The following is a 72,089-nucleotide window of genomic DNA, read 5'->3' on the forward strand; positions in this document are numbered from 1 at the left end:
GTATGGATGGTAACATATTACTGTGGAGCTAATTGGTCAGCTCCACAGTAAGCGTCTCAGGTAGATACGCCCATTCAGTACCCAAAAGCCCTCAAAGCCTTGTATTCATATAACTTTTGGATTCATTTTTATTATAAGGGAAATTCAAATTTATGGCTCCAATCAGTACAGTATCTTGGCCCCTGGCACAGAGATCAGTCTTTGGTAAAGAAATAAAATGTGATCATGCAAATTAAAAACTGAATAATAACGCATGTACCCAGTGGAGCAGGATTAAAGTTACATGGGCAGCTTTGATACTGGCATTTCCTAGACTCTGGGCATGTCTACATGAGACACTACATTGCCAAAGTGACTAGCTACAGTGACATAGCTTGTTGCTATGGTGATGTAGCATCAGTGAGTACTAACCATGATGTCATTGCTACTATGCAGCAGGGTCAGAAACAACCCATGCACTGCTGGGACTGCACAGTACCGGTGGGTATTGCACAGTTATTTAGTACTTGCAAAATGCTAAAGTAAGTACTAAATGATTGTGCAGTGGGGTGCACATGTAGACATGCCCTTTGAGTATCTGACAATGCAACTTTCATAAAGTCTTCAGTATAATTATTGTACAGAACAGAAAGCATACAATGCCCTTTGAGTACTGACAATGCAACTTTCATAAAGTCTTCAGTATAATTATTGTACAGAACAGAATGCATACATTATGTTTTTGTTATCTTGAATTTCCTTTTGTTTTGGTTTGTTTTGTGTTCCTGGAATTGCTTCTCAAATCAAAATAAAAATTAAAAATGTGAACGCTATAGAATTATCCATGATTTTCACAGGGGAAACTGACATTTAAATTAAATTACTTATTTATTTTGAGGATCAGTCCTGAAAGTATGATAGCCTGCAGAGCAGTGAAATTCAGATTCAGGACTTTTACATATAAGCCCTCCAGAGTTACCATTCTTGCCTCTTAGTTAGACCTGGATGGAACTTTTCTAGTTTTTATTTCCCATATAATTTTCCAAAGCTGAATGAACAGAGACACATTTGCTTCATACTACTAGGAGGTGAGTTTACTGCTTAAAACCAAAGAGTGGAGGTAGAGTCTCATATTTGACACCCATCCACATATTAACTGTTTTCTTAAATTGCATTTATCTTGCTCTCGCTAGTCTTCCTACCACTGGACATGTTGTTTTATTATTCCAAAGTCATTCCTGTAAGAACTTTTTTCCAGCTACTTTGTTGGTCCAATAAAAGATCTCACATCTACTCAAAGAAACTTGCCTACTTCTTAGAGTTTTCATTTATCATTCATTCATAGGTGAGTTATTCCCAACTTTTGTAGACTCTGGGCACTTTGTGAATAGAACAGCACTCCATTTCAGAAACTAATATGTTTATGATGGTCTTGGTTATGACTAGGTCTGCATCTGACTGGAGAGCTTGGCAGCAATATGGTGGGGCTACTCATGGCAGGGTGGCTCCTATAAAATACCATAGTGTTGCAACCTCTAAAGAAAGACAAGCCTAGGGTGCCTCAAAACCTTAACCCCCCACTGCCTATGGCTACTCCTTTGTTGAAGAAAGTCTAATGGGCATCACCCTGACAGAAATATGCCCTCACTGAGGCATTACACAGTCAGCAGCAGCTCTAGTCTTTCGGTCTCTGGCAGTAGCTACAATCATCAAGGCACTGAACAGCTGGACTCAGTCTGGCCTTTGGTCTAAAAGGGGGAGGGTGATATGTCTAGGGCATCTTCCACTCCTCCATATTCTTGCCTAGGCCTACACTCTGAATGTCTTGGTGCAATGGTCACATAAACCTCTTTTGTATACACCAAGATCAACGGTTGCCAAAAACATCTGCCTGATGACAGATCAGGAAAGAGGAGGAGCAGCTGGTGAGGAGGAACCTGCACTGCAGTGAGTGTGGGGAATAGCTAGAAGGGAAGAGCCTGTATTTCTCTCTTTTCTCCCAGGGGGATACCCTTTGAAGATTGTCACAGCACCATGGTTGAGAATCACTGCCTTAGAGAAATGTTTATCCATTGTATAAGTTGCATCTTAATATGTTAACTTGTACAGTAGGCCTGATGTAGGTAGTATCACTTTTTAATTGATACTATTTTAATCAAAAACAATTAATGTCATTTTGAATATTAGTTTCTGTGGATTTTTAAAAAAATCTTTAAGGTGGCTCAGCTACAGCTCAGGTGCCTATGTGATAAGGGAACCAGAATTCAGTTATTATAAATACACAATAACCAAAAAATAAAAGACTTCAAAGCAAATTCAACTTTATGGAAAGAGAGGAATTCTTCCTAGACTCCCATAGTTGGATGTTTTTCTTATAGCTAGAATTTAGCTCTGTCATCTTGAACAATAAAACAAAAATTAAAATTGAACCCTCACAGCATCCTTCCAGCTAGATTATCCACATTTTACTGAGGAGAAACTTTAATGCAGAGTTGTTAACTGAGTTTTCCAAGGCCACACAGGGAGGGTCTTTTGATCCAATGTCCGTTGAAGTCAGTGGAAATACTCATATTGACTTCAGGCGGCATTTGATCAGGGCCTGAGTCAGCAGTAAAGGATATTAACTTCAGGGGTCCTGGATCTCAGTCCCCAGTCTAGATCACACTCTCTCCTGCACAGCAGTTGCATCATTATAGTTCTCTCTGTGACTTTTTTCTTCTTTTTTCTGGAGCTAAAATTTTACTTTATGTTTACAAGTATAAGGGGAAAACAAATTAACAGGGTGAAAGGAAGGACAAGAAAAACAGAAGAGGAAATAAATTGACACAAAAGACAAGATTATGTAATAATTGGAACACTTAGTTATCTAGTTATTTAAAATTAATCTGATCTTGAGAATGAGAATATTGACCTGATCCTGCAGCTCTTACCCCTATGAAGTCTTTAAAGTAGCAGCAGCAGTGGTGGTATTGGACCCATGTCAATATTAGTTACACGCACTTCATCTGTTACTGCATATTGGAGAACTGGAAATCACTCAGAATGATGATGGGAACTTTGCATGAAAGTCCATGGTCAGTTCCTGAGGTATATCAGAAGCCTTAACCAACATTTTGGTTTTCTATACCCATCCCATCCTGCTTGCACAGTATAGCTGAAAAAAGAATTTAGCCCCTTTAGATTCACCTCCTGTCTCATGGCACACTATAATGAGGTGTGCGATGTTCATCCTGAATAATCCTCTTGTGCAGTGGTTTTGAAATATGGGTTTTAAATATAGTGAATGACAAAGCCAGGCTACAAATAAAAATGAACTCAGTGGTTTTTTTACCCATGCATTTTGGAGTGTGATTCATGATTTCTGTATGTTTGAATTTGGCAATATCATAATCCTAACTCAAACTTCTAGATGCAAATATATACAGCAACTAATCAGGCAGCCAAGACTTTCCCATCTTGTACAACAGTTGTGAAAATGCTGTACACCAGTGTGGAAACCACCTTTTATAAAACATAAGCTTCTCTCCTGAGGGACCACCAACATTCAACAGGAAGTTAGATTTGTAGTTCAAAAGGGGAATCAGAGTATAAGAAGATATAATGGTGGATAAGAGGAGACACAAGTGTCCCTTGGGCCCCCAGATTTTCTTAGCAATGTTGCTAACCAAAACCATTGCCTAAGAGTCGCATACATTTCAAGAGTTTCTGGACACCTCATTTTCCTTAAAAAATACCATCCAGATCATACAAACTTTCTGTTAACAAATTCCCTTACATGGATATTATTTAAGTGCTTTCTATATGTCCCTGACAAACTATATGCTTTCAAGCTTAAATCAAGTACTTAGTACTAGTAAAACAAGTAGTAAAAAAAGGGCCTCTGTATGCATCTTAAATACTACCACATTTAATATGATTTTAAAGTCTTATTCTGAAATTACATAAGCCCCTTGAGGCATATTTTTATGTCTGTTATACATAAAAATTACAGTGTGCCTTTCTCATATAATTTACACTAAATTGGTTTGTTCAATATGGCTTGCTCAGTGAAAAATGGGATTCCCTGCTGATGTGTGCTAGAGAGGAGCACCAGTCCTGAGCTCCTAAAGAGGGTCAGGTTAAGAGGTAGCAGCCTTGGTGCAAAGAGCGAGCACAAAGGCACAGATGAAAACCTTATTCTTCGTCTTGCTAGGTTTGGTTTAACATATATCAGCAGAAACCAATATGGGAAGCCTGTCTTTCAGGAAGAGGAACAGAAACAGGTCATTGTGGTATTTTACCTTATAGTGGTACTAGGCCCTGATCCACAGAAGAATTGGAGCAAAATCAAGAGAACAAACTTTTTTCACACTGCAGAAACAAAGCAAGAGGATGAAGGTTCCAGAATTCTCCTTCCACTGCCCGGCTTCACATTGATGATAACCTGATCTTGCAGAAGAGTTCAAGGGCAAGTGTTTAATTTCTGAAATGACATTGCAGTTCTTCATGGGTTTTTTAAGTCAAATATCTCATGCTCCCATTTCCCTCCTGTGAACTAGGATTTCTCGCCCGGTTACATCTTCCATGATGCATTGGGGTCTCCTGTTCTGGTGAGTTGCTGAAGTGCATCACAGGAAGTTGTGGCTTATGGAAGGGGAAAGTTAAGCTGGGGAAGAGGGATGCATGTGGATGAACAGGGCATGAGGACACCCAAGCTGCATTTTCTGTCAAAAAATAATAATTTTGAAGTAGCCAAGGATCTTCACCATGCTTTTGCTGAGGGAAACCCAAGTGCCCAGATTTAAGAGAATAGATTCAATTCAAAGGTGTAGGAAGCTCATTTGTCACTCTCGGGAAAATTGTGGGGAGAGGGAGTGCTCAAGGGCTTACCAGAGATTCTAGGTTGTGTCCAGGACCCAGGGGGGTGAAGGCAGGGAGCTGTAGGGTTGTGGCAGCTCAACAAAGTGGGGAATAAGACCAGGGTGGGGCCAGGGCAGCTCTAGGGTCCTCAGCTATAGAAGGTATCTCCCAGCTAAGGACATAAAACATCTGCCCCTCCAAAGGTTCTGCCAAATATATCACTGAATGAAAAAATAAAGCCTGTAATTCAGCAGCAGTGGGGGTGTGGCACCTTCCCACCTACCTGCACTCCCAACTTTTTTCCCCCCACAGCACTTATCTGTCAACCTCTTTGACATCACTGACAAATTCCTAGTCTCTCTCCACAGGGCCCAAGCCTGTAGCTGACAGACTAGAAGCATGACTGCTTTGATTAAAGCACCCCCCACCCAGCCCCAGTGCTGGTGCATGCCTTAATCAGTGCCCAGGGCTTGTGTCCCACCCATGCACCCCTAGTGACACTACTGTTTCAACTGAACAACAATGAAATAAAGTTAGCCTTCACAAGTAGTCACTAAACTATTTTCTCCTCTATTCACAAGTCTCTAGTATCCTTCCTTATATCACAACACCTATGACAATGGATTATATTCTGGCACGTGCCTACAGTGCAAGCAGTCAGGTTATCCTTTCCATGTACAGTATTTCAGCAAGAAAGAAACTGTGTTTTACAGCTTGGAAAAACCTACTACCCTGGTAACAAACAAAGCCGAAGCAATGGTCTAAGGGTGACACTAAGCAGATCAGCATCTTCAATGAAGGATGCTGTAGTTTAGTAGAGCACAATTTCTCCATTCTCTTCCAGGTAGGGAAGCTATTACAACAGTACCTGTGTGCATAATGATCTGCACAATCTGTTGGTTTTTTTCCAAATAAAAGTTTGCAGGAAAAGTACTATGAAAAAGCCAGAAACCCAAGTGATGAAAGCAGACATAGGGGAAAAGCTATAATTGGTATAAAAACAGCAATAGAATACAAAGTTCATATGTATCCATGTTTCTTTACATCCTTCATACGGTGTTCTGAAACACCAGGATTTCATGAAAATATTCCTTGTTTGTGTTCTCAGATGCTCCCCACTAGCAAAAAAATATTAGCATATTGTCATCTTCTGCACTAGAAATGGCATATCTTTGACAGGATGATACAAGTAAGTTTCCCATCCACAAATGAAGAACAATGACTGTGTCCCAAGTATTTTTTCAATGTGCATCTTGAAAGATCCACATAAAGTAGGAGCCATATATGGTAATCAGATAATGGCCACATACCAACATTCAGTTTCTCCTAGACAGATTCCTCTTCTCCCAGGAGAAATCACCAGTGTCAGGATTTTTCTCCCAGAGCAACAATGGACACTCAAGAAGAAAAATAACCCAGAAACTACCAGCATTAAATGACTTCCAAAAGAGTTTCTCCTGAAAGAGTGAATGTCCATACATGTTCTCCTCTGAGAAAGAAGCCACCATACAGTCTTCAAGCATCCCATGGTATTTTGCTCCACGCCCCCACCCCAGGGGGACAATGTGTTATTTCTTGGACTCTGATGATGCAGAAGAGTAGTGAGCAAAACAAGCCCCCTTCACAATCCCACATTGTTCTGCAGGGATACAAGGCTGACTGAGCAGTCTGAGTCAGGCAATCAGAGTTGCCTTGTGCCATGCTGCCATCCTGTCTCTGGGCAGACTGAGAAAGCCTGGACATCATCCTGAGATGTGTGCATAGGGGACCCCTGGCTGCACAGTATCAGCACTGCAAGCTCCCTGCTCTTCAGTGGCTAATCATTCAAATGTCTGTTCAGGCTTCTCTGGGTAAGCTTCTCTACCAGGAAAACAAACATAGGAGAATTTTCCCAGGTTATTTGAACATGTGTACACAACCTAAACAGTCAGTCTGACACCTAAAGTGCTACACAATACGGTCCATATTCACAATAAAAAACATAAATCTGCTGGAGATTAACCAGTCATCTAGTACTAAACACATAACCTGTCATCTAGTCTAAACATGTAGACTAAACATCATCCAGTATCAAATATGTAGTAAACAAAGTTTTGCCCTCATTTGTAACTGTGAAATGCTTTGTTTTCTTATGGAACTTCATCCACTGCTCAGCTCAGGACTAGAGCTAAAACACTGAAAGATCATTATTGTGGGTCATTGGCTGATAGCCGTCTGGGAAAAAAAGATGGATACTTCAAGCGCCCAACAGGTAAGTCTGTGAAGGGAAAGGCGCAAGGGAGAGCTTCTGGTAAATTGACTTTGTAAGCTACACAATAAAGATGGTGTTATTTTAAATTTTAGGCAAAACAAAAAGAATCAAGTCTAACCACATTATATACAGACAGACAAACGGAGTTAAATTCTGTTTTCTATTTCCCCAGCGCACATTTTAAATCGCTCTGCTACAGTCAGTATAGTGAGTAGATTTAGTCCAGTTTAACAGAGTTGTGTCTGGTCCACACATTTAGAACGGCTATCCTGGCCCATGTTTCCTAAATTACTGCTAGGTGGAGGGAGCGCAGAATTTATTTTAAAACTGTTGCTGATGTATTGTGTTCTGTAACTTGCATTGTTTTATACAGGCCTGTTCCCAGTGTTTTGCAAGTGTTATATGAGTATAATGTTATAGAATTCAGTGGAACTAACCTCCAGGGAAATTCAGGTCAGAATTAGGTCACTTGCCTTCATTTTTGCATAGCATATTTTTCTGTTGTTTTCACTTCCATTACAGTGAAGTATAACACTTTATTGGCTGCTGAGGAAGAACAACAAATTACCCTTTGGCTGAGAAATTTACTGCTAGCTTTGTTCATTGAATCATTTTAATAAATAAGGGATGTTTTCCAGGAGAATGGATGAGCTACTGGAGTTAAATTCAGTCCTACTCACTTCAATAGACTGAACTTGATTTCTTATTTTTTCTCATGTGGTGCATCATAAAGAACTGTTACAGAAGTCTAAATCATACACATTTTCTCTGCATAGGTGGAGGAAAGCCAGGGCTAATGGGGCTTAGACTCCCCAAACACAGGGCAGTGGTGGCAGCACAGGGGACTGCAGGGAAGCCTGGGCATGGGCTCCAGGTGGCTGCAGTAGTGGAAGAGGGGTGCACACAGACACACAGCTGCAGCCTGCAGAGGCAGCCAGGGATGCAGTGCCCAGCAGGTAAGTCTGTGAAGGGAAAGGCAGGGGGGAAGAAATTGAGGCCCCTGTGGTGACAGAGGGAGTGGGGCAGAGGTAGGAGCTGGGGTGAATGGGTCCCCCCAGGCCAGGATGGTCACGGGATGGTCACGCCACAGTCAGCTCATCCAGGAGCACGGGGGCTCCCACTGCTGCATGCACCCCAGGGGAAGCACGAGGGGCATGTGCACCCCGGATTTGTACATCAGTTGTCATAGAGGCAGGCTGCTACTGCGGATTGAGCTTTGCACACCTCTGACATTGCCTCAGGAGTTGCGCAACACCATGTGCCTGCTGCACACTGGCTGCTCCTGCACCGCATCTCCTGCCCTCCTGGCAGTAGGACGCATATGGCATTGTGCGGCTCCTGAGGCAGCTGCAGTGGGGGGCAGAACGCAGCCTACAACAGCAGCCTGCCCCTGTCCTGCATACAAATCCAGAGGTCACAAGCCCCCCATGCTTCCCTCAAGCACGAGCCCCACCGCCCCAGATGAGCCATCTGCAGGTGCCACCATCCCATGACTGCCTGAGCCTTGGGGCCCCACTCACCCCAGCCCCGGCCCTGCCTCTGCCCCACTCCCTCCCTCACTACAGGGGCCTTGATTCCCCCTCCATGCCCCTTCCCTCCCCACACCCTTTCCCCTTCACAGACTGACCTGCTGGGCAGTGTCTGTGCATATTTTTTAAGATTAAGTTTTACTCAAATCCCCAAATAATATTTTCTCCCTCTGCCTATGCATGCTCTTCTAAATTTGAGGCTTGCTTATTTGAATCTTCTACCAGAACAAGATGTTCTAGGATCAAATAATTCAAAATAATCTGCTGCTGCTTATTCTGATGATACGTGGCCTGCAGCTATGATTTTTTTTTTAATAAACAGTGCTTTACTTTTTTTGCTCACAAATAGTGTAATTAGCCTAATGAGCAGCTTTGGGAAATGTTCTACCAATAATTTTGATCAATTAAGTAACATGGTTTGAAATAGAACAAACTGTAGTTAGATTAACAAATGTATGGCCAGTGTACCTGACCTGTTACAATTAATCAGTTTGGATTTTTGGATTGTTTGGGGGATTCCTAAATGTTTTGCTTGTTGATTGTTACATTTAACAATGCAATATGCCAAACTGCAAGCTCAGAATTCAGAATCCTGCCCCCCAGTAACAGAACCGACTTCAATGCATCCCTGGTACAGATACCAGTGGTATCTTTGGCTCATTTTTTGTAAGGTACAAATGTGAGAAGAATCTTTTAGTTCTAAAATGTGTTGGTATTTTTAACAAGGGGACTCCCTGACCCTGATCCTCTCCACAGCCTTAAAGCTAATTGATCCAGCCTGTCTCTCTTCTAAACAAAACTCACCAAATTTCAAAATCGTTTAAAGTTGAAAGTAACCATCCACACACTAAGCTTTAAAGTTTATCAACTCTAGGAGTCACAAACAACAGGCACAGACAAAGAACTCTCATGATTTACATCATTCATGAAGGCCAGTGGACACAGAGCAAAACAGAACAATAAATTACCCAGGAATCCAGGCAAAGAGGTTTCAGCTGGAATCAGCATTGAAATCAAAACAGCCACTTTTACCACTTTTTCTCTACTTTCTTTCCTGATGGTTTTCTTGATGGTTTATGGTGAACTCTCAGCTTGTATTTGTCATGTCTTTATCATCCACAGTAACCCTGATATATCCTACATTTCTGTTCAACTCCAGGATAGCATCATTATCTATATCATATGAACCTGGGGAAGATGGAGTTTGCCAGAATCCTCCTATTAAGTAGGTAGGTTGGTGATTGTATTAGTGATTCATTTCTTAGCCTATGCAAACTTGAGGGAATACTAAGAGAGACAATGTGCTTCAGGGTTTAAATTAATTCATATTAGAGATCAGGAGTGTTAGAGTATCCCCCATCTGCTTACTGTAGGATTTTAATAGGGTCCTCTGAAACATCTGGTTTTGCCCACTGTTGGAGAGAAGATATTACATTATATGGGTCACTAGTCTGAATTGCTATGTCCAGCAGATGGAGCAAAGACTTAAGAGCCAAGAAACTTTTGGTTCAATTCCAGATTTTCCTAATGACCCACTAAGTGGACTTTGGCACATCATTTCTCTTTTCTGTGCCTCAGTTTTCCCCATAACCCTTTTCCTAGCTCGTTTTGTTAGGACTAAAAACTCTTCAGAACAAGCACTGTCTCTCACTATGAATTTTCAAAGCCCCTGATTTTAGCTAAGGGCTCACAGATCTCTTGTAATATACATAATAAAAATGAGGGTGAGTAACTTACACTTCCTCTATTCTGGAACTGTCAGTGAACCCTGCCATGAATCCATGGCCCTTGCAGCAGCAGGAAATTAGCTAGAGGACATCTGGATTGGTTGCTGGCCTATAAACCACAGGAATGCAGCATGTCTGTTCCCATTTTCCTCCTAAGGGAGGAATGCAAATCCAGTTGCCTGCACTATGCCTCTTTCCCTGTATGATGGTAGCCTGTTAAGTTTGTTGTGTTCAGTTCCTAGGGAAGTAGGATCCTTTACTGCTAAAATCCTTGTTTGCTTTTTTGTACTTTCAGCACTGTACAGAAGATATGTGCCATTCTCCAGAAATTAATCATCTTCTACCAAAAGATGGATTGAGTCAGATTGCAACACTTGAGAACAGCTTTTCAAAAGGATGCAACTGCTATGCATCCTTGAATTAGTCTGGAAATGGCAACTGCAAGTCTTTTGGTAGGATTAGTATAGAGTTGTAAATATAATTTATATGTCATTTTTATTCCAGATCGGAAGACCTGAGATAGTTACTAGTGAGTGGTAATAAATTGTACCAGATGCTGAGTATATATTAACAACATTTTAGCTGCAGTCATCATACTCACAAAGGAGCTTCTATTCTAATTTTCAGGTAATTCCAGATTTTCTGCAGAATACCTAGGCCAGAAATGTAAATTGGTTTATATTGAAACCCTGTTACACTCACATGTAGCATATGTACAGACTATAAAACACAAACTAAGCGTTCATAGGAACTCTAGAAATAGTCAACAGAAAAGCCAGCCAGTGTCCATCTCTCCTACTCTGTAACTGCTCTGCAGCATCATCCCAACTTAATTCAATATTGCAGCTACAAAGTACAGTATTTTGACTTTTGACTATTCCCAGACTCTTTTATCCAATAGGAACACAGATAACAAAAAGACACCAAACTAGTCTACACAAACATTTCAGAAGTCATTAACTCTTTTTTTTTGCTGGACAACACTATTGCAGAGGTGTATTTAACAGCCTCTTTTGAAAGGAGTAATGAAGTGAAATAACAACGACACTTTCAGTTTATAGAGTGCCTTCTAGCCAAGAAACTCAGATTGCTTTCTAAATATTAAATAATATTTATCTGTTAAATGAATTAACAAATACATGCAGTAACTAAGATGAGATGCATAGGAAGGCTGGTAAGGTCTCTCTTTGTTCCTCCTGCCCAAAGTCGCTGTTACAAATGTGACACCCATTATTTCATGAGAGAGGCCAAGAGTATGCATCTTTGATGGTGCAGTTAACCTGGCACAGAGGTTTTGTCACTAGTCACAAATAATAGAAATAGAAGCAGACAATAGTTCTAATACCTAGTCTTTTTTTTTGCAATCCCTAGAACACACAGGCCACTTTTATGTGTGCCGTGGGCATGAGGGAGTGGTACTTTAATCTGAGTGGCTCCAAGAGCTGCTGTAATTAAAGCGCCACAGTGTCTCATGTATCAGTGTCCCCACACTTCAAAATGGTGGCGGGGCACTTGAACTAAAATAAGGATGCTGATACACAAGACGCAAGAGGCTGCTGGAGTGTGGTAATTTCCACACTCCAGTAGACTCAATTAATTGAGTTTACTTCGACACATTGTAATTACAGCTTCTGCACCCATGTACAGGCAACCACAATGTACAATCCTCCACCTGTACTTCCCCCTCATTCAACCAGCCAGTCCCTGCTCCCACATTAAACTAAGTACACAAAGGGGAAAATAAAGGATATCTATGTACAGCCACAAAAGCAGCCAACCTTGATAATTGGGTATGTCCCTGTCAACTAAGGTGGGAAAAGCCTTTATTTAATTAGAGGATGTAATATTAGTAATATCTAAATATATAGGAGGTTAAAAGAAAGCTTGGCACATATGCTTAGCAGCAAATTCTGCAGGTCTTGGCATCTTCAAAGAACTTCTAAATGCATTCAGTATCAATACTCTACAAAATTCAGATTGGCCAAAATGCACCTATTACCCTAAGAGAGGCAGGAGGGTTACCACCAGTAAAACGGAAGTCATTGGTATGTATCATGTGTCAGTATTTTGTTACACATAGAAAACACTCTTTGGTATTGATGATTCTCTCATTGGTCTTTAATAAAAACTTAGGATATAAAGACTGTAAGCCAAGATACACAATATTTTGTAACAAAGGGTCTGACATTTTTTAAAATATAGTTCAATCATCTATTTGACTTGGGAAATCTATATCAATTGAGAATGCCTAGCAAACAGAAGTTATTCATACTCTTGCTTACACTTACTTTTGGACTCAGTTTGATAAAAATGGATAAAAGGCTTCATAAGATAAAGGATCCTTGTGAAATGGTAACACTGATATGTATTTTTCCTTTTATCTTCCCTACAGATAAAAAGAAAAATGGTCCTTTAAAGTGCAGGACCACAATATTTGTTTTTGAAAGGTGATATAGGGAAATTGCTGGAAAAACTGATTCCATCTGGTTATCAGCACATAACTTTTATTACAGCTCATGAAATTGAACCCAGAAAATATTTCTTGCAAGTGGCAAAAGTATAATATGTGTGATTGTTACAAGATCCATTAGAAGTAATGACAAAAATAAAACTCTGCAGATGAATAAGCCTTTTTTTCAGGTTTGATGACCATTATGTATTAAACAATTATACTTGATTTATGAACACTAACACCATGCACCACAGTGTCTTTATTCAGGTTTGGCTGGTTATGTTTTATTCTTCATTAAAAAAAAATCTCCTACCTGAATCTTTCAAAAACTTCAGGTAATATTTGTGAACTGAGTTATCTAATATTAACTTCTGTGTGTTGTCCCACGTAGAAAAGGTAAGGGTTTACTCAATCAAGCCCAGCTGATGTACTATTGGCTTGTAGTCATAAAACGATGGAGCAGATGGCTTACCCAAATTTAATTTGCTATTTGATTTATCCCTGTGCTGCCACTTTATCATACAGATATTGAACAGTTATCTAATGCAGTTAGAAAAACAAAACCACATTTATAGTGAGTTTATGAGATAATTTGACATATAACCATCAATCCTAGGATACAAAATGCAGCACTTCAATGAGATTCCATGTGACCAGTTTCTTCTGACCCAGTCTGTGATAGAAACCAAAAAGAGTGCCATCAGAAATTATAATATCCCATACAGCTTAGCAGCTCAGTAGCTGATAGCAGTAATGCTGTGTTAGTGATTGTTTTGGGGGGAAAAAAGTCTCCAACTGCATGAAAAAAAAAGCACAAAGAATTTCTTAAAAGTCAATTCAAACATTGAAATCTGACAGTCCTCTATTTCTGAGCTGCTTCCTGGTGCTCAACAGGGAATGATGACATCTGCGATTTGTTTGATTACTTCTTGTGATCATTTATTCATTGCAAGTTCTGGGCTTGATCATTCTGCATTATTGTCTTAGCCGTGTTCGTGGGACCATACAATTTTATCAAATATTGTTGGTCTCATCATCTTACAATTAAAACTTCTGAAGACTCTGTATTATTATTTTGGCAGTCTGTCAGAATAACTCCTGCTGTCATCCTGCTTAGCAGATTTGCTGCTAAGTAAGATTATGGTTGAGTAGCAGCATGCAGAGCTACAAAATTAGGTCATTAATTGCAAATTAAGTTCAAACCTTGTACTTTAGCAAGTAGGGCTCTCAGGTAAATAGGTTAGGTGCAATTCTGGAGTTTTCTCTAAGCAAAATATTAATGGGAGTCAGATTTTTAGGCATGAATTGCTGCATATGGGGATATTCAATCCTAAAAGTATTTCCAGGCTGTTCTATATACAGAGTCTGTGGAGTTTGCAAAACTGTCTGACAAGGATCTGATAAGATATGTGGAGAGTATCATCTACATTCATACCGCAATAACCTGTAGGTTTCTCAATCTCCTGCATTTCCAAATCATCTCTATAAATATGCTGATCCATTATTCAGAATGAAAATGCTAAACTTCGGCCCAATTCTGCCCTTAGATATTACTGGGCCCATCTACACAAGATGCTTTACTTGAGATTAGAGCTAATTACTGTGCAGTAAACATCATCAGCTATGCACAGAATCAAAGACCACTTGAGATCCACCAATGACACCCCGAGTGGCATCAGCACCACTTACTGCAGGAAGGCCAAAGCCCTCCCAGGCTGGAGTGGTGGAGCAGGCTGCCACCCACTCCCCCACCATGCAGAGCCTCCGTAGGGCAACATGCCCAAGAGTCCCACAGGAGGGGAAGGGGGGGACACTGGATGGCACCTGTGGGGGAATATGCCATACCACGCATTGATTGGAAGAGGCTGGGAGCCAGGCAGGGAGTGGGGGTGGTCCTGAAACAGGAGCTATGGCACATGGGAGCCACTAACTCAGGTCCAAGCCCAGGTCCAGCAGGGGACCAGACTGCCCAATACCTGATGCTAGGGCCATCATTGGCTCAGCCCACCTTCCAGCCACCTTGTTATGCCCAGCCACCAATGAACACTGGCATAGGTACAAGGCCCCAAAGAGAACAAGGGGGAGTGGGGGGAGGCCACTGCAGGCCTGAGTCCCGCTGTGGGGAATGGCAGTCCTTGGGTTTTGATCTAAGTTCCAGAGCAGGCAACATTCCTCAGTTCTTCTTTAGTATGCACACAAATACGTTTGTAGCTGCAACTTTTAGTTAAACTGAGGGGCAAAAATTTTACACACAGCCATCCCAACGTTTTGAGTTCAAGTTGAACCCCCTGCTGCTGCCTCCTCTGGTGCAGGTAGCATCTTTCCCCACTCCCTTATATTAACTGAGAATGTGGTTCCAGAGCAGGCAACATTGCACAGGTTTTGTTTATCAAACACACTAACAGTTTGGCAGTGACAACATTTGATTAAAATGAGGCACGTCTCTTTCTTGAACTGCATTTTCCCACACCCTGTTGTGTGTCCTTGGTGGGAGGTGGGGAGCAAGACAGTGCCTAGGCAGCCTGGGGTATGGGCGGAGGAGTCCATGGCCTGATGACAGTGCATGGGCACTCTAAGCTCTCAGGCCCTACTGATCCAGGCAGGGCTCCCAGTCCATGCAGCTTGTCCTGGGCTCTGTGGATCCAAACAACCTGCCACAGTATGGGACCAGGACCATACACAAAGCAGGGCTTGCCCTCTTTCCCCATGCCTGCATCTCATGTGCTCATGGTGTTAGGCCTAATCTGTACTTGAAATGCTCCTTCTGGCAGTTCAGTGGCCCCTCCACAGGGCCTCATGAGCCAGAGCAGGAGGGGGTAGGCCAGACTTCCAGCAAGAACTGGCAGGGCAATGAAGTCACTGATAACAAAATCGGGGATCCTGGGAGCATAATGCCTACTCTCTATCACCCCAGGGAATGGAGTGTTAAACAAGAGGCAGGCAACATCCTTATCAGCCCCGTGGAAGTCTATGGCCCAGCTGTGCCCTGGACACCTGGGTTCTGTGTGTATGCGTGGGGAGGGGGGGAAGGGGTCTCCAGGTGGGTGGGGTGAGCGTGATGTCCATGCCAGCCAATCAGGGGCAACTCACCAATTTGGCTCTGCTCAGGCGTCTTTGGCAGCCCAGGGAGCCTACAGGGCATGGTAGGAGGCATGCAAGAGTCTCACCCCACCTGCTGTGCTTGGGCAGGCTCCAAGTCCCCCCCTACCCAACAAGGGTGAACATGCATTCTGCTTCCTCTAACCTACACAGGGGTGCCTAGAGTAAAGCTTGAAGGTCAACAGTGCTTCTCCTGCAGTCTTCTAGATGTCTGTACTTAGCCTGTGACTTCAGCCTCTAAAACTGAGCTTTAGCCAACCGTGAGACTCTTACTTGTTTCCACAGGTGTACAAGAAAATATACGTATTATAAATAGTGTGCAAATAAAACAAGGTCAGAAGAACAATCAATCAGCTAATCTTTGGGATGGTTTGTTACATAATAAAAGACCAGGACAACCCAGATTATAAAAACAGTTGAAATCAATCCTTTGCCTCCTACTTCAAAAAAATGTGGGCTGTATTTTTTCTTGTAGGTTTTGCAGCTGCTTCAGCTCCACTTCATAATCACCACTTTGATAGGTAAGGATACAGATAGCTTAATTCTGCACATCTTCCTTTCCATGCTGCACAAAACCCTCTTAGTGGAATTGCCTGTTTAAAATCATGTCTCTTTCTCCCCTCTAAGAGAGAAAGTTTTTCGTGTAACTCCTCACAATGAAGAGCAAGTAGAATTCCTCAACACCTTGACCAGCAACATTAAGGTAAATAGTCTGCATAGGGTGAGACATATTGTAAGCTAAGAAGTAAATAGTTTTTTTGGTTGTTTTTGCAATAAAAAATATTGCATCACATACTGCTTAATAAATAGCCTGATCCTGATTCCACTCCATTCAGTGGGAATTTGGCTGTCAAACTATCAGGAGTCCTAAGGCAGGTGTTAAATAAATTCTACTACAGACTTTAAACTATAATCATATTTGCAAATATAATAAAGTATAAAACCAAAAGGTAAAGTGTGTTTAGGATACTTGCAAATAAAGTTTCATGTGAAATGCATCAAAATTCCAGATTGAGCACTCTGACTTTAAGAGTTAAAACAGAGTTTGTTCACTCAGATACAATCTTAAAAAAACTAGGCTCTCACCTATTTGAACTTCCTTGGCTTCTCTGTCTTGTGCCTTATTTTCCTTTCTGAGTTTTCTTAAAGCTTTCTTCTGTCCTGAATGGAGCTGCCTGCTTTTTATTGACCTTAAGGAAGATATATGGTGGCATGAGAAAAAACAGTAAAGCCAGCAAATGTGTTTTCAGTATTTCCTTTCAGCTTTGATGTTGTAAAATAGCTGTTGGTAGAAAAAAGGCCATTATCTGTGGGATGAATACATGACATTTTTAATGATGTGCAGATGTGGAGGAGATGTTAGCAACAACAGGGTGGTACAGTATGGGAAAACAGGACTGTTGGTATGCTGCCACCTCTCCTTCCTTTCCCCACCCCCCTCAGCACTTTCTTTGTACTATAGATACCCTCCTAAAGGAAAAAAATAAAATATCTCTTTAAAAAAAACAAGCAAAAGGAAAGCTCAATAGAGTTGACAACAGAACTCAGTAATATGTTTTAGCAAAGAGAGTCATGCAGATACAGTACTGGTAGATGCACATGACATCTGCAACTTCCTTTACATTCAAGGAGGGAATAGCTAAAGAAGGGACATAATCAAATTAGAATTGACTTGGTCATCAAGAAGTGACATTATTGACTAAAAAAGGAGCAAGATATTTAATCAGTTTTGCATCAAAAAATAGTATTACCAAAGAAGTATATTTGAAAATATTTTTATTGGAATCAAATCATTTTGAAACAGTCTTATGTTTGCTAAATCCTTTCTTCTTAAATCATTTTAAAATGAGAGAAAAGAAACCTTTAAACTATGCTAGAAAATTACAGACTGTAATGAAACTGCATTGTAAGCAACATCCATTTAAGGAATGGTATGTTACTAGCACATGCAAAATAGAAAAAGCATTAAATAAATAAATAAAATAAGGCAATAACAAGGTTTTTTTTCTTATTGTTAGAAACAGCAAGTTAAATCTTAAAGAGTGAATATCAATTTATCATAATATATTTAGATGACAGTGCTCCCTGTTTACATTATTATAATCCCCAAGGTAATAATATTTTGTTCAGTGCTTAGATACCAAGGGAAAAATGTGCCTTAGAAACATCTTTACTTTGATCAACTTTCCTTATTCACATAAATAGGTCCCAGAAAAATGTATGCCTTTTACAAATCTGAATATGCATATGAACCCTAAAGCCTTAGGCCTGCAGACAACAGTGCATAGAGGCACTCCTAAATCTGTGCAGAACTCCAGTGAAGTAGGAAGGGCTCTTGCCACATTCAGTGGGATCAGGGCCTACTTTCCCAACCCGGTTGGCAGAATTCTCTCTGTAATCAAGGTACGTTTGTCTACAAGGAAATTACAGGATTGAGTCATGAGTTCTGATCCCAAAAAAATTACACGATAATTTTTAATTTTCCTACTGGGGTCTAAGTGTAATGTACTGTAGGACCAATGCTATTCAATGCCTTTATTGATTATCTGGACAGAAATATACAATTGTGACCAGTAAAATTAGAGACTGAAGAAAACTGACTAGTGAAGTTGAAAATCCACACCAAAATTAGTGGATTGATAAATAATTATGGACTGATAAATAATTAGTGGATTGATAAACGACAAATGAGTTATCCATACTGACTTAGGTAGCTCAGTAAAGTGGGTCTACTTGAATAAAATGGTTTAACACAGCTACACAAAAAGTTAGGGACATGGGAACAAAGAATGCATGTTACAATTACAAAAATGTAGGATAACTGAAAAGGGCTTAGGGATACAAGGAGTGAGTGTGCCCCTGTGGCAATCTTCTAGCCACAGGGTGGCAAAACCACCCTGTGGCAGCCCCCTGCTCCTGCACTGACAAGAAGGCATAATGGGATCTAATGTGCGACTATGGGATCCCATCGCATCTTTACCTGCATGTATAGAGGAGGTCATAGAAGCACAGAGATGGTATTGCTTCCGTCTATAACATTACTGAGATCATACTGGAATACTGAATCCTGTTCTGGTGCATATACTTCAAAGTTAATATTGAAAAATTGGAAAGGATTCAGGAAAGAGGGCCTGCTTGCAAACCCAGTTGTAAGCATATGATGAGTGCTTTGCTGAACTGAACGCTTTGAGAAAGTGTCACTGACATCTGAATGCAAATAACTCTCAAGGGGTGCATCCTAGCAGTATAAAAAGCTACCCTGCCACCTGCGAGCATCTCAGGGCTACTTGCTCTCAGGAGCTTCTGAGACCTAGCCAGTTGACATATGGGGACACTAGCGCCCCCCCCCCCCCCCCCCCCCCCCCCCCCCCACTTGCCAGCTGGATTGCTGCAGCAGCCCTGACCTAGAGTGGCTCCTGTACCCTCTATCTACTGCTGCAGTCTGGAAATGGGGGCTGCTGCCTGGCTGTGACCTGCTGCCACCTGCAACACCATCTGCCCCTTTGGACCTGCAGCCCCATGTCTGCACATCTGCCAGACCTGGACAGGGACCACGTGGCCACCTGGGCTGTAGCATAAGCACTGCAGCAGAGCCATCTGCACCTCTGGGCCAGCTGCCAGTGGGCCATGGCTGCACAGTTGGCCTCTGTTCGGCACTGCTGCCACGTGTGCCCCCACCCTGCCATCTGGACAGCTATCACCTGGAAGATGTTCTCAGTGTGCTGGCCTGCTTTGAACTGTCATGTATGTCCTTCCTTACCCCAAATGGCCAGGAGGACAGCTACCTCATTTACCCTCCAGCTGGGTCCCAGGTGTCAGCCCTAAGTAGGCTCCTCTGCCTGGGTCCTGCCACTTGCCTCACTAGCAGGAATCCTGGTGTTCCCATATTTAAAGACTGCAAATTCTGTGATAAAAAAATCCCAAATTCACTCTTTAAAATACCCCAAAATACATGACCTTCTGCAATTAAAACAAAAGATCTATATATAGAGAGAGAGAAATCAGTCAGTTGGGAGTGTTTTATTGATATATTTACAGAGTTAAAGCAATTTGGAAACCTACCAGTTTGGAAACCTACCTATCATCATAATTAAATAAATTCTAAATATCTATATGCTTTCTGTTTGCTTTTGGTTTTCTTATCATAGAAAAATCACCCTGACCCCTTCAGTAACCAAAATATGGGGACAGCTGCCTCTGCACCCACAGTTCCTGCCAGCAGGTCTCATCCTGTCTGGCAGCTGGGCACACTGGGTATCTGATGGAGGGATGTAGGGTTTGCCGGAGTAGGGTGGGAAGGGGTGTGGGTGGATGTGGGGGAATGTGAACTGTGTAGGTGGGTGTAGGAGGACATGGGGGGATGTAGGAAGATGCAGGGGGCATGGGGTTTGTGGTTATATGTGGCAGATGTGGGGTTTGTGGGGAGGTCTATGGGGGAGCCACCACATGTTGCCCCCCCCGCCTGTGGTGCAGAGCCCTCAGCACTGGCAGTAACAGCCAACCAGGCTGTTGGGGTGGTTGTGGCCCTCTGGAGGCACAGCCCTGCAGCCATGCACCATCACCTGACCTTCATGGAGACCCCCAACCCAGCCTGACCCAGCCTTACCTGCCCTGCTAGCATATGTCTTTGGACACAAGCCACAGATTGTAGCGGGATCTGTTCCAGTCCTGTCCAAAGGCATGCTAGCAGGGTGGACGGGGCGGGACAATGCAGGCCAGGCCAGTACTCTATGCACAGAGCACATGGCCTAGCTGGCTGCTGCTGCCTGTCCCAGGTGCTGTGCACTGCAGTGGGTGGGAGGGCAGGCATGTGGCAGCCCCCCCCCAAAATTCCCCTACCACTCCCATCCACATCCACCCCCACATACCCCACCAGAAACCACACAGCCCCCCTGCATCTCTAGTCTCTGCTTAACTGGGACCTGGTCACACTGCAGCCTTGCCCCACTCCTGTTTGCCCCACACCCTGAGGCAGTGTGCTAGGGCAGAAGGAGGACCATAGAGAAGCTCTGCCCAGATGCCAGAGTATCTCTGGAGGACACAGCCTCTGCTTGCTTCAGGGCACGCTGTAGAACCATACCCTAAACCAGCTTTTTTCCAGGTGTTTTTTTTTTTGATACCTGGAAACCCAGATATCAAATTTAGAGCCTGCACCACAAATATGTAGCACAGGGAACATTTTTTCATTCTTAGTGTGCCTCTTGCAGTGTCTCAAACTGGTTTGAGATGCCACAACAGGCATGTGCACACTTATCTGGACATGCCCATGATAAGTAAATGGCATGCTCTAATATCATCCTAATCAATTTCCTATGAAATCTTATCTTCATGTTTGTTTTGACAAATGCAGAAATATAATGACAAAACAGTGAAAATCACCATACTAACTGCGATCTATATGCTATAATACATACACTAATGTAAAAGTTGCAATTACATATGTACATATTCTCATTTATTCCTCTTTTCAGGTTGATTTTTGGCATCCAGATTCTATCACACAAATAAAACCACAAACCAGAGTTGATTTTCGGGTTGAAGCTGACAACTCTTTTGATGTTGAAAACATCCTGGAGCAGAATGGAATGGAATATGAGTATGTTCTAGATATATGCCCCCTTCCCCCGCTGTCACAAGGCCGCTGGTTACTTTAAATTTCAGGTTTCCTATGATGGAGCAGCCACATTCCCTTTAAATCCCTTTACAAAGACAAAGCAGAACTGCTGGCCAGTAAAGAGAGGAATCACAAAGGTGGATCTGCAGGAGTTCCCTAGAGGCAACAAGACCCATAGAAATTTTCAGGCCTAAGATAAATTCTTCAACATGTTTTGCTTTCCCCCCTTCCTCACATGCCAGTCTCCATGGGACAAATGTTAATGACCTCATGTCCATTTAGTGACAATCATTACTATTATGGCAGGGGTGGGCAAAATCCAGCCTGTGGGCCAAATCTGGCCCATGAGGCCATTCTATCCAGGCCAGGGGCCCCTAAAAAATTTAGAAAATTAATATTGCTCTGCCCTTGATTCCTGTCAAAGATGACAGAAACCAAGGGCGGTAGGACCCAGGGGAAGCCCAGCGGGCTCCTGCAACAGCAGAGCCTGCCTGGCCTGGGACCACGTGGCTGCCCCACACTGGAAACTCAGGTAAGGTGGGAGGGAGACCAGGGGAGGACCCTGGGCAGGGAAGAAGCCGGAGGAAAAGTGGCCTGGGAAAACTGAGCATAGGGAGGAAAACCGTCCCCTCCCCTGCCCCATGGCCGGCGCCCCGTGCTGGAGCCTCTTGCAGCCCACCTGGGGCTGCCTGTGCCTGCTCCAGACAGCCCCACGTGGGCTGTGACCAGCTGCAGCAGGGAGCACTGGCCACAGGGCAGGCAAGGGGCCACTTCCCCCTCCCCCCTGCGCTCAGCTTTTCCCTGGGCTCCTTCCTGGTGCAGAGAAAAGCGGCCCTTCCCCCACTCTGTGGCCGGCACCCTGCGCTGCAGCCACTCGCAGCCCACGCGGGGCTGTCCTAAGCAAAGGTGAGATATAGTTAGGGTTTTGCTCCCAACCCCTTGTCCAAGCCTCAATTTCCAATTCCTCCCTACTAGATAGTGCAGTTCTCATTACATTAGTTCCTAAAATTTGCAAACTACATGTTTTCAATCTGTGAAGAATCCATTCATAGAGATATTTATTAGAAGTGCAAACACAATGTGAAACAAATGTATGGCCCACATTATATCATGAAAATAAACTTGTAATTACCACTAGCATTTTCAGTGCTATCAGATCTCTCTTTAGCATAATGAAGTTATGTAGGATTTCCTCTTCGGCAAGGGAGGAGTTACTCTGACATGTGCTGGAACTTCCTTAAATATACATTATTTTTTACAAGTTCATGCACCTATCTTCTGATTGCAACAAGGGTGAGAAGGTTTAGAGGGTGTCCCTGACAAACTTCAACAGAGTGTCCTTGTGACAGCTAGAGAAGATACAATTCTTTTGAAGTACAGCTGCAGTGCCATGACATCATGTCAGTGTATCCATCTCAAGTATTTGATATAAAGGCTAGAGGTGCACAGCAAACTGACCTTTCAGTCTTCTATCTAGGCTGCTATGATCAAGGACAGAATGTTCTTACAAATCTGTTCTCTCTACCCAACCAGGATAAGACAAGCACTGAGAAAACAATGGAGACTTCATTTTCTTGTAGCCAGAGTAAAAGTAGCTGAACAAACAGTAAACTGCCCCAAGGTAGTCCTTGATGTTAAGCTATCTTTATTAATCTCAGGCAATAAGAAAGGTACACAGCAGAGATTCAGCTAGCAACAGGAACTACTCTAGTGCCATGCTCTTTGTCACCTTGCTGTGGCATTTTAAGGTTATATAAAATACCATGAAGGAGCCAGGGCATGTTTCATTCCATCTGCATAACGTCTCTGCCAAACTAAGTCTGAACACTGGAACCTGGTTTGATAGAGAGAAGTTTGCCATTTTATTGCTGTCATAGCATTGGGATGCAACATCACCATGTTATGGCATGACAGAGCAAATGTCTTTCTGTGCCATCAGCTCAGCTGAGACATGGAGGAGAGGGCTGCCCCAAAGGAAAAGCCTTTGTTCCTTAGGTTTATTCTGAGGGTGTTGCTACGTTCTTTGTGGTGACCAACTAGCACTCTGAAGGCACGCTGATGAAGGGAGGGTGGGAGCTGAGGATAGGCTCAGTGGACAGAGACTGGCCAGGAAGAGTTTATTGCTTCCTGATTACATTCCAGGAGCAAAGCATAAATTTAATCTAGGTTTGAGCTCACCATATGTTGTGGTCAAAGATGTAAATCAAATCTCACATTTCATTTCACAATCAGTGGGGCCTGAGTTCCAGTAGTCAGATCAATGTGCATGATGCTTTCTCAAAAAGAAGGGGCCTAATTTGCTGAAGATTTTCAGGCTGTTGATAAGTTACATGCATCTCTTTATACTTATCATAATCGGCTTATTGCAGAGTTCTGATTGACAACGTGCAAGCCTTACTGGATACTCAGTTTGACAGCAACATTCGTTCTACTGGGCACAGCTATAATAAATACAACAACTGGGAAATGGTAAAGTCTATAAATATATTACCTTCTTGAATTATTATATAAATTCCCAGCATGATGCTATGGCAAAGCAGACCCTCTTCCACTGATAAAGTCCATATTCTCCATACTTCACTCTCCTACCCTAACCTATCCCCACGTTATCTGTCATTTCTTATTCAGTATCATGCGGTTAACTCCTGCCTCTAATTGATCAGCCAAAAATGGCACTCTGTGACCAACTTTTTACATTTTCAAACAAGCACATTCATTCTTTTCTTCCATGCTGCCTCTCCTGCTTTGATCTGTTCCCCTTTAATGTATGCAAAATTAAATCCTAATCCATCTCCAAACCCTGCCCAAATCTCTTTGTTCTGATGTCTACAAAACCCTTGAAAAAGTTTTGGCTGCTGGTGTCCTTAGAGCACAGCCCATCATGTTAACAAGTAACATCTCACAATGTCCTTGAACTCCCCCCCCTGTTGATTTCTATAGCCATTAGCTGTTTTTCATCTTATACATAGATTATAAATTCTTTGGAGCATCTTTATTCTGTTTATCCAAAGCTTGGCACCATGAGTACCTGCTCCATTACTATAGCTCCTAAACTTATGGTAATACAAATAATAAATAATAATAAAAGTCCTCATGTGGCTGATGAGATTTTTGGATGTATGTATAACCAGAGGGATGTTTAGTGTAATTGAGGTGGTTTATTTCCTCTGTATTTATTACTGATATGACTGCTATTGGAATACTCTGTCCAAGAAGGATGACGATAAAATGGCAACAGATGTAGAGAAAGATCAACAGAATGGATTAAGAAATTATACTAATAGGGGAAGATTAAAAGAGCTTTTTCTAAGTTTAACAAAGAAAAGTTTAAGGACTTGATTGCAGTCTATAAATCCCTGCACATGGAACAGGAATTTCATCATAGCAGAACATGGTACAACAAGACAAAAAGTGTCCAGAAGTTGAAGCTAGGAATAAGAGATGTACATTTTTTTCACAATTAAGTTAATAAACTAAAGCAATAACTTAGCAAGGGTTAAAATGGATTCTCCATCACTGGAGACTTTCAAGTCAAGACCAAATGTTTTACAAAGATACAATCTAATAGAAATAGAGATTGCTGAAAGGAAGTTATATGGACTACATTACATGGGAGGGCAGACAAATGAGTTTCAATTCCTTCTTGGCTTAATATCTATTAATGTATTGTTTTGGGGTTAGTTATACTTCATAACTTTATGAAACAGATAGCTGCTTGGACTGCAGACATGGCTGCTCAGAACCCAGACCTTGTCTCTCGCAGTGTGATTGGGAATACTTTTGAAGGGCGGCCCATGTATCTCCTCAAGGTAACTGTTTTTAATTCTTGTTACCAGTGTTCTGTCCTATTAACATGCATAATATTATAATATTTATTAAGCCATCACTTAATTCTGGTATCTTATCATAAAGCTTTTCAGAAATTAAAGAGTTTATAGACTACTTTTATTGTGATTTCTTTCTTCCTTTTGATTTAGGGCAAAGGGTTTATTAAAAGAAATCTGTAATACATTTTTGAAAGTTCAGATCTATAAATTTAACCATATTCCTGTGTGCAGTGTAAATGATTTACCTTCATGTTCACTCCATCTGTTGTTTGTAAACCCACTTATGATAAAGTATCTATAAATGTCACTGTCTGGCAACAGAAAACAAACACAATTTGTCTGCATTTTCTTCAGATAGGATATTCTGTCCTGTAGCTCTTGCTACATGATATAAGATACTAAAATTAAATCTGAGTGGGGGGATCCCAAGATTACTTACCCTAAATAGTACCAGAATTTCCAAGAATTAATCATCTTACTTCATCTTGTCAACTAGTAATACAAGTAGGAAATATATCATCACTGTGCAGCAAACAACCTGTGAAAACATGAGCTTAATGGAATTAATAAAAATAAAGCAAATGCAACTTCATGACTTCAGCTTGCACATCATGATTATCTAGAGGCAGGAATGCACTCTGAGTATTAGGTTTCAATTTAATCAAGAAATATATATCATACTGATGTTAAGTTATACCAGCTGGGTGACAGAGTATTAACAACTGGTGTGCTACAAAGGTTATTTTATTCATGACTTTTAATTTACTATAGGTGGGAAAAAGTGGTCACAACAAAAAGGCCATCTTTATAGATTGTGGTTTCCATGCAAGAGAATGGATCTCCCCTGCATTCTGCCAGTGGTTTGTAAAAGAGGTTGGTAAACATAATAAAGGACATTTTCACAAAAACAGAGTAATTGACATGATGTAATAAACATGAACCAAATACAATAACAGAATTAAAATGGTGTTATTAATAGATTTTCTTCAGCTGGTACCTGAACCAAATACCAAATTCAGTTAGATTGACCTACTTCTTCAGGTTTTTCAGCAAAAAGGTCAGATTGAAACTTTTTTTTGTTTAATCCAAAATAAAACAATCACCTTTTTTGAAAAATATTTGTATCAAATTTGAAATGACATTTTCATTCTGAAATGAAGTAAAAAATATTTTGAGATATTCTGAGTTTTTTTCCAAAAAATTTTCCCAGCTAAAACAGATCACTGAATTTGACCCAATTTGTAAATGATTCACCTCACAGGAACTGCAATTTAAGCTTCGCTGTACAAAAAATTCAGCCTGCACAATATATAATCTCATATAGATCAGTTCTTAGCAGTTTCTACTCCACTGTTTTCTTTTTTTATTTTATTTTAGATTTGGGTTGCTAAATTATAACTTTGGGCCTATTCTCCCATGATGTGCAGTGTGTATATATTGTAGGCCAGTTCCTCACATCTGGTCCTGTGGCCCTAGTGCAGCTTGATAAACTTCCCAAGGATGCCCCAGTCTCATTGACTTTGCTTGCAGCAATCCATATAACCTCTATTCTCATATAGTTTGGAGGTGAGGCAGGGGGCAGGTGGAGGGGGACACAGGGGAATAGATAAACAAATGTATCCATTTTAATTCTGCACCATTATAATAGACAGTGACACTACAATTCCTGTCAGGCTCCTGGCTCAACTTGTGATGTGGAAGTTTTGTCATCAATTCAATGGTACATAATTCAGCCCCTTATGTGATCCTAATGAATGGGAGAAGTCAAGATAAACTATAAAAAGTTCCTCAATATGCATCTTAGAAGTAGGAAGGAACCTTTTCTTCCTAATGCTTCAGGTATTTGGGTTCCTTGGACTTATTTTTGTTTTGCAATGGAAAAAGGGTGAGATTAACATTCCCCTAAATAAAACAAGATGATTAAATAAATATTTTCCAGTGATAGGGAGGATACAGACATATCTCCCTACATTTTCTATTCAAAAGGGAAAATATTATATTTTCAGTATATTCCCCCCTAGAATTATGACTTAAATTCAATACATAATATTGACTTTTTTTACCTAAATATGAATAAATATTTAACAAAACCATTATTCAGTCAATATGTTTTATTTAATAAAAATAACAACTTTCTGAAACTGGAAAACATCTTCTAACATGTTCACAGGTAAAATGAGGTGCACATGATTAATTCTTAAATGAAATATAATATTTTATTCTCCTCCTCATTATATTGCCTGGGGGACTGGGGAATGCTGTACATATAGCCTTCTCTGTGGAAAGAAAGAAATATCACATTCAGCAGGACAACCTGTTTTCAGATACTATTTTCTTAAATGTAGTAAAAGTTCCTGTTCTTAAAGTTCTAAAAGCAGAAGCAGCAGCAAGTAGTTAAAATCCAGATAGAGGAAAACCAAAGTACTTGAATGGATCATGCTGGCATAGACAGTGGTGACAAGCCTAATCTTCCTTTCCTGTGAGACATCCATGCAGTTATGCATAAGGAGCAGTGGAAATTGAAAGTGACATCTCAGTCAAGTTGATGGGAATGTGATCTCATTAACTCCCAACAGTAGTGCAAATAGCATGTGTTACCATTATTCTTGTAAACTTAAAGTCACGGTAACTATTTTTCTTATTAGTTGAAATAGTCAATCCATGAATTTAGTTGGTAGTTGGGACCTTTCTACAGAGGATTCAAGATACAAAGAAATGCATTAGCAGGATCATCTTTATTTATTTATTTGATAGTAGTACTGGACACAACGAAAGTCCAAAGACAAAAAGGGAGGGCATATGATGAGAAGACTCTTAGAGAATATACAAAAGACAGAGAGAGGCATTTGCAGATCCTACATCTAACCTACACTTATGTATCCATCAAAAGCCTACAGGTCTGATTTTCCACTGTTATACAATTCAGTAGTTTTAATATCTCTGTAAAATGAGTGAAAATTCCAGATTACAAGAACAGCTTTCATATACCTTTCTAACAGTCATTTTACACAGGCATATACCACAATCAGGCAATTTACTGCTAGAGTCTTGGTATCTGCTGTGTGCAGAGGGAAAAAATAAGGAAATTTGTCTCTGCAAGTCACATATGTTCCCATGCTATTGTGACTGTAGTAGTAGATAGAGAGCTCTGCCCACTGGCGTATTGATTTGAGAGACTGCCAGAGAATCAGTGATTCTTCTTTGGTGCATTTTTATGCTATAGGAATAATGGTGGCTTACAACAGTACGGCTGTATTAATTTAATATGGGATTTATTCTATATTCCTTCCAGCACTTAAAATTACCTCAATTTTTTTTATTGTTTCACACATCAGATTGTGAAGCACACACAATTCATTTTGCAGCACTAAATCACCATCATCATCATCATTTGTTGAGCATCTGGGCCAGAGCCAAAGCTCAATGAAATTAGCGGAAAGATTTCCATTGATTTCAATAGGGTTTGAATCAAGGTCTCAATGTATCATACACCCTCAAAAGAAAATATTCGCAATTTTGCATTTGGTACTGGATTGAGCACAGCCTATTTGTAAAACTCCCACATTGAATTTAACAGATAGGAAGATTTTGCCCCAGTTTCAAAAGTTAACACCTGTGTTTGCCTTTCAAATAAGTTTCAGAAGTATCTGTCATTCTGATTCTGTGAAAGGATCAGCACTCTCTTTGATCCCTGCATAGGCTGTTGAAACTTATGGAAAAGATGAACTTATGACCCGTCTTCTCACCAACCTTGACTTCTTTGTACTTCCTGTTCTTAATATTGATGGCTATGTCTACACCTGGACCAAGGTATGTACGCACTTGTTTCTGAACAAGAATCCCAGTGATTGGGCATAATACTATAATTATCCCATAGTATTTACATGCACTTACCCTATTTACATGAATCCAAGATAAATCTAAATTTAAGATGACCCCCAAATAATTAAATTTCTACATGGAAAATTTATAATTTCATTATAATTTTCCATATATGAAATCTAATTATTGGAGAAGTGTCTTAAATTCATTAACCCCCTCCCCCCCGCTGCAGGGGGAAAGCAGCAGCAGGGAGGCAGGAAGGCAGGAAGGCAGGAGGCAGGCAGCCTGACCTCACTTCTTGCCCCCTGTTCCCTCCCTTACTTGTCCCCCCCACCCCCAGTAGGTCCCTGTGGCCTGCCCCACTACCACTTCACCCCTGGTACCTGTCCCCTCCCTGTACCTGACCCCTGTGATGCTTGCCTCCTCCTGGTTCCTGCCCCACCTGCCACTTACCCTTCCGCCTATGCCTGTCCTCTGCAATGCCTGCAGCCCTCACACTGCCTGCCCCACTGCTTTCCCCCAGTTGAGTCTCTGGCTCCAACCTACACCCAGTCAGGGAGCAATGGTTGCAGTGGTGGCAGCCCCAGCCCCAGAACTAGGTCTGGGACTGGGACTATGTCAGTCAGGGCTGGTGCCAGAGATGATGCCACTGTTGCTGCTGCCGCCACAAGGGCAGAGCAGGGCTGGAACCACAACTGAGGGTAAGCAGCAATGGAGGGGAGTGGGGACAGAGGCACTGAGGAGGTGGCACAGAAGTAGAGGTGGTGGGGAATGCAAGCAGCAGCTACAGCTCTAACCCCAAGCCAGGGTCAGGGTTGGGGTTAGGGTTGGGGTTTGAGTTCGGGTTAGCATCAAAGCCAGAACTGCAGCAGCTGCCTGCCTCCATATCTTGTACTCCAATCCAGAACAAAGGGTTCTTCCTCTCCCTGCTCCTGTGTTGAACAGGGAGGGGGGGACATCTCATTTTGGATTCAAATAAATGAAATAATCATTTCATTGCAGAACCGCATGTGGAGAAAAACACGTTCTAAACATGCTGGTAGCAGCTGCATTGGTACTGATCCCAACAGGAATTTTGATGCCGCATGGTGCAGTAAGTAGTTCCTAGCACTGACATGCTAGGCAAGGGATCTAATAAAGCACTGAAGTTTTCATATACCTCTGTATAGTAAATGATGGTGAAATACTTGTTTTCCTCTAAAGGTGTGTCTACACAAGACTAATCTACTGCACAGTAAAGCATTACTGCCTATCCATGCACAGTAAATTAGTCTACAGTATTGTAAAGTTCATTACTGCCTGTAAATGTGCATGTGTAGACACTGACCAGAAGCAAATTTACTCCTAGTCAGCCACAACACCAGAGGTCACAGTGGATGGGGAACTCCTACAATCCACTCAGGAGCCAAGAGCCAAACAGCACTGGGGAGCTCTCTGCTTTTCAGCCAGGGCCTCGCTGGGAGCTGCCCCAGAAGCAGAACAGCTCCTGGCCAGCCCCCAGCTGTACAGGAAAGCCCTAATAAACATGGACCTTGTCCCCATGTTCGTGGGACTGGGAAAGCTCTACAGTGGCAGCCATCTCCTGGCCCCATGCACATCACAACTGACCCCCGTGCTCCCTGCCAGCCCCAAGGTTAGTACCCCAAGGGAGTCTGGAGCTCCCTCTGGCTGCTGCAAGGGACCAGAGCAGGGTAGGAGCAACCCTGTTCTGGGCCACACCCACTGGGTGTGTCCACACATGCAAGCATGTGTATTTGCAGCAGCTCAAATAGAAGTGGTGCAAATTTGAGCCAGAGCTTTTTCCCTCAGCTCACGTGCCCCGACATGCACTTTGGTGTGGGGCAAATTGTGCAACTTGGGGCAAAATAACCCTTCCTGGCTCCTCCTGGATCTGCAGCAAGGGGGAGCTAGACCCCTGGGCCAGCACCTGTCCCCATCAGTACAAAAAGCTGCCCTGTCAAGTAGCTCAGGGCTACTCATTCCCAGGACCTTCTGTGGCCCAGCCAGTTGGTACCTGGGGACACTACCCCTTGTGCCAGCTGGACGGCTGAAGCAGCCCTGAGAGTTCCCTGCACCCTTTACAACTGTCTGGCAGTAGTGGGTGCTGCCTGGCTGTGACCTGCTGTGCAACTGCCAGACCCAGCTGGGGCCTGCACAGCCAGTAGAGGCATCTGCCCCTCTGGGCCAGCTGCCAGTGCAGGGTTGGCCTTTGTGCAGTACTATTGCTATGTGTGCCCCTGCTCAGACATCTGGGCAGCTATTACCTGGAAGATGTTCCAATGTGGTTGCCTGCTTTGAACTGTCAAAGCATGTCCTCCTGGCCCCAACTGGCCAGGAGGTCAGCCACCTCCATTTGGCTCCAAGGTGCCAGCTCTGAGTAGGCTCCTCTGCCTGGGTTCTGTGACTTGCATCCTTAGCAGGAATTCTGGTGTTCCCTACTTGAAAACTGAAAAAAATCCCAAAGTCACTGTGTAAAATACCCTGAAATCTATGTTACTGCACAATTAAAACAAAAAAAACTATATAGAGAGAGACAGAATGAGAGACAGGGATCAGTTGGGCAATGTTTTATTGATATATCTACAGTGTTAAAGCAATTTGGAAGTCTCTATCATCATAATGGCTGCCCTACCTGGCCCCATCCCCTGCTTGCATGCCAGCCCCGCTGATGGCTCCCCCTGGCCCCAGCCTCCCAGCACTTTAAATTAAAAAAAAAAAGGCCTTGCACTCACCTTGCAATAGCAGGGGTTGTGGGGGCTCTGGGGCCTTGTGGCAGAGCTCCCCTTACAGCACAGGACAGTGGTGGGCAGCAGGGCTTAGCCCCAGCTGCCTGGCACCCGCACTGCCACTACCTCATCACATGAGTGTGGCTGGGGCTGGGGCTGTCACCTGGGCCCTGTGCTCTGTGGGGTGGATCTGCCATGTGGCCCCAGTAACCCCAACAGCAGCTGCTACTGGGGCTTTTTTTTTTCCTCTAATTGCTGGGATGCTGGGGCCAGGCAGGGCAATGATTGGGGGATGGGACCAGGTGAGGCAGCAGTCATGGTGGGGGGGCTCAGGGAGAAAGCAGGGGATGGGGCCAGGCAAGGCAGTGATCAGGGAGGCTTGAGGGAGCAGGCAGGAGCTGGGGCCGGGCAGGGTAGCGATTGTGGGGGTTTGAGGGAGCAGGCAGGGGATTGGGCTGGGCGAGGCAGTGATCCAGGGGGCTGGGGGAGTGGGTGGGGCCAGCGGGGGTCCTCCCATGGTCCCTCCCCCCTCCTCCAGCCCTTCCCCACCCCCTACTTACCAGCAGGAGTCCAGGTCCAGCTTTCTGCTGGCATGCTGCTTGCCCTGCACCAGCAGCCAGCATGCTTTAGCACCAGGGTGAAGGCCAGCCATAAAGATGCTCTGGCAAGCTAACAGAGCATCTCTGTGGAGAACCAAGCTTCCGGTAGCATCAGGGCACAGTCTGGGACATTGCCCTGCCCTGCTTTTTTCCCCCATGGGTTTTTTTGGACACCTGGATATCCAGGGTCTAATTTTGCATTCCTACACATGCCTCTTGCAAGGTCTCAAAGGGCTCTGAGATGCTGCAAGATGCACATGCGTGCTTATGTGGATCTGCCCATTGGGAGCAGAACCAGCAGGGAAAGCTTACTGTGTAGTACTTTACTGTGCAGTAAGCCTTCATAGCATTAATAGCACATGTAGACACACTCCAAATATAGTAGAAATAAAATATTTGCTAAATGCTGTGTTATACTGAGCATATAAATGTTTTGTTTGTGTACGTGATACAAGTACCAAAAGGCTAAATTAAAGCTGATTAAAAAGTCTAAAGGATGGCATTGGTGGTTTTAGCTAATTTTTCAAAGGTCCATCAACATCACTGCATTTAATTAAGTGCAATATTAATTTCTCCCTGCAGCTGTTGGTGCCTCAAAACGACCTTGTGATGACACTTACTGTGGCAGCGCACCTGAGTCCGAAAAGGAGACCAAAGCTCTGGCTGATTTTATTCGTAAACATCTTTCTACTATCAAGGCGTACTTAACTATTCACTCCTATTCCCAGATGTTGCTGTTTCCCTATTCTTATACTTATGATCAGGCAAAGAACAGTAATGAGCTGGTAAGTAGGAACTCTTTGTAGCTCCTTGAAATGTTGATGTTGTGGGGAGAATAAGCACATATCATCACTTGCTATTTAGGTCAGTTTATCTACAGAGATTTTCTTATACATCTGGAAAACTTTGAATAACCATCTATTGAAAATACTTTAATCTTTTATATTATGAGACAGTGAATTCCTTCTGCCTACAAGAGGGATTATGCACAGGAGATGCATAAGAATCCATGGTTCATATCCATCATACAAGAATATAAAGATAAGCTTGACCTCAAGCTGTGCCATAAAGAGATCTAAGTTACATAGCGCTTCTTAGAAGCATAGGAAATGGGATGAAAAGGGGCCTCTCAAGCCATAGAGCCCAGTCCCCTGCTTTCATGGACAACCATTTACCCAAATACTCCTAAATATCATCCACTCCAAACCCTAATACACCATAACTACAAAAACATTCTACAGTATGTCGCAGACAAAAAAGCAAGGGTGTTTGACCAGGTCATTGCCAGTGCCCCCAAATTGCAATTACAGAGAATTAGTTAATACTGTATATTCAGAGGATATCAAGAACAAGACCACGCACCAGGCTAAAAAGGAAGGCAAAAATTTTATTGGTTCTTGATAATCTGACTGGGAGGTGGGGGTAGGAGGGGAAACGGTGAGGGGGTATTTTTTCCTGATCCCAAATTTGACAATTGGTTTGATCTTGAGCAGAACAGCAAGACCCTCAAGCCAGGAATCTGTGAGATTGCTAAATATCACTAGGAGCTTCAGTATTTCCCAGTCAAAACTCCCAGCCTTAGCTGTGGCTAATATCTAACATTTCAGAGGAAAGCAAACAACTCCCACTCCCTGTCCACCCTACAGAAACCAATAAGGCACTCAAGGGAAACGCTTCTTTCCCAGTCCCTGAAGGTAATTGACTAGAGCACTGGATTAACATTACAAAAGAGTTACCTCCATACCCCAACATGGGGAATTTTCAATAGGTAACAGTGTATCCACCTGCAATACGTTGTATTGCAACATTATGCTCTCTGGGCTAGCTCTGCAGATATCATTAAACAGAATGATCCAGCCCTGAAACATAAGTCTGGGACTTATTATTATCTATTTTCATGCCCCAGAATATACAACATGCCCTGGAATAACAAATGCCTTGTTTTTACAAGGCAAAATGAAGAAAAAAAAGCTCTTTCCTTGTAGTAATAAAGCAGCAGCAGCCAGGAAGTGGAGCCTGTTCATTGTTCTGTTCCCTGTGAATTACTGCAGATATTACTTTCTGTTTCATGCAGCAAGTGGCAGAAACTGCTCTCACCATATTTCCTGCATATACTGCACACTCCTATTTCCAGCAGCTGTTTTGTGGGGAAAGGAATGTGTTGTATTTGAGAAAATATGGTATTAAAAATAAAATTTCAGCATTCCATTGACTGGAGTGAGGCAGTATCAGGCCCACTGGGCAGTCTGTTTTGTTTAACTATCATAGCTACACACTAGCAGCACATAGATGGTGCTTCAGTTTCAGATGTCCTTGAATAAAGCCACATTCAAATGCACACTATTCTGAAAAAGGGAAAATATTCTAGTTTTTGAAAGGAATAATATTTTATTTGAAATGTAGAGGCACACCGTAGCCTAACTGCTGTTTGAGTCTGCTAACGGCAATTTGGTACATGAATTATTTATTCTTTTTAAAAAGGACTTTTTGTGCAAAAGTTATAAACATTTCATACAATAAAAAAGAAAGCAATAAAATCATCATAAATAATAAAATTACTTCAATTCTGTGGAATATTAGCCATTACAATTGTTGGCAGGAAAAGCGACATAGCAAAAAAAACCCAAAACAAAACAAGAGAAATCTTGATCCTCTGTCTTCCTTGAAAGCTGCCAGAAGTCCAAGGAATAGCATTAAGTAGGCCATCTTGCTGGGAGATTATGACAGATTTATGAAGGCTCCCAAATGGATGTCATAATTCTGAAGCCCATATGAAGTGAATGGCCAACTTTATGCTTTCTTCTTGGACATTTTGCAGCTTAATGGGAATGGATTTCAAGGTTTTGTTGCATTTTCTATGTTACTTTACATACCAAGCTATTTTAATTATAAAACCCCAGGGAACTGCACTCAATTCTCAGTTTTTTTGTCTTATTTTTTCAAAATATTTCCTAATTAATATGTTCTAGTTTAGTCTAAATAGGTAAACAATGCAAATGCTCAAACTCCTTTGACAAGATCACATTAGAAGTTTTTGTGAACTTCTGCCTAATTTTTTGAGTGAAGCGCAAATGTAGTGACACATACTTACAACATGTTTTTCACAGCATTACATGGAAAACATTTGTATTAGCACTCAAACACACACAGAAAAAGAAACCTTAAAGACACAAAACATGGACAGTAGAAAAGGGCTACTATACTTTTCTTATTCTTCACTGTTACTTTTTCTTTTTCTGGATGAACAATTTTCATATTAACTGCCCTGTTCTATATTATAATCTGGAGGAATAAAATAAAACTGAAGATTAGGTACAATCATCCCTGCTAAGGTTTTAAAAATTTTATTAATAATAATAAAAAACCCAATTTCTTTTAGCTCAAAGAATGATTTTTTTATTATTGTTCAACATAAAAAAATAAATAGTACTTCAGAAATGCTAGCTGTATGCCTACTCATCCATTGATTTCACTTCATATGTTAGTCATCCCATTGTAAAATTCATCCTATATTTTAAAACAGCCACATGATCCCAGAGGGAGTTCTATTATTTCCCACCACAAAGCAATCACATATCTTACCTCCACTTAAAGGTGACCTGATCAACTGTCCTCATATTCTAATTAAGGGAAAATACTTTCTAAATTGGAGCTCCCAACAAAAAGACAGCAGGAATATCTCAAAGAGATTCCACTTATGCAAAATCTGACTTTAATAAGGAAAGATATTCTTAGCCAAATAAATTTTAGCTTTTGAGAATGAGACACAATACCAACCAATCCATATCAACTTTAGATGGGATGTCTACACAGAAAGTGCCTGATCCAAAATCCCACCAGTCAATAGATTTCTGTTGATTTCAAACAAGTTAAACAAATTCATGTGAACCATACCAAAGTAAATTAGATTTCTTCTTGAAACTTTTCATCAGCTAAAAAGAGATAGCAAATATGGACGGGAAAAAACATAAAAAGGCAATACCTGTAGGGTGTTGAATGTGTTTCACATCTGCAAAGCTCTGCCTAAAAACAGTATTGAGAGAAGGTCTGGAAAACTAGACTCTCAAACTTTATACAAATTGTGTTGGCAAATAAATGTATTGTAAATCATTCCATAAATGAAGAAGTAAGATTAATAGGCCTATTATCTTATCTTAGATGTTTATTTTTAGTCTGACAGACCTAATAAATTATAGGAAATACAGTTGCCATTTCTTATCTTTTTACTGTGTGATAAGACGAGCGGTTAAACGACACTTCATGCCTGCATATCATTATTATTTTAACATATTGCTCCACAGTATTTCATAGATTTCATAGACACTAGGGCTGGAAGGGACCTCGGAAGATTTCATAAATTTCATAGACATCAGGGCTGGAAGGGACCTCGGGAGATCATCGAGTCCAGCCCCCTGCCCAAAGGGCAGGAAGTCAGCTGGGGTCATAGGATCCCAGCAAGATAAGTATCCAATTTACTCTTGAAGGTGTTCAAGGTAGGTGCTTGAACCACCTCCGCTGGCAGACTGTTCCAGACCTTGGGGGCTCGGACAGTAAAGAAATTCTTCCTTATGTCCAGCCTGAAACGGTCTTGCAGGAGTTTGTGACCGTTCGACCTCGTCAACCCTTGGGGCGCTCTGGTGAACAAACATTCCCCCAGATCCTGGTGGTCACCCCTGATAAACTTATAGGTGGCCATCAGATCACCCCTGAGCCTATGCTTTTCCAGGCTAAAGAGTCCCATGGCTCTCAGCCTGTCATCATAAGATCTGTTTTCCTGACCTCTGATCATGCGCATGGCTCTCCTCTGGACTCTCTCAAGCTTCTCCACATCCTTTTTGAATTGTGGAGCCCAAAACTGGACACAGTACTCCAGCTGCGGCCTCACCAAGGCCGAGTACAAGGGGAGAATGATGTCCCGGGATTTGCTCGAGAAGCATCTATGGATGCACGCCAGCGTTTTGGTCGCTTTACTAGCTGCAGCATCGCATTGCAGGCTCATGTTCATCTTGTGGTCAGTGATGACCCCCAAGTCTCTTTCTTCTGTAGTGCTATCCAATGTAGCACTGCCGAGCGTATAAGGATGCTGCAGGTTTTTCCTCCCAAGGTGGAGAACCTTGCATTTTTCAGTGTTAAACACCATCAGGGTCTCGTCCACCCATTTGCTGAGCTTGTCCAGGTCAGCCTGGATCACCCGCCTATCTTCTGGCGTGGATGCTTTGCCCCAAAGTTTGGTGTCATCGGCGAACTTGGCCAGTCCACTCCTGACTCCAATGTCCACATCATTAATGAAGATGTTGAACAGTATGGGTCCCAGGACAGAGCCTTGAGGGACCCCACTGGTCACAGGGCACCATGATGAGTGACTGCCATTGATTACAACCCTCTGGGTCCGACCATGGAGCCAGTTTCCCAGGCAGCGGATCATGGTGGAGCCAAGGCCACAACTGGCCAGTTTGGCCAAGAGGTGATCATGGGATACCAGATCAAAGGCTTTTTTGAAGTCAAGATATATGACATCAATCTCTTCTCCCTTGTCCAGGTGATAGGTCACCTGGTCATAGAAGGAAATGAGATTGGTCAAACAAGACCTACCCGCAACAAACCCGTGCTGGCTATCCCTTAGGATGTTAGCCTGGGCCAGTCCCTCAAGGATGGCCTCCTTAATAAACTTTTCTAAGATCTTCCCCAGGACAGAAGTCAGACTAATGGGCCTGTGGTTAGCCGGATGCACTCTCCTCCCTTTCTTGAAGATTGGCACCACATTGGCCTTCTTCCAGTCTTCGGGCACTACACCAGAGCGCCAGGAGTTTTCAAAGATCTGTGCCAGGGGCTGGGCTATGACGCTTGCCAGCTCCTTGAGTACCCTGGGGTGCAGATTGTCAGGGCCGGCTGACTTGAAGGTATCCAGCTTCTCAAGGTATTCCTTCACGAGGTCAGCATTTATGGAGGGTAGGGGATCCCCAACACCTGGATCTCCCTGTCCCATAGCAGGCATGGGCGTCCCGTGGGACTGATGAAAGACTGACGCAAAGTACCTATTTAATAGGTTGGCTTTATCCTGGGCGTCAGTTGTCAGTTACCCCATCTGGTTTAGCAGGGGTCCAACATTGCCCTTGCTTTTCCTCCGGCTCCCCACATATCTGAAAAAGGACTTTTTGTTGTCCTTGATGCTTAAAGTTAGTTGGAGTTCAGTTGCAGCCTTGGCTTTCCTGGTTTGCTCCCTGCAGGACCGGAGCAGCGCAGAATAATCCTCCTTGGAGGTGAATCCCGTCCTCCATCCTTTGTAGGCTTTCCTTTTTAGCCGCAGGAGGTCCCCTAGGTCCCTAGAGAGCCAGAAGGGCTGCTGTGCCTTCTTGCTGCCTTTCCCCCATGTTGGAATAGATTTAGCTTGTGCAATGAGGATCACTTCCTCGAGAAGCAACCACTCTTCTTGAACTCCCATCTCCCTGGGGTCATGGTCCCTGAGGGCCTGACCGACAAGCCTCTTGAGCTTGTCAAAGTCGGCTTTTCTGAAGTCAAGGACTTCTGTGTTGCTGATTTGCCAGCTTTACGGCGGATGGTGAAGGTGATCAGCTCATGGCAGCTGTCACCCAGGTTCCCATCGATCACTAGGTCGCCGATTAGGTCGTCCCCCGTAGCCAGTACAAGGTCGAGCAGCCCTAGGGCAGGAAGTCAGCTGGGGTCATAGGATCCCAGCAAGATAAGCATCCAATTTACTCTTGAAGGTGTTCAATCTAGGTGCTTGAACCACCTCCAATGGCAGGCTGTTCCAGACCTTGGGGGCTCGGACAGTAAAGAAATTCTTCCTTATGTCCAGTTTGAAATGGTCTTGCAGTAGTTTATCACCATTCGACCTCGTCATCCGTTGGGGTGCTCTGGTGAACAAATGTTTCCCCAGATACTGGTGGTCACCCCTTATAAACTTATAGGTGGCCATCAGATCACCCCCTGCAGATCACCTGCGCTTTTCCAGGCTAAAGAGTCCCATGTCTCTCAGCCTATCATCGTAAGGTTTCCTGAACTCTGATCATGCGCGTGGCTCTCCTCTGGACTCTCTCAAGCTTCTCCACATCCTTTTTGAATTGTGGAGCCCAAAACTGGACACAGTACTCCAGCTGCGGCCTCACCAAAGCCGAGCACAAGGGGAGAGGGACATCCTGGGATTTGCTTGAGAAGCATCTATGGATGCAAGCCAGCGTTTTGGTCGCTTTAGTAGCCGCAGCATCACACTGCAGGCTCATGTTCTTCTTGTGGTCAATCATGACCCCCAAGTCTCTTTCTTCTGTAGTGCTAGCCAGTGTAGTACTGCCGAGACTATAAGCATGCTGCGGGTTTTTCTTCCCAGGGTGGAGAACCTTGCATTTTTCAGTGTTAAACACCATCAGGTTCTCATCCGCCCATTTGCTGAGCCTGTCCAGGTCAACCTGAAACACCCACCTGTCTTCTGGTGTGGATGCTTTGCCCCAAAGTTTGGTGTCATTGGTGAACTTGGCCAGTCCACTTCTGACTCCAATGTCCACATCATTAATGAAGATGTTGAACAAGATGAGTCCAAGCACAGAGATTTGGGGGACCCCACTGGTCACAGGACACCATGATGAGTCAAGGACTTCTGTGTTGCTGGTTGACTTGCCAGCTTTACGGCAGATGGTATAGAGGGCTATACCCTGTACAGGAGGGTTCGTGCTGACAAAAGGGGCAGGGGTGTAGCTCTCTATGTGAAGGAAAGCTACATGTCCCTGCAAGCTGATGTTGGCAACCGGCATGGACCGCTAGAGACCCTCTGGGTAAAAATTCGTGGGGAATACGGCACAGGGGACACAATGGTGGGAGTCTACTACAGACCTCCCACTCAAAGTCCTGAGCTTGACCAGCAGTTCGCCCAGGAAATGACTGAGGCCACTTGCTCCAGGACCTTGGTTCTCATGGGTGACTTCAATTACCCGGACATCTCCTGGGAAGATCACTCAGCAAAATCCGAGCGGTTGCAAAGCTTTCTCTCGTGCGTGGATGACCTCTACCTGACTCAAGAAGTCTATGGGCCAATGAGAGGCAAAGCGCTGCTCGACCTGGTACTGGCTACAGAGGACGACCTAATCGGCGACCTAGTGATCGATGGGAACCTGGGTGACAGCGACCACGAGCTGATCACCTTCACCATCCGCCGTAAAGCTGGCAAGTCAGTCAGCAACACAGAAGTCCTTGACTTCAGAAAAGCCGACTTTGACAAGCTCAAGAGGCTTGTCGGTCAGGCCCTCAGGGACCATGACCCCAGGGAGATGGGAGTTCAAGAAGAGTGGTTGCTTCTGAAGGAAGTGATCCTCAATGCACAAGCCAAATCTATTCCAACACAGAGGAAAGGCAGCAAGAAGGCACAGCAGCCCTTCTGGCTCTCTAGGGACCTAGCGGACCTCCTGCGGCTAAAAAGGAAAGCCTACAAAGGGTGGAGGACAGGATTCACCTCCAAGGAGGATTATTCTGTGCTGCTCTGGTCCTGCAGGGAGCAAACCAGGAAAGCCAAGGCTGCAACTGAACTCCAACTAGCTTCAAGCATCAAGGACAACAAAAAGTCCTTTTTCAGATATGTGGGGAGCCGGAGGAAAAGCAAGGGCAATGTTGGACCCCTGCTAAACCAGATGGGGTAACTGACAACTGACGCCCAGGAAAAAGCCAACCTATTAAATAGGTACTTTGCATCAGACTTTCATCAGTCCCACGGGACGCCCATGCCTGCTATGGGACAGGGAGATCCAGGTGTTGGGGATCCCCTACCCTCCATAAATGCTGACCTCGTGAAGGAACACCTTGAGAAGCTGGATACCTTCAAGTCAACCGGCCCTGACAATCTGCACCCCAGGGTACTCAAGGAGCTGGCGAGGGTCATAGCCCAGCCCCTGGCACGGATCTTTGAAAACTCCTGGCACTCTGGTGTAGTGCCCGAAGACTGGAAGAAGGCCAATGTGGTGCCGATCTTCAAGAAAGGGAGGAGAGTGGATCCGGCTAACTACAGGCCCATTAGTCTGACTTCTATCCTGGGGAAGATCTTAGAAAAGTTTATTAAGGAGGCCATCCTTGAGGGACTGGCCCAGGCTAACATCCTAAGGGATAGCCAGCACGGGTTTGTTGCGGGTAGGTCTTGTTTGACCAATCTCATTTCCTTCTATGACCAGGTGACCTATCACCTGGACCAGGGAGATGAGATTGATGTCATATATCTTGACTTCAAAAAAGCTTTTGATCTGGTATCCCATGATCACCTCTTGGCCAAACTGGCCAGTTGTGGCCTTGGCTCCACCACGATCCACTGGCTGGGAAATTGGCTCCGTGGTCGGACCCAGAGTGTTGTAATTGATGGCAGTCACTCATCATGGTGCCCTGTGACCAGTGGGGTCCCTCAAGGCTCTGTCCTGGGACCCATACTCTTCAACCTCTTCATTTATGATGTGGACATTGGAGTCAGGAGTGGACTGGCCAAGTTCGTCGATGACACCAAACTTTGGGGCAAAGCATCCACGCCAGATGCCTGGGTGATCCAGGCTGACCGGGACAAGCTCAGCAAATGGGCAGACGAGACCCTGATGGTGTTTAACACCGAAAAATGCAAGGTTCTCCACCTTGGGAGGAAAAACCTGCAGCATCCTTATACGCTTGGCAGCGCTACGTTGGATAGCACTACAGAAGAAAGAGACTTGGGGGTCATCATTGACCACAAGATGAACATGAGCCTGCAATGTGATGCTGTGGCTACTAAAGTGACCAAAACGCTGGCTTGCATCCATAGATGCTTCTCGAGCAAATCCCGGGATGTCATTCTCCCCTTGTATTCGGCCTTGGTGAGGCCGCAGCTGGAATACTGCGTCCAGTTTTGGGCTCCACAATTCAAAAAGGATGTGGAGAAGCTTGAGAGAGTCCAGAGGAGAGCCACGCGCATGATCAGAGTTCAGGAAACCTTACGATGATAGGCTGAGAGACATGGGACTCTTTAGCCTGGAAAAGCGCAGGTGATCTGCAGGGGGTGATCTGATGGCCACCTATAAGTTTATAAGGGGTGACCACCAGGATCTGGGGGAACGTTTGTTCACCAGAGTGCCCCAAGGGATGACGAGGTCGAACGGTCACAAACTCCTGCAAGACCGCTTCAGGCTGGACATAAGGAAGAATTTCTTTACTGTCCGAGTCCCCAAGGTCTGGAACAGTCTGCCAGCAGAGGTGGTTCAAGCACCTACATTGAACACCTTCAAGAGTAAATTGGATGCTTATCTTGCTGGGATCTTATGACCCCAGCTGACTTCCTGCCCTTTGGGCAGGGGGCTAGACTCAATGATCTCTCGAGGTCCCTTCCAGCCCTGATGTCTATGAAATCTATGAAGGTGATCAGCTCGTGATTGCTGTCACCTGGCTTCCCAGCGATCACTAGGTCATCAATTAGGTCATCACCAGTACCAGGTTGAGCAGCACTTTGCCTCTCGTTGGCCCATAGGCTTCTTGAGGCAGGTAGAGGTCATCCACACACAAGAGAAAGCTTTGTGACCACTCAGATTTTGCTGAGTGATCCTCCTACGAGATGTCTAGGTAATTGAAGTCACCCATGACAACCATGGTCCTGGTGCATGCAGCCTCAGCCAGTTCCTGGGAGAACTCCTGGTCAAGCTCTTGACTTTGGGTGGGAGGTCTGTGGTAGATTCCCACCGTTGTTACCCCTGTGCTGTGTTCCCCATGGATTTTAACCCAGAGGGTCTCCAGTTGTCCACCCTGGTCACCAATATCAGCTTGCAGGGATGTGTACCTTTCCTTAACATAGAGAGCTATACCCCCGCCCCTTTTATCTACACAATTCCTCCTGTACAGGGTATAGCCATCTATACCCGTGGTCCAGTCATGGGTGGAGTCCCACCAGGTCTCCATTATCCCTATGACATCATACTTATTGCATTGAGCAGGAGGACGAGCTTCTCCTGCTTATTCCCCAAGCTCTTGGCATTTGTGTACAGGCAGGCAAGTGTCCCCTTGGGGGCTCTTGCCTTGCCCACAGATTGTACCAGGGCTGGGGCAGGGGTGGGCTCCCTTAAATGCCTTGGCCCACTGGCTTTGCAAGGGTTGCTTAGCGGGCCAGCAGTGGCGGTAATCCCCCTGTCCCCCAATGGGCTTCGTTTAAATCCCAGTGGAGCAGGTCAGCCAGCCTGGCTGAGAAGAGCCTCCTCCCCAGGGGAGAGAGGTGGAGGCCATCTCTTCCCAGCAGCTCGCTGCCTCTCTCGCCAAAGAGCGGGCTGTGGTCACGGAACCCAAAGCCTTCCTGATGACACCAGCGCCGCAGTCTTTGGTTGAGTACATGGATCCTCCTCTCCTTCCTCAGCCCATAGCCTGAGAATAGGGAGGATCAATGAAAACACCATCTGTGCCCCCAGACCCTTTAGCCCCACTCCCAAATCCCTGTAGCGCCTCATGACCCGGCTGGGAGCGCTCCAAGCCGTGTCATTGGTGCCCACGTGAATAAGGAGCATAGGATAGTGGTCTGTGGGCTGGAGGAGTTTAGGGATCCTCTCAGCAATGTCCCAGATGCAGGCCACCAGGAAGCAGCAGAGACTTCCCAGGCTAAGGCGTCAGGGCAGCAGATTGCCTCCTCATTCCGCCTCAGGATGGAGTCTCCCACGACAAACACTTTACGTTTTGTCTTGGGGAGAGTGGAGGCGGTAGCTGCAGTTGAGCCTGTGTTGCCTGCAGGAGCTGGCAACTCTGCAGGCTCTGCTGGAGCAGCAAGAGGTGCATACCTGTTGCTAAGCGCTGGTGGGGCTCCGTCTGGGTGGCTGTCTCTGAGGTGCCAGAGGAGGGGGCCGCAGAGCCTGAGGGGACCCTCAGGGTGCAGCGTGGGCCCATCCATGTAATGCCTCTGGTAGGCTGGCTACAGCTGGGACTGTCTACCCTGGGGGGTTTGCAGGCAGGGACTCAGGCCCTCCTGCGCACCCTCCTGTTTGAACTCTGCACTAACTCATGTGCCAGCAGACAAGCACACTTATTTGCGCAGCCTGTTTGCGTGGCTCCGGTCACATGGCTCCCTGGGGGGCTGGGCAAAGTAGGGGCCTGGGTGGGGCTTGACCTTGTGGAAATGAAAGTATTACCTTATATTAAGCATGAAAATATTCAGTTTTCCATGCAATCCTTGAATGACAATGATGATGAAACCCCAGACAAGAAAATAAAATGGGTCAACTGAGGAAATTGACATGAATTGCACAAGAATTCTGTAACGTTTTCTTGGAAGAAGTACATTGTCTATCAGAACGAACACATTCTGCCTGTGTCATAAACTCCCTTCACTATTATAAATCTGGGTGTTGCCCTGCACAAAAGGGAATGTATGCTTGCATGAACCCCTAAAATTTGCCTTGTCCCTTTTCTCAGCCAAACTTCCCTTAATTTTTCTTTTAATATTTACATGTTGCTGCTCTCTCAGTGTAAGCCTGTATATACTTAATCACTTTGTTTAGAAACCTTTAGTCTGTATTTTGAATTTGCTTCCACTTTGGCCTCAGCTTCCCATGAGGTCATCCTATTCACTCATTTTCAGCAAAAATTTCCCAAATCTTCTTTAGTATTTGAATAGGCTCTAAACTGAGCTTAGATATTAGATTTACTAGATGTAGCTATCTCTTGATGTTCCTCTCATCAGGACCTTGGCTAGATGTATTACCTGACCTATTAACTTAAACCTAGAGACTGTAAAAATGTAACAGATTACTTTGTTAGCTAGATATTCTTTTCACTGCATCACTGGTTATAGGTCTCAAGAATCCTTCTTAGTATAGGAAAATTCTAATTAACAGTTAAGCCAACAAATACCATTAAAATAATTGCTAGATTATTGTATTTTTGTCAGGCAACAAATTCCATATTTATACATGGATAATTACAAATAAATGATCTAGGTACTAGGTTTTTGTAGAATGTTTGGCAGGATTCAAGTTACCGGAAATACACCGGTCACCATTACCTATTTGTTACTGTTCATGATTGGTGATATTCAACTTTTTCCATTAGGCTTATGTATTATTTACAACCCATTTGAGCCCCTGAGTAGGCTTATAGGGATCGTTAAGCCTTGTGGTGACTACCTTAATTAATTAATTAGGCCCAGATTACTATTCACTGGAAATCTAAAAACGAGGTCTAAAAAGCAATACTGTTATTTATTAGTGTTCATTTTGAGGGTACTTGTGAACAAAAACATAGAAAGGAGCTTGCAGTTACTTGGGGCTTTACAGTTGAGTCATACTTGTCTAATCAGTGGATTCATCAGCTATATTTTGCCCCCCATCTAAGTTCTCTAGCTGCTTTTTGATTGATTGTTCTATCTGTTACAATTACATGTGAATAGTATTGATTGTGGAGCACAAATAAAAATAAAGAGAAAGGATTTAGGGAGGTATGGATTCTTTTTAGATGTGGTTGTACTGGGGCAAAGAAAAGTGGCTTCTGGATATGCTCTCTTCCCTCTAACATTACTTCCTACAAACTGTTATCACATTGGACTACCAATCTTCCAATTCTTGGTAGGCTAGCTTTACTAGCAGCTTCTTCCCTCTTGCTTGTGTAGCAAATCTCCAACAGCCCCAGGATACATTTGCCTCAGTTCAGTAGCACTGGATGAGAATACGCTAACAAGGAATTCTTTGGAATGTCTGTACAGCACTCGCTGCATATAAAGAAGGGAGGATATATTAAAGATGGCTAGGTTCACATTTTGGACTTGTAGGCCCACTCTGCATGCTACATCTATTGCACAATTACTTTTTTAGTTGTTCAGTAACTTTCGACTGGCTACATGGGCAAATTAACTACCATGCCTTAAAAAGGTCCAACCAGCTATGAAGTTATTGCTTGAAAATGTGTAAAAACTTTAAAGCTGGTTTCTATCCAGGTGCAGCTGCTGTGATCTCCTAGCTGCTGGGGGGAAGGGGGGGAGCGGGGGGCACAACATGCCCCTGGATTGGGAGATCACAGCCAATGTAGTCTCTCAGCTGCAGGGGTCTGGGGGTGCTCCAGGCAGGAGTTGGGAGACTACAGTTGCTGTCATCCCCCAACCTTTGTGACCTTTCAGCCATGGGGTATTCTACATACCCACACAGCTGGGAAACCAAAATCCAACAGCTGACAGGGCTTTTGGTCTCAGCTGCCCTTGGGGTCCAGCCAGGACCAAGAGTCCCATACCTGACAGGACTCTCAGTCCTGGCTGCACCACACATATGTCAGTCAGGACTGAGAACCCCATCAGGCATGGGACTCTTGGTCCCATCTGTTCATGGTCCCCATGACTGGGAGCCCTGACAACGAAGCAGGCTTCCAGCCCCGGGAGCCTGCTTCTTGCCAACAGAGGGGGCAAGAACCCTACACCAGCAATAAGGCATGACTGGATGTAATGCGTGATCCCACAATCATGCCTCCTGCCATTCACGTGTGGTATGGCAGGAGGTGCAACTGTGTGGATCATGCATTAGATCCCATTGCACCTTTACCTGTACATGTAGAGGGAGCTGTAACACTACCACTGCAAAGGACAATCAAGGGATCCTGGAATAATTTGTGAGACAGTTAAAGTGAAGAGTACAATTTACAGCCCCAAGAAGTCTATCTTGAGCAGGGCAGAGCTTATTGCTGACAAAAGAATGGGTTTGGAAGTGAGCAGGCCCGTGTTTTTTCAAGATCCTGGGATGACATTATGATCTCAATATTCTCATCCAATAGCCCACTGACGTCAACAGAACCTGCCTCCGTGCAGCAGCCACCTCATTAGAGTGCACACTGTGTTTGAACCAGCAACAATTTGCTAAGGCAAATCTGAATTGATGATACAGGAGCAAAGATAAGGAGGCAGCTCCCAAAAGATAATCTATGAACAGTTAAAAGCTGCTTAGCCTAATAAATTATCTTGTTAGCACAAGTCCCAAGATATAGTCAGGAGGAAGACCAGTAACACATGATTTTCATTAAAGTCTAGTAACTGAAAAGTTAGGTTCAAAGGGTGTGAATTAAATAAAATAACAAGATCAGGGCATGTGGCCACTGGCTAACTGACAGGCTGCACAAGATTAAGCAAAATTTAATCACTAGAAAACAAGCTGGGAGATCAGCACAAGGACTGTCCTGGATCAAGCAGTTTCTGCAACAAATGTGGGACTAGAAACCACTGCTGCTTCCAGTTATATTGCATACATTTAGAGTGGCTCCACTTATTTCAGCAATGTTACTTGGTTTTAACTAGTGTTTAACTGGGATTTCCCCCACAAGTGAGAGATTCTTGAGAGTTCAAGAGCGCTAAACAGTATAACAGTGAAAGAAACCTCTAACTAGCACAACCAGTTGTTCAACAGGATCTACAAAAAGAAAAGAAAACCCTCAGAAAGAAATCCACACACTTGTGCCTCAATTTTCCTGATTTATCTGCAAGACCCACAGCTGACAAGGCTCACAGTGGTGGCAGCATTCCCAACACTGCCCCTACAGAGAGCCCTGCACCTGAAAAGCCTCACAATAGGGGCACCATCGCTGGCTGAGGGACTCACAGCAGGGGCAGGGAGGAGAATGCAGCTACTCCAGTGACCCTCACGAGGTGCAGGGCTGCAGTGTGGAGAATGCTGCCCGTGCTGTGTGCGTCATGAGGTGTGGGGCTTACAGCGGTGGCAGCATTCTCCCTGCTGGCCCCACAGTGAGCACCACACCTTACAAGGCTCACCAGGGGTTAGCACCAGGAACGCTGCTACTGCTGCAAGCCCCACACTTTAGGAGGCTCATAGCATCAGCAGAGTTCTCCCCGCTGCCCACACTGCAAGCCCCACAGATCCTGCTGTGAGCCTCACAGCCCATGTCAGCTGCAGGGCTTGTAGCGCAGGCATCACAGGGAAAACTGCCCCTGCTGTGAGCCCTGTCAGCTGTGGGGCCTGCAGCCATGGGACCTGGTGCAGAGGGAGCCCAGAATCATGAACCCAGGCTCCCCTGCACCAGCGATAAGATGCAATGGAATCTAATGCACAATTGTGTGGATCGTGCATTAGTTCCCATTTCACCTTTACCTGCACGTGTACAGAGGGGCACTGTACATCAAAACAGCACTCTTAAAATTATCTATACTTAGAAAAGACAGAGGCCAAAATCAAAACTCAGCAATCAAACACTATCGGTCTTTGGGGAGCATCTGAAACCTGCTCTCAGACCTAAATCTGCCTTCTGTTACTGGCCTCCATGGAATGCAGCAAACCAAAAGCCCAGATTTCTGGGGTGCTCAAAATCTACTTCTCAATGTACATTTTACAGTTGAAGCCTCTCATTGGCATAGTCAGAAGTTACCATCTTACAACAGAAAAACCTACCGTTTTAACCTGAGTTTGGAGAGTTGTGTTTTTTGATTTTTGAACAGTTTATAAAGATATGCAGAAACTAAATGGAAGTCACAGACTTGTTTAAAGTCTCTCTTCTTTGGAGGGGTAATCTATAATGTAACAAGAGAGAAACAGAAGATTTGAAAAATTCTTGGGAGTACCATATCATTTTACTGTGAACTATAGGGGGGCATACATGCAATCCCATTGCTTATTCTCATGTTAAACATCTGCTTTCAACTAATAGAATACAAGCAAATATTTGTCATCTGTTAGTAATATTTTCCATAATTTTTTACCAACGTTCTGTATGAAGAAATGGAAAAGCCACACTTTCCAAAAGAAAGGCTATAATTTTTCTTAATGCAAACACCCCGGACAGTATTTTACTGTGGATGGACTTGATCCAACTCACATTGAAATCAGTGAGAGTTGAATGGTCCCAATTTGCACAGGGACCTTTCACTGAAAAGAATGGAAGTAAAGGATAATTTATGGCCTCCTGTAAGTCACACTGGTAGGATCTGGAATCAACAAGACCCATTTCTGATTTCTCTTACACCATTTTTACTGTGCACCTCCAGTGACTAAACTAGTATTGTTCAGAATTAATACCTGTGCAAGAAGAAGACAAATAAAGCCTTGAATCTACATAGCTACCACAACAAATATGTCTACCGGGCCTAAGCCTCACTCTAATATTTCTTCACATTTTTTATTTCCGCTCACAGATACAAGCTGTAGTAATGCCTGGATCTTGTTGTCCCCTGTGTTTCCTGGCTCCATATAAAGTTCAAAATTAGGGCTATTTATTGATAGGGTATGTTTATGCTGAAGAAACACACAGTAGACATTTGTAGAGTGCTAGACAATAACGTCATGAGTATTGCTAATAAGTCTCAAAGATAAACAACAGGTGAAATCATTTTAAGCTTCTCGAAGCCCACCCCCACTACCAGGTAATGAATTAACTTGGATTTCTGAGTAAAAGCTATTAAATACCTAAAAATCATTTCTCATTCCTGATAGGATGCTCTTGCTGGTGCTGCAATTAAAGAGCTGGCTACATTGTACGGGACAAAATATATCTATGGTCCAGGAGCCAGTACAATCTGTAAGTATAAGCCTAATTGTACATAATTGACTGTAGTAAGAATTACTTGTATGGTCATTGCAAGAAAACTGTGTATCATGATGACCTAGACTTCAATATCTTCACTCACAGAGCAGTATTTTTCTTCACAAGGAGTCCAATTACATTCATTGTATAAAAATACATCTACAGCCTTCCTGGTTAAACAAATGTGTGCAAACTAATGCCCATGAGCTCACAACAAGATTCACTGAGCACGTATGTACTATCCAGACACAAAGGAGGTAGAGATATTTTAGAAATTACAAAGTTGGTTCTTCATTCTCCATGGCATTATCCTGTATGAAATTTAGCACCTGTCTGAAATGGAAACCAAACAAGACAAAAACTAATCTTTTTTTCCACTCCCTTAAATAATAAATAATAAAGGCAAAAATTGTCCAGGCCCTTTTTTAAGATCTATGGAGATCATTTTTAGAAATGATTCTGGGATCAGGATGTACACAAATGGTGCATTGTGTCTTACAATTTTTTTTCTGTCCTCCCCACATTTACATCTGTATGATTTGATAGACATGTGTTAGATTCTCTGCTGGCTAGCAGTGCTTTGTTGCTCCTTTCTAGCTAAGTTTTTTCCCCTCCCGTTTCAAATACAGATCCAGCTGCTGGGGGCTCTGATGACTGGGCTTACAATCAAGGCATCAAGTATTCTTTCACCTTTGAGCTCCGTGATACAGGCAGATACGGCTTTCTGCTCCCTGAATCTCAGATAGTGGCAACGTGTGAAGAGACTACGCTGGCAGTTAAATATATTGCCGATTATGTCCTTGGTCATCTATATTAGAAAGACATTCCAAAAACTAATAATAATGTGCATTTCATTCAAGTGTAGTATCCCCTGTGTCCTCTTATTACTTTTGCTTTACAGGATGCTGTCCATTCTTGCTTACATTTGAGCTTTTGAGTTAATGGAATTATCTGGAGATTTTGCTGTTAATCCCAAATAAAAGTGGCAATGACTCACCTCTTCTGAAAAGCTGACAAAACTTCTGTTATACAGTGACTGGAGTGAATACAGGAATAAGCCAGAAATTTCTATTCCAATTGTTTAGCCAGGTGATTTTTTTTTAAAGCTCCCTTAATGACATTTTTTCATATGGCCTCAATGAGTTTGTACGGGTGAACTGAGGAGCAGAATTTGGCCCCTTCTCATTAAGCTAATAGCAATCAATTTTCAGTGTCAGAAAACTAATAGATAAAGCAAGGGAAAGGTCAAATGTCACAGAAAAAGTAAAGGAGTTTGGGATAAAGGTAATTACAGCTATCAGTTTCAACCCTTCTGTCAAACACAAGAGAGAGACTAAAATTCAGATAATAGGGTTAAAGGCAGCGACCCATCCAAAAAATAAAACTCAACAGGACACAAATTAAACCAAAAACTAAATAATATAGAATTCATGAAAATGGTAAAGGAATGTACCGCTTGCATTTTGTAGGTCTTTATAAATTCTAGGCCGAGTTAGACAGAAAATGGTCACGCTGATTATTCAGGTTTTGTTCCAAGAGGTTTAAAAAATAGCAATACATGCATAAGTAAAGGTGTGTCTATAAACAGCCAGTTCCACAAGGGATCCACTAGATGGTGGCACAGCAATTATCCTGTACTTAAAGCCACAGGTATGTTAGGAATAAAAATACTCATCTTAAAATAAAAAAGCAGACAGCAGAGAAGAGCAAGTGATCCAAATGCAAGATAGGTCCAACATAGCTTCTATGAAATCATTTCCCTAAGGCCTGCACAAGTATGGTTCTGGAATCCACTATACAGAGAAGCAGCAAAGTGCCCACAACACTGATAAATCTGGGCACATATTCATTAATAGTGCTAGTGCTATGAACTGGCTCAGCACTTTGCAGCACTACAAAAAGTGGTACAGGGATGCACACATATACACAGTCCCAAGGTTGCAGCACTACACGGTCACTGCAAAGGTGCACTCTCCAACCAAGTGGGGGATAGTGGGATAATCTTTTACACCCCCTGCCCTCAGGGAAGCCCGTCACTGACAGCTTGCCCTGTTCCCTGCTCTCCTAGCTTCCCCCACCACCTCCACAGGCAGTGACTGTGCTTAGCAGATTTCAAGGGAGGAGGTGGAAGTAGCAAAGAAGCTGCTTCTAGTTGATGCTGCCACATTCATTGTTGGCATCAGCTGGATGCAACCATCTCTGTTACTGGCCCCATGGCAGCAGTAGCAGCTGAGACTGCCCGCCCATGGAGGTGGCCCTCTTTGCTGCTGCTGCCAATGTGGGTACACCAGCTGTTGCCAGTGCTCTTGTGGTGGCAATGGCAGCAACACCTGTTCCCACTGCCACCACTGGTGCTCTTGACAGTGATGGCAGAGGTAGCTGTTTCCACTTCCATCTCCCTGGGCAGTGGTGCTGCCAGCAGTATTTCAGTAGTGCCCTGTGACAGCTCCCTATATTGGACAGGCTATCAGGGAGCCAGCAGCAATCCCTCCTTCTCCCTTGGGATGGGGAGAGGAAATGTGGAGTACTGCAGAATGCTGGGGGGCCAAAAGACACATACTACACTAGTGCTACAAAATGTAGTGTTACAAAGGAGCTCCTCTTTGAAAGAGGAATGCTTTTTGTGACAGATCCGCCATTTAGTGGAGCTTCAGATGGTTTGAACATGTGGATGCTCATTTTTGGTAGTGCTTTGAGTGTATTTCGAATACTACAAATGTAAAGTGTGTCTACAGCCCCGTCTGGCTACGGCATCTCCACTGTAAATCGTGATGGGAAGGGAGAAGGTGAGTTTCAGGCCTCCTGCACTTCCAGCTCAGAACTGGGTAATTCTAAACACTACGTTCACATACACACATTTTACACTACAATTTCAATTAACAACACCGTTGCTTGATTCACTTTTTTTTTTCCTAAATGCCCTGTTTGTGTGGAGCTGTTGATAAAAATGGTTCGTTATGGGTTGTAAACAAGACATTTTTAAGTAAATTAGTCTCATCTTCAGTGGAGATTAGTCCACATCCAGCAAAAAACTTAAGCTCATGTTTAGCTTTAAGCCTGCTTGTGGGTCTTGTGATCTCAAGCTTGTCAGAGACAAACTGTCCCATTTTTTTCAAAAATAAGATCTGGAGATTGAGATCCAAGTGCCTTAATTTAATGTAAAAAATATTTATAAAAAAGTTATCTACTGCCAAAGAAAACAAATTATACAGTGTAATGTTAATAAAGATAGCTCATAGAATGAACAGATTACTCTAAAATTATAAATAAAGAGACTGATGACTGATTATGCTGAGGGAATGACAACCAGGGTCTATTATGCAGTTTTAAACAGAAATATCCTTTTTTCTTTTAATAAGAATTTATTGTTCAAAATTGATTGCACAGTCTATACCATTTTGCTTATAGATATTTTCATATGATGTACATCATCCATCAACTTTATATGTGCCATTACATTTCTGCATGTGCTTAAAAGTTTTTGATTATTTACTTCAAGGAATGCATTCTATACATGTAAAAGTGCAATGGCATACATACACACATATTGTGCCATCAAAATCATGGTTAAAACATCTGAGCTGCTAGCTCTACCCCCGATTGAGAAGCAGATGCACTGCAAGCAGGAACCAACCATCTGCCTGCACAGCAAAACTTCAATAGACAAACAATAGAAATGAACAAGATCAAAAAAAAAAAAGATGCAGTACAGCAAATTCTGTATAGACTCTCTCTATGCAGTAATGAGAGAGAGCTGTCCGGTAGAACATGAGGAACTTTCCAAAATGTGGATGGCTGGTATACTGAAAAAGGTGATTAGACCTTTTTTCTGAACCATGGCTTGAAACTCGAGAAGCAAACATGAGCATTCAGAAACCTGATGAAGGCTTTTAAATTTCAAATCACACTGTGACCAAAATTTATCAAGATGACAGGCAAACTTCTAGAACTAAGAGCTGTGTTCTCCACTTATATTAAGTGTTTCTGGGGTATCCATCACTATCACATTTGAACAACATAAAATTAAATGAAGATACTTTGCACCAAATTCCACAAAAATTGGGATTTAGTCCCCCGACAGTTGAGCTAGAGACAGACATTCAAAAAGCCTGAGCCTGAATTGATTGAGTCTTTGAAGGTTATTCTAACCTGCAGAGTGAACCAGTTTGCAAGTGGTTAGACATTCAGCACATGCCTGCAGTGGCTCAAGCCAGAAGCCTGAGTGCACTAAAGCAGCCATCCCTTCCACAGGGAAGCTGAGCTGAGGGGTGGGGGGGGTCTGGCCAGGCCCCAGCAGGCTTGACCCAGTGGCTCCCTGACAGCCCGAAGCAATCTGGGCACACAGGGCTGCCCAGCCCCAGAGGGGAACTCTAGCCCCCTCCTCCCTCTTCCTCACTGCCATGGGGCTGGGAGGGGGGCCCTGTCTGGTGCTGGGTGGGCTCTTCTCCCTCCTCCTCCCCCCCTTCCGGTGGGGTGGGGATAGGGGCTCTGTGAAGCTGCCTGGCCCCAGAGGGGGACTCTTCCCCCCACACCTCTCCCCACAGGGAAGGTGGAGGCTCTGTTCCATGCTGGAGGGAACTCTTCCCCCTTCTCCTCCCCAAAGAGGGGCAGCAGAAGTGTGGAGCTCAGCTGGGCAGGTTGTGAGTGTGTGGGGTGTAAGGAAGAATGGGTGGTGTAGGGACCCCCACACACTCCCCCCATGGTATGCAGCCCCTGCTGCCTGGCAGCAGCATCAGGCAGGGAGGTCAGGGTGCTCGTGCCAGGCACAGGTGTGGCTCTGGCCAGCACTGCACAGGGGGAGAGAGCGGAGCTTGCCTTATCACCACAGCTCTGCTCCCTGAGTGTGAGCCTGCAGTGGGGGAAGCCCCACACTGAAGCCAGCTGCTTCTCCCACTGCCTGCTGTGCAGCTCTCACACACTGCCAGGCGTGGAAGGAGCCCTGCCCCCTGCTTCCCCACAGAGTCCAGCATGGGACTTCCCCTCTGTGAATGCAGAGCCACGGGGATAGAAACGGCTGGGCAGGCTGCACTCCTTGCCCCCAGTGCAGCGCTGGCTGTCTCTTATTGCAGGGGCTCTGTGCTATAACTGCAGCTCCACACTCTCACAGGGAAGCCCCACACTGGATTTGATGGGGAAGCACGGGGTGGGGCTCTCTCCGCTCCTGACACAGTGAAGGACCTGGACAGCAAGCAGCTGGAGAAGCAGCTGGCTCCAGTGCAGGGCTTCCCCCACTACAGGCTCAAGTTCAGGGAGCAGAGCCGTGGGGATAAGGCAGGCTCCACTTCCTCCTCCCCCACAGTGCTGGCTAGAGCCACACCTGCACCGGGCACAAGCACCCTGACTTCCCCACCTGCTGCTAGGCAGCAGTAGCTGCACACCATGGAGGGGAATGTGTTGGGGTCCTACACCCCCCCACCTTACCTCACACCTCACACACCCACACCCTGCCCAGTTGAGCTCCATGCTCTCACTGCCCCTCTGGGAGGGAAGAGGAGGGGAAGATTCGCCATCTAGTGCCTCACAGAGTCCCCCTCCTCCTCCCAGAGTGTGGAGAGGGACTCTGGGAGGAGGAGGGGGAAGCGTCCCCCCCAGCACAGAACAGAGTCCCCCTCCCCACCCTGCAGAACAACCAACCCAGCATGGCCTCATTAAGGTGAAGAGAGCAGGAAGAAGAGTTAATTCCTCCCTCTATCCCTTCCCTGAAGCCAGGGTCTGCCAGCTCCAGGGGCCACTGCTGCAGCCTCCTGCCCTCTGCTCCCCAGCAGACAGGCTGACCCAGGCTGTGGTGGGGGAAGAGAGGAAGGAGGGAAGAATTAGCCCCCGCCCTGCCTACTTTGCCTTAATGGGGCTGTGCGTGCCCATGTCTCTCCTAGGGCCCATCCCTGCTCCAGCTACAGAGCAGAGGGGCAGAGGCAGCCCTGAGACTGGAGCTGAGAGCCCTGCCCAGCCCAGAGAGCATGCCGGGATGCTGGGGGAGTATGGTTTATCTTAAGCCAGCAAGAGGTCTGGGACATACATTGCATAAACTGGTTTGAGCCAAATCAGTTAAGTCTGATACTACACTCAACCAGGTTTATCTCAAACTGGTTTTGGCCATTTTTTGGGGGGTGTAAATCAAACCCGCCTGGAGGAACCCAGGAGCCTGCCTGCAGCCTCTCTCCCCTAGCCTGCCCCTCCCCTCCCAGCTCTGTGGCTGTCTGCAAGAAGGGAGGAGGACATGGGGGAGGAGAAGTGTCTGCTCAGGTTTGCCGGGCCTGAGCTGCAGGGGGCAGGGGGAGGGCTGGGAGGGAGCCACAAGGTGGAGGGGGGCTCCAATCCACCAGTCTCTCCCCTTCAGCTCAGACTGGGCAAACCCCAGGCACAGCTCACTCCCCCTGCCTCATCCTCCCCTCCTTTCCTGTAGACATCCCTAGGGCATGACAGCTTAAACACTGCATGACAGATTAAGCCTAGGGAACACAAGTTTCCTAAGGTGCCCCAGAATGGAGTGCCTTCATCTGATCCCTCATCTGTGATGTGATCAGCCACTTTAAAAGCACTCAGCAGCTGTGCGCGTGTCATGACAAGACTGTAGAGTGCTTTTAGGGACCAGATCACATGACAAACAACTTCTGTCTGTGCTCTTAGAGATTTCTAAGTACCAAAAGAAGCAACACTACAGTCCAGCCAATGTCCATAAAAGGGGGGAAAAAATCCCAGAAGCCAAATAACATATTCATGAAGGAAAAGGAAATGCTACTACATGACCATTAGAAGCCCTTAAATATACAATTATCAAACACCTCCACGCAGAGACTGAGTTTCCTTTCTACCCTCCACCAGAGAGGTGGCTAATACTTGACTCTATATATGACACATACTGATTACTGTCCTCAGAACACCCCTACCTTATCTTTTCCACAAAGTTGTTAAGGTCTGTCTTGAAGCAATGCAGGTACCTTGCTTCCCATTATCTTTTTGTGCAGAAGACCACCATTCCAAAACTTCACTCTGATTGTTATAAAGCTTCTAATTCCCAGTCGAAATGCATTTACGGCCTATTTGTCACTATGTGATCTTGTGCCAATATTTTTCTCTTATATACAGTAAAAGCTCTGTTATCTAGCATCCATGGGGAATGGGGGGGTGCCAGTTAATCAAATATGCTGGTTATCTGAGAGCTTATCTCCAGCCCAGCAGGTTGGAGGCATCTTTGCCTGTTCAGGCTGTGCCCCTCCCACCTCATCCAGTGCGCCAGGGCTTTCACTCCCTGGAGTCAGTATGGGGAGGGGAGCCCTGTGCAGGCTGCTTTGCCCCAGGCCATGGTCTTCAAAGAAGAAGTGGGACTCGGTAAAACTGAAGTGCCATGGTGAGACTTCCAGTTTTGCTTTTGCTGCATCGATCCACTACCGTAAACAACAGATGCCGTCTATGACAGATGTCGGTTAATAGAGCATTCCAGATGGTAAAGTGCAGGATAACACAGCTTTTACTGTAGCTTTCCCATTTCTCTCTCTTTGGCGCTCCCCACTCCAGATCAGCTGGGTACAGAGGCAACAGGGGATGGGACAGGAGGCAGGGAAAAGGGAGAAGGGACATAGCACTGAGCACAAAGGGGAAGGGAGGGGGAGCTGAAAAGGGAGGTGGGGGACAGAAGCTTCTTACCTGATTCCAGGACTTCAAAAAAGTCCCTAGCTGTTGCTTCCAGTGTGGTCTTCCCACCAGGGTTAGAAGGGATTTGGGAGCTGGGAGTACAGCTACCCCTGCAACATTTGTCACTTCTCCTGCACACCCATTTACTAAATCCTGGATTCACCCATGCCAGCAAATATTTTTCCATCAAATATTTTCCTTAGTGATCTACAAAAAGTCAATGAAGAAGTTGGATGGGGAGAAATATTTCATAAGGCAAATATGCAGAGATTATAGTCTTAAATATAGGAGTAATACTCTCATCTCTGTTTTCACAGTTAAATTAATTTCAGTATCAGACAGTTACTTAAGATTTTACATAACCTTCTAGGATCACTAGAAACCACCCTGGTCTGTTCTCTCATGTGCACCCTCACGACCTTTTCAGGGTATAAGGTATTGTCTCCACACTGCTCCTTGGAGCATCTTCCTAAGCTGAAGGATGACAACTTGGACACAACACAGACACAGGTGGGTGTAAATTACAAAAAAATGGAGGGAACAAAACATGGAAAATCCCCTACAAAATTAATGACCTAATTCTGACCAAACTCTTTAACCTAAAATTTCATTTAAAGTGTTCAACAGCAAAGCATCAAGTTTAGTCATTGTAGTCTTTTCACAAATTGTTTCCAAGTTGACCAAAGAAACCATTATTCTAACAGTCCTAGCAGTGTTAGCTGGATAAAGCTATTTACAGAAATCACCATGTTTCAAATGAATTAATATGTTCTGCAAAGTCTGAAAATATAAAAGAGCATCAATATATGTAATAATTTTACAGCTAGCAAATGGCATGTCAAGCTAAAAGGATTCAAGTACAGTATATGAACAGTATAATCACTTCCATATAGTACAAAATCCAGATGAAAAGACTGTCTGAATAGGTCTTTTTTTTTTAATAAAAAACCCTTCAAGGAAGTGCTATAGTGCCATGATAAAAACATTCAGTGGGCCAGATTCATCCCTGCTGTAACTCCAAAGTCAAGCGTGTGCACCTCTACTAGGTATAAATTAAAGGGTAAAGTGCAGAGATGCATACAGTTTGCAATAGGAAAAATTCAGATCCTCTTATTAAAATAGGAAATTTTAAGATCTACCTGAAAAGAACGCAAATTATTTTCTTAAATACTTTTCCCTGAATACTGCAAGAAAAACAAAGATTTTTATACTAGAAACGAGCCACAAAATTGGTAGGATTTTGATTCAAACCTATATGTAGTTAATGTTCCACACCAAAACCATAAATGGCAATACTAAAACAGAGTAAAACTTACCTTGCTTATTTTTAAATGACTAATTCTGAACCACAATACTCTGTATGAACTTTCTGAAAAACATGCATTGCTAATAAGTGGATCTAGTCCATCACGGAAAGTATTACCTTTAGATTTGTGGACATAGACAGATAAAAAGCAGTCTTATCAGTATTGAGTACAGGCATACTTCATTTTATTGCGCTTCGCTTTATTGCGCTTCGCAGATATTGAGTTTTTTACAGATTGAAGGTTTGTGGCAACCCTGCATCGAGCAAGTCTATCGGCGCCATTTTTCCAACAGTATTTGCTCACTTCGTGTCTCTGTGTCACATTTTGGTAATTCTCGCAATATTTCAAACTTTTTCATTATTATTATATTTGTTATGGTGATCTGTGATCTTTGATGTTACTATTGTAATTGTTTTGGGACGCTACAAACCGCGCCCATATAAGACGGTGAACTTAATCGATAAATGTTGTGTGTGTTCTGACTGCTCCACTGACCAGCCGTTCCCATGTCTCTCTCCCTCTCCTCAGGCCTCCCTATTCCCTGAGACACAACAATATTGAAATTAGGCCAATTAATAACCCTACAATGGCCTCTAAGTGTTCAAGTGAAAGGAAGAGTCGCACGTCTCTCACTTTAAATCAAAAGCTAGAAATGATTAAGCTTAGTGAGGAAGGCATGTTGAAAGCCAAGATAGGCCGAAAGCCAGGCCTCTTGCGCCAAACAGTTAGCCAAGTTGCGAACGCAAAGGAAAAGTCCTTGAAGGAAATTAAAAGTGCTACTCCAGTGAACACATGAATGATAAGAAAGCGAAACAGCCTTATTGCTGATATGGAGAAAGTTTTAGTGGTCTGGATAGAAGATCAAACCAGCCACAACATTCCCTTAAGCCAAAGCCTAATCCAGACCAAGGCCCTAACTTTCTTCAATTCTATGAAGGCTGAGAGAGGTGAGGAAGCTGCAAAAGAAAAGTTTGAAGCTAGCAGAGGTTGGTTCATGAGGTTTAAGGAAAGAAGCTGTCTCTGTAACATAAAAGTGCAAGGTGAAGCAGCAAGTGCTGATGTAGAAGCTCCACCAAGTTATCCAGAAGATCTAGCTAAGATAATTGACGAAGGTGGCTACACTAAACAACAGATTTTCAATGTAGACAAAACAGCCTTATATTGGAAGAAAATGCCATCTAGGACTTTCATAGCTAGAGAGGAGAAGTCAATGCCTGGCTTCAAAGCTTCCAAGGACAGGCTGACTCTCTTGTTAGGGGCTAATGCAGCTGGTGACTTTAAGTTGAACCCAATGCTCGTTTACCATTCCGTAAAATCCTAGGGCCCTTAAGAATTATGCTAAATCTACTCTGCCTGTGCTCTATAAATGGAACAACAAAGCCTGGATGACAGCACATCTGTTTACAACATGGTTTACTGAATATTTTAAACCCACTGTTGAGACCTACTGCTCAGAAAACAAGATTCCTTTCAAAATATTACTGCTCATTGACAATGCACCTGGTCACCCAAGAGCTCTGATGGAGATGTACAATAAGATTAATGTTGTTTTCATGCCTGCTAACACAACATCCATTCTGCAGCCCATGGATCAAGGAGTAATTTTGACTTTCAAGTCTTATTATTTAAGAAATACATTTCGTAAGGCTATAGCTGCCATAGATAGTGATTCCTCTGATGGATCTGGGCAAAGTAAATTGAAAACCTTCTGGAAAGGATTCACCATTCTAGATGCCATTAAGAATATTCATGATTCATGGGAGGAGATCAAAATATCAACATTAACAGGAGTTTGGAAGAAGTTGATTCCAACCCTCATGGATGACTTTGAGGGGTTCAAGACTTCAGTGGAGGAAGTAACTGCAGATGTGGTGGAAACAGCAAGAGAACTAGAATTAGAAGTGGAGCCTGAAGATGTGACTGAATTGCTGCACTCTCATGATAAAACTTTAACGGATGAGGAGTTGCTTCTTATGGATGAGCAAAGAAAGTGGTTTCTTGAGATGGAATCTACTCCCGGTGAAGATGCTGTGAACATTGTTGAAATGACAACAAAGGATTTAGAATATTACATAAACTTAGTTGATGAAGCAGTGGCAGGGTTTGAGAGGATTGACTCCAATTTTGAAAGAAGTTCTACTATGGGTAAAATGCTATCAAACAGCATCACATGCTACAGAGAAATCTTTCGTGAAAGGAAGAGTCAATCGATGCGGCAAACTTCATTGTTGTCTTATTTTAAGAAATTGCCACAGCCACCCCAACCTTCAGCAACCACCACCCTGATCAGTCAGCAGCCATCTACATCGAAGCAAGACCCTCCACCAGCAAAAAGATTACGACTCGCTGAAGGCTCAGATGATGGTTAGCATTTTTTAGCAATAAAGTATTTTTTAATTAAGGTATGTACATTGTTTTTTTAGACATAATGCTATTGCACACTTAATAGACTACAGTATAGTGTAAACATAACTTTTATATGCACTGGGAAACCAAAAAATCGTGTGACTCGCTTTATTGCAATATTCGCTTTATTGCGGTGGTCTGGAACCGAACCCGCAATATCTCCGAGGTACGCCTGTACTAAATTAGATACATACATTTTCTATACAATTTACTATAATTTTATAATTACATCTGCTAAGATAGAAAAAACAACATTAGTATATATTGCTTCTGTTTATTTAAGGTGTCCTCACTCCCCAGTCACAGACGTATAACAGGAAATATCAGGAAAGGCCAGTTGAGATGTCTACATTGTCTTCTAACTAGGTTAGGAAGCTCTAGAGCTCCTAGGCAAAAGTCTGAAGGAACACCTGATAGAAGTTAGACAGAAAGGCTAAATAGGGACAAGATTGGAAACTCTGCACCTTGATAGTGGTAGGAGGCTAGATGGAATATCTGCACTCCGAACTTCGTGAGGCAGCCTCCTAGAAGGGGAGTTTTATCGAGTAACTGGAATACGAAGTCTAATTACAACTAAGTGAGGGGGAAATTGAAGCAGTGGCAGGGCTTAAAGTCAGCCTGAGTGAACCTTGCTCCAAATGAAGGATGTACCCAAGTGCTTCACTAGATCCCAACCTAAACTGAGCTGAAATATTTCAAGAACTTCTGGTATCTTACTGAAAATGTAAATATGAGCATGAAGGGGAGCTGACACAGAGATTGCAGTCCAGATCTAAGTCTGGGTCTAAATGTCTCAAAAAATCACATTTTCCCCCACACACAAGGAGCCAACAGAATACTGGTAATGCTGACTACTTGCTTGAAACTGAAAGAACAAACAGAAGTGAAACCACCATGACAGGGTGCAAAATGACTCTCATCTGTGTTAGAAATGGAATATTGTTAGAAATGGAGTATTGTTAGAAATGCACAGCTTGCATCTTGCACCCGATAAGAAAGAAACACTGCCAAGGACTTTTTTCCTTTCCCAGCCTTGCCACAGCTTTTCTTATGCTAAATCGCAGACTCTCCCCCAGCTTCTCCCTAGCCTTTCTCATACAGATTACAGAAGCTGGAATTCAACTGACTGTGTCCTTGAAAAGGGGGGGGGGTTGAACTCTTGGTGACCTATAGTAGTCTCTGAGCATGTTTAATTAGCTGATGCATATTTACCTCTCCGCCCTGCATACTTAAGTAGTTAATTATACTATACATGCGATGTATGTAGTGATGTAACCACATGTATGCTTGTATGAAACGGAAGTGAGCTGTAAGAGTTCCTGTTTCTGCACACGTGCCCAGAAAAGAGGAGATAAATACAGCCTGCAAAATTCCTTTGTGGGTTCAGAGTAATCTGAGTTTTTGACTCTGCTCTGACCCTATTTGCAAATACACCTTTTGTGCCATCTAATGAGTGTGTGTCTGTGATTTTTGTAGCCTCCAGAGAAATGAACCGCTTTATACATCAATCTGGCACTGGCAGATGGGATCACCTCGGGGCTCAGTGACAAGATCGTCTCTGCCACCACGGGGAGTGCGCACCGAGCCGCCTTTTTGGGCTCGCCCAGGGGGTTTGAGACGCGAGTCGGGGTACCCGAGAGATTAAAGGCTCCTGTGCAAAATTTTTGGTTTCTGAGGACGCCAGACACACATTCCGGCATTCTGATCGAGATCTCTGGGGTATCTGAGTGAGTATATGAATTCCCTTGCCCAATTTGGTCTGGATCCGGGAACAAAGATGTTCGATTTGGTTTAATACTGGGAAATTTTCGGCCTGGTATATGCGAACCGTCTGTAACTAGGATCTTTTGGTATTTGGTGTGCGTTGGGCATACTTTTGTGGGCATATGGGTGCGGGTCGCTCCCATGTAGAAAACTCGGATACGCCTTTAAGTTATATATTACAAAACTTCAGTAAATTTGCAAAGCAGGCAGATTATGGAGTGAAGATGAAAAAGGGTGATTTAATTAAGTTTTGTCAACTCAAGTGGCCAACATTTGGGGTCCACTGGACCCCGAAAGGAACCTTTGTAGTAAAAGAAGTGATAGCTATCCATGAAATAGTTATGCAGAACAGATATTGGAATCAATTTCCTTATATCGATTGTTGGTTGTGGGTGGTTCAAAATCAGCCACCTTGGATTAAGAAATGCTTAGTAAAGTCTCATGTGATGGTTGTTAAAGGAAAGACTCGAGGAGGACCACCTGTACTCCCTGAGTCTAATGAGGGGGGGAATTCTGAATTGGCTGAGTATCAGAACCGCTCTCCGGTCACCCTGTCAGGTAGCGAGGATGAATCAGACACCTCCTCAGGATCCAGTCCCTCTGCACCACCGCTCCCTCCCTCAGGGAAACCATCACCAGCGTATCAAAGCATACCTAATGATTCAGAGCGTGAGCCTCAGCCAAGTGCCCCATCTGAATCAGGGAATAAGGACTATTATTTGCGCAAGACTGTAGAATCACAGCTGGTGCTGAATTGCCCGATGCAAGGGGTTATCGGAGAGGGGGGCAATGCAACTTTTGTCTACACCCCATTTAGTACTTCAGATTTATTTAACTGAAAGAATCAGAGCCCCTCTTTTCGTGAAGACCCTGAAAAGATGAGGGACCTGTTTCGATCTATTGGGCAAACCCATCGACCCACTTGGGCTGATGTCCAGAAAATGCTCCAAACCCTCTTGACCCCGGAGGAGAGAAGATTAGTGTTGGGGACAGCAGAGCGCATTGCAGCAGCCAAGGTAGAAGCGGAGGGAGCTGCTTGTCGTACCTGCATGATACCTGCCCTGTTGAGGAACCGAGATGGGATAATCATACTGCAGAAGGAAGAGAGCTGAGTGCACGGTATCTGGGGATTATAGTGGAAGCAATGGGGAAGGCAGTGCCTTGGGTTACTAATCTGTCTAAATTGTATGAAGTGAGACAGGGAAGAGAAGAGGATCCCTCAGCTTTCCTCGGGAGGCTGTATGAGGCATTCCGCAGGTTTTCAGACCTAGATCCAGAAGCCCCAGATAATCAACGCCTGGTAAATCTTATGTTTATTAGTCAATCCGCTGCTGATATTCGTAAGAAGTTACAGAAAACTGAGGGAGGTGCTGGGAAACTGATTTCAGAGCTGGTGGAAATTGCATATAAGGTATATGGGAATCGTGAGCATATGCAGGAGCGCAGGGAGGATAAAAAGGCTCAGCGACAGATGGCAGCGCTGGCAGCTGCTATAACTGGAGGTAACCCTGGAAAGGCTGGGATGCAGAAAGGGAAAGGAGAAAGAGTGGGAGCAGACGTTTGTGCTTACTGCAGGGAGAAAGGACACTGGAAGAGGGAATGCCCAAAGTTAAAGGAGAAGAAAGAGGGTGAACCAAGAGGTCACCTCATGCGCGCAGAGGAAAAGGGTGAGGACACAGAATGAAGGGGACAGGGATCTAAGACCACTACCCTTCGGGTTGGAGCCCGAGAAGATCCCATGGTAACCATTAGGGTTGGTGGCAAAAACTTTGAAGACTTGGTGGATACTGGGGCTACATTTTCAATGATTCCAGAAAAAAAACCCTGTGCACGAACTAGTGAACAGCATGTACTTGTGGAAGGGATTGAGGGAACGCAATCCCGACTCCCTGTTTGTAAGCCACTTCTCACCAAAGTGGGGGACCATTTGCTTGAGCACTCCTTTGTATATTCTCCAAGTTGCCCGGTTGCACTACTTGGGCAGGACCCACTCACAAAATTGCAAGCTGAGATCTTTTTCAGAGACGACCAGATGGTGGTCCAGCTACCTGTCAAGCAGAGCTTGAACTATCAGATGGCTCTCCTGGAGGACCGACGCCCTATAGTAAGTTCTGAAGATCACATGACTGGAGTAGACCCTTCGGTATGGGCTGATGGAACCCCTGTGCGAGCTAAGTCGGTCTCCCCGGTAAGGATCATACTCAAGGATGGGGAGGGGCCCGTTCGGGTAAAGCAGTATCCACTCAGCCTAGCGGCCAGAGCTGGACTCAAGCCATTAATAGAGAAATACAAGAGGTGCGGATGGCTAGTGGAAGGGTCCTCACCCTATAACACCCCCATTCTTGGAGTGCCGAAGGCAGATGGGGTCTCATACAGACTGGTCCAAGACCTGCGAGCAGTAAATAAGAAGGTCCTTTCAGACCATCCTATAGTCCCGAACCCACACACGATTTTGACACAAGTACCGGGGGAAGCTGAAATATTTTCAGTGCTAGATTTGAAAGATGCTTTCTTCTCCATTCCCCTTCACCGAGAGAGTCAAAAATTGTTTGCTTTTGAATGGGAGGATCCAGATACTTTCCATAAAGGCCAACTCATGTGGACAGTTCTTCCACAAGGATTCATAGCAGCCCCCCATATTTTCGGACTTCCCCTTCAGAAGGACTTGGAGGAGTGGAAGGGATCACACCCCGCAGTGACTCTCCTCCAGTATGTGGATGACCTGCTAGTTGCAAGCCCAAACTTGCAACTCTGCGAGGAAGCCACCAGGTCACTGCTAAACACTCTAGGGGAAAAAGGATACAAAGTCTCTAGAGAGAAAGCCCAAATATGTCAGCCTCAAGTTACATTTTTGGGATATAAGCTCTCAAAAGGAGTCAGAGCCCTGAGTGCAGATCGCATACAGGCAATCCAAGGTCTAACCTCACCTAAGTCACCCAAGGAGCTGCGGGCATTCCTAGGGCTAACTGGGTTCTGTCGACTATGGATACCAGATTATGGTGGGAAGGTTAGACCACTGTATGACTCCCTGACTAAGGAGACTCTGACTGAATGGAAATGGAATAAAGAAATGCAGCATGCCTTTGATCTGCTTAAGGCAGCATTAACCCAGCCCCCTGCCCTGGCCATCCCAAATAGTAAAAAGCCATATCGACTGTATGTTCATGAGAATCGAGGGGTTGCATCAGGGGTGCTGACACAGCCATCAGGCCCAACCTGGAGACCCATGGGATATTACTCAAAGGTTCTAGATCCAGTTGCACTCCGGTGGCCAGCCTGTCTTTGGGCTGTGGCAGCCACAGCAGTGGTTGTTGAAGAAGCCCAGAAGATAGTCATGGGTGCGGATATGGAAATACACACCCCACATGGAGTTCCCAAGATTCTAGGGACTGAGGGAGGAAAGTTTCTCAACCCCTCCAGACAACCACGGTATGAGGTATTTTTGCTCTCTAATCCAGGACTTACTTTCAAACATACTACAGCCTTGAACCCTGCAACCTTGCTGCCAGAGCCAGGGAAACCGACGCATGACTGCCTTGAGGTCCTGAATCAAACCACACAGGTGCGGCCTGATCTTGCTGAGGACCCAATTGAAGACCCAGATGCCGAATACTTCGTAGACAGCTCCAGCTCTGTCATCGATGGAAAAAGACGAACAGGATGTGCAGTGGTAACCCTGGATAAGGTAGTATGGAGGGAGTCATTGCCGAGCTCATGGTCGGCACAGGCCACGGAACCCACTGCGCTCCCCCGAGCATTACAGCTGGGGACAGGCCAGCGGGTTAATGTATACACTGATTCTCGCTATGCTTTTTCTACGGTCCATGCGCATGGACTATTGTGGAAAGAAAGGGGTTTCATTACAGCTTCTGGGAATAAAATTGCTAACGGCCCTCAGATTATCAAGCTACTAGAGGCACTCCACCAGCCCAAAGAGGTAGCAGTCATTCATGTGCGGGCCCATGGGAAGGCTGCTGAGGAAAAGCATAAGCTTGGAAACGCAAAGGCTGATGCAGCAGCAAAGGAAGCCGCATTTATTGGTGGAGAAGCGGAGGAAGTATCCAGGCAGGCCTTGTCCCATGCCATATGGCCATACGTCCGGGATTTAGTCCCGCAGTATTCCCCTGAAGAAGATAAATTTGCACAGAAAGCTTGTGCAAAAAAGAACTCCCAGGGGTGGTGGATAGTACCGGGAGGAAAGGTCATGATACCCAGGCCATTGCTTCGGAAAGTGCTGCATCAGCTTCATGCAAGAACCCATATGGGAGGCTTGGCTATGGGTGATCTAGTGATCTGCCAAGCAGTAGCCCCAGGGCTATATGTAGAAGCTCAGCGTATTGCTACCAGGTGCATCACATGCCAGAAAGTAAACCCTCGAAGGAAACCCCCTGTGCCAATGGGAGGTAAACCCTGGACAGCGTACCCTGGACAAGCATGGCAGATTGATTTTGCTGAGCTCCCATGGTCCGGACATCATGGGTTTTTACTTGTCATGGTAGACCAGCTCTCTGGTTGGGTCGAGGCATGGCCCACCAGGACTGCCACTGCGGCTACAGTAGTGAAGTATTTGTTGCAAGAGATCATTCCCTGGTATTCTCTGCCTGAATCCATCGAGTCGGATCAAGGACAACACTTTGTGGGAAAGGTAGTTCAAGAAGTCGCACAAGCTCTCAAGATCACTTAGAAACTACACACACCATGGAGACCACAGAGTTCAGGACAAGTGGAATGCATGAATAGGACCTTAAAGACTCTACTCACCAAAATCTGTATTGAAGCACGCCTTAAGTGGCCTCAAGCATTGCCGCTAGCTCTTACTTGCATTCAAAACACCCCCGACAGGGCATTAAATTAACCACATATAAAATTATGTTTGGCAAGCCCGCTCGAGTCTTACCCCCTGGGATGCAAGAAAATGTAACTTTTGAATTAGGTAATAGCGAGCTTCATATGTACATTATTGCTTTGCAGTCTGTCTTGTCTTCTCTTCACAGGTATGCAGCCTCCTTTCAGCGTCTGCCTTTAGACGTACCGGTACATGACTTCTGCCCAGGAGACTGGGTCTTGGTGCAGCGGTGGAAAAAGGAACCTTTGACTGAGAGGTGGAGTGGCCCTTTCCAGGTACTTCTAACAACCCACACCGCTGTAAAGATTGCTGGCCATGACCGTTGGATACACCATACCTGTGTGAAACGACATCCACGAGCATCAGAGGACACCAACTCCCAGGACGAACTCGCTCCGGAAGCTGAGTCGTCCTCGGAACAAGAAGCCAGCAAGTGGAGCTGTGAACCCACTGGTGATCTCCAAGTGCGCCTGAGACGGCTTAATCAAAGTTCAGAAAATTAGACAAGAAAAGAAAAAGAAAAAGTTTAGGCTGTATTTGATCTCAAGAAAGGGAGAATATGGTGGGAATCTTAATATGCCTTGTTGTTATCTATGTAGTAAGAGAAGCAGGATTGAGCAGCCCTAGCCGCCAGCCTATATCCCCGCTTCCCCCAATTGCTCCCCCAGGGACAAATTTGTATGTTGACATGATGGAAAGAATTGCAGGTACCTTCAATCTCACCAACTGCTGGGCCTGTGGGGGACTCCGAGAGGCCAGAGAACAGTGGCCTTGGAGGGCTTTTCCTTTGGCCCCAAAATGGTTGGTAAGTGATAAGGCGGATGTTAAGAGTACTGGTCAAGAATGGGATGAGAACCGCAGCTGGGATCTTTCCCAAGTGGCATTAGGAGAGTATTGTGACTAGATTGATAACCACCACAGTTGAAGGGATGCAAGTTGCAGCAGTCCCCCTCAAAGCGTAGACTGTAGCAAAAGTCACGGTATTCAGAAAAATTCCTCGTAATTATCTTGATCTGCCTAAATGAAAATGGGGAGCAGAAAGCATCTTGAGGGGGGAATATTGTTAGAAATGGAATATTGTTAGAAATGCACAGCTTGCATCTTGCACCCGATAAGAAAGAAACACTGCCAAGGACTTTTTTCCTTTCCCAGCCTTGCCACAGCTTTTCTTATGCTAAATCGCAGACTCTCCCCCAGCTTCTCCCTAGCCTTTCTCATACAGATTACAGAAGCTGGAATTCAACTGACTGTGTCCTTGAAAAGGGGGGGGGGTTGAACTCTTGGTGACCTATAGTAGTCTCTGAGCATGTTTAATTAGCTGATGCATATTTACCTCTCCGCCCTGCATACTTAAGTAGTTAATTATACTATACATGCGATGTATGTAGTGATGTAACCACATGTATGCTTGTATGAAACGGAAGTGAGCTGTAAGAGTTCCTGTTTCTGCACATGTGCCCAGGAGGGAGAAGATAAATATTCCCTGCAAAATTCCTTTGTGGGTTCAGAGTAATCTGAGTTTTTGACTCTGCTCTGACCCTATTTGCAAATACACCTTTTGTGCCATCTAATGAGTGTGTGTCTGTGATTTCTGTGGCCTCCAGAGAAACAAACCGCTTTATGCATCATCTGAATCTAGACTGAACTCTGAAAACAAAATGGTTTATGAACTCTGCATGCAAAGTTTAGCATGTTTAGAAATGTAAAGGTACAGTACACAGAAAGCAAAATGCATTAGATTGACAGAAATACCACAGATTAGACTTATTTTGACAATTCTTTTCTGCTTATGTGGCACAAAGCAAATTTTGGGCAACCAGAGATAGTCACTGGAGAATGCAGCCTGTGTAAAGAGAATATCTACACAAGGGCTGCTTTGCCACTTTCTGTACCAAGTCAGCCAGCTATCCTATGCCTCATATGTCAGACTCTTTGCCTCCTGGCATGAAGGGCAGAATGTCAAGGAAGGGCAGAGGATGTGACAGAATGAGATTCTGCTCCTTGCCTGATCTTCTGTTCTGCTCTCGACTTTCTGCCACTATGCTACATGCTCCCTCCCCAGTCTGTCACATACCACACAGAGAGGCTACCTGTGCCACTTGTGGTATGTGTATGGCAGGTTGGCCACCCCGACTTAAAGCATGCACTTGTAAGATTCAACTGAGTAAAGCACTTTGTTAAATTAGAGTCTGAACTTCTCTGAATTCCAGAGTAACTGGGGTGGTTTCTATTACTAAAGTGTCAGACAGGAATTACAAACAATACCTCTTGCACAGGTACAAGAAACTCTGGAAAGGATAAGATAATAAAAAATCTACTAGATATTCCAAACTTCTTCTATGTACTCCCTGTGTTTAACAATAATGTCTATATTTGCATTTGGACAGAATTACTACCCACATATGACTGTTTTCCATGGCTCCCCTAATTTACTGTCTGAGATACCTTGTGGTCCCCATTTAAATAGGACCATTTCTCTAGAACATTTTAAACTGTTATTCCCAAAAGTACTATAATAATGCGAAAAGCAGCAACCTGTCTCATGGAGTTCAATCAAGAAAAGTCCTCTTTGGATGGTCCTTTCTTTCCCAGTGTCCTGTGAAATAATTTTAACTAGAAGAGCCACAATGTGGAGTACCACAAACAGAGAGAAAGACTCTTTGAAAACCTTTGTTATACAAATATTAAAAACAAATGGTGAAAGGGCAAAGGTATGTTGCCCTCCCAGGGACTGAGCATGAATTACTTGTTAGCAAAAAACAAACAAACAAAAAACACCGTCTCCAGAGATTAAAGCCCCCTTCTCCATGCCCCTTATGGGGATTACCCATGTAGGACCAGCTCTCCATCTTCCACCTTGCAGGGGGCCTTGTCACAAGGTGAAGGTGTCTAAAATCAAATGCAACTTGCAACCAGACCAGGAACTGGAAGGCATCATTGGAGCTGGCCCCCTGTAAGCCAGTAAGTGTGGTTTTTCACAGTCATCATCTTGGCCTGTCCCAGCAGGAAACTAGCCAGGCAGATCATGCTCCCCTTGGCCACTCAGTACAGAATAGACAAAATGGAGTTCTCTGAGACTGTACAAGCCCAGTGTGCCAAAAGGATGCTAAGAGCATCAAAGAGCAGCTGCAGCTGGCGGCTGTGTAGGCAGGCATGCAAGACATAGGTGTCTCCTCCACCTCCTATAGGTGGGCCTGCCACTCCTATTGCTGTCCACAGCCAAAGAAACAGCAATAGGGGGGTCTGTCTAGCAAGCTGCCAACAGGGACATCTTGTCATGGGCAGATGTGGTCTTGTGGTCAAGCACATCTGCAAAGAGGGCAGCTTTCACTTCAACCAAGAGGCATGAAAGCAAAATAGAGAGCCCAGCAGGTCAGCTGAGGCTTTGGATGGGAGCCAGGTAGACTGAGCAGAGCTGAAGAGGTGGATCAGCTTGACGGTATACAACTGGACTAAGGAAGCAATGAGTCTTACAGAGGAGAGGCTTGGTGCCCCCTGCACCACAAAGACTGAGAACACAAAATAGGCCTGGTCAGAAGTTTACTTCAATCACATACTATGATCTGTTGGGACTAATAATTTAAGATGATGGTAAGAAACAAAGAAGAAATATATAGTCCAATTAGCAAGATATAACTGTTAAAGCATTTTCAGAGTATTTCTGTAACACTATTAAAATCTTTAAAAGAAAAGCAAGTTCCAATCAATCTGCCTTTCACAAGGAAACTAAAATGGAAAAATAGAAGAAAACTGTTAGGCTGATTGTTGGGATGATTGTTTAAATACTTTGATCATTTGGCCTTGCAAAAATCACCTGTGGAGAAGGCATCATACCAATCATTCCAGCACCAGTTGAACAGGCACTGACTGAACAGAAATGTCAATAACTCTTGGGGTAGTAAATAATGCGATTATAATCAAGAAAAACTGGAATTTAATCTATTGTGGCCTGTATGAAACAAGGGCTATTGTGATGGACAGTGTGACTTTCGTATCGTGTCATGCTGCTGTGCTATTAAATGCCATCATTCCCTTTGGAAATGGAGTGATAGAGAGGTAGCCTGCTTAATACCAGATTCTATTGCTTTAAAAAGATAACTGCCATTATTGCAGCCCATGGGCCATGTTCTAGGGAGGTGCAGATAATTTGGCAAAGCCATTTAAAACACTGCCTTGTTTA

At 44.1% G+C, this 72,089-nt stretch overlaps 1 protein-coding gene across 1 annotated transcript; it reads left to right on the forward strand.

Annotated features, from left to right (window-relative positions):
- Positions 1 to 16,326: 16,326 nt before the first annotated feature.
- LOC149862954 (carboxypeptidase B-like) lies at positions 16,327 to 50,771 on the forward strand. The gene is made up of 11 exons (XM_090052000.1): positions 16,327 to 16,397; positions 16,504 to 16,579; positions 21,348 to 21,472; positions 23,860 to 23,959; positions 25,198 to 25,299; positions 26,089 to 26,190; positions 29,017 to 29,127; positions 30,142 to 30,232; positions 33,047 to 33,249; positions 49,864 to 49,948; positions 50,584 to 50,771. Exons 1-11 carry the CDS (start codon positions 16,327 to 16,329, stop codon positions 50,769 to 50,771), a joined length of 1,254 nt encoding a protein of 417 aa, XP_089908126.1.
- The last annotated feature ends 21,318 nt before the right edge of the window (positions 50,772 to 72,089 follow it).

The sequence above is a fragment of the Crocodylus siamensis genome, chromosome 6, assembly GCF_052110815.1.
Source record: "Crocodylus siamensis isolate JL-2025a chromosome 6, ASM5211081v1, whole genome shotgun sequence".
Taxonomy (NCBI): domain Eukaryota; kingdom Metazoa; phylum Chordata; order Crocodylia; family Crocodylidae; genus Crocodylus; species Crocodylus siamensis.

Excerpts from the sequence above, each read along its gene's own strand:
- LOC149862954 (XM_090052000.1), top strand. The coding sequence starts at position 16,327 with ATGTGGGCTGTATTTTTTCTTGTAGGTTTTGCAGCTGCTTCAGCTCCA. Across the intron at positions 16,580-21,347 it reads CCTTGACCAGCAACATTAAG|GTTGATTTTTGGCATCCAGA; the intron begins GTAAATAGTCTG and ends TCCTCTTTTCAG. Across the intron at positions 49,949-50,583 it reads TCCAGGAGCCAGTACAATCT|ATCCAGCTGCTGGGGGCTCT; the intron begins GTAAGTATAAGC and ends TTTCAAATACAG.